Source organism: Gossypium raimondii, chromosome 10 (genome assembly GCF_025698545.1).
Source record: "Gossypium raimondii isolate GPD5lz chromosome 10, ASM2569854v1, whole genome shotgun sequence".
Classification (NCBI taxonomy): Eukaryota; Viridiplantae; Streptophyta; class Magnoliopsida; order Malvales; family Malvaceae; genus Gossypium; species Gossypium raimondii.
In genome coordinates this window covers 56,301,405-56,366,111 of record NC_068574.1, presented here as the reverse complement: position 1 = coordinate 56,366,111, position 64,707 = coordinate 56,301,405, and the positions used below count along the sequence as shown (strand labels likewise).

Sequence of the window (64,707 nt, the reverse complement as noted above, 5' to 3'; positions counted from 1 at the left end):
ATCTTTAAAATAAGTCATGCAAATGATTAAATATTACCGATTAAGTTAGATTATTGCTAATCCATATACTAAGACATGTGAAAAAATTAGTACTCCTACCTAACAAAGTACCAATGTTCATTTTACAATTCATGTTTGGGGTTTGCGATAGAGGCCTAATTTAGAAATATTTCTTAAAAGCACTTTTGGAACAAAAGCATTCATAAACAAACTATTTTTTTAAGAGAAAAAAGTATTTCTCCCAAACCAAAAATGGGCTTAAAAGCACTTTTTTTCAGAAGCTGAAAATTATAGCTTCTCCCCAAAAGTATTTTTAAGAAACATCCCTAAATTAGGCCAGAATCTTTAAAGTTCTTTTTTACGAGATATAATATAGTTTACCATTACATCCAACCTTTGGGATCTAATGCTTCGAACTCTGAAACATGACATATTCTAACCTAAAAACATGTTCTCATTCAATGTTAGCATTATGTCACAAACTAGATAGTTGTATTTGAACTCAATGAGCCTGTAAATTAGGTCTTGTGTCATGCATGGCTATGATTTTCCATCCCCTCCAAGAAAAAAACAAAGAACAGTCACCATTGTGTATCACATGGATTGGTAGAAAGAAAGAATAGAAAAGACAAAGAAATTTCCAGTTATAAAATAGTGGTGCAACCAATCACTTTTGAAGAAGAAAGATTCTCCCACCCTTTTCTTAAAAAAGAAACTCACACTCATCATTCATATCTAACTCCTTAATTTCATCATTCATTTTTTTTTTCTTTGACCATTTTTATTTATAATCAACCTTCTTGTTCTCCTACAACTCAATTAAGATATATGTATATATATGTATATATATAGTTAATCACACAAGAAACTAAACATACAAAAACTCCAAACTCATATCCTTCTGTTTTTACAAAAGAATCCATAATGTAAGAATAACTCATTTGCATTTTTTGTGAAGTGTTGGGGTTAGAGATGACAATAAAGCAAGACGAGTCATTTCTTTGCTTGTTCTATCTTATCTTGTTTTTATGCATATACAGGGGCGAAACTAGGGACTGGCAGGGGCCGTGGTTCCCAATAACATGGAAAATTTTTTATTTAGGTTTAGTAAAGGTAAAATTATAGTTTGGCCCTCCTAAAAATTATAAAAATTTGATTTAATCCTTTAAACATCATAAAGATATAGACTGTTGTGCATTTTTACTTTTGTAAAAATTACAATTTAATTTCGACCCCCCTAATTTCTGACTTCACCCCTGTGCATATATTTACATATCTAAACTTGGCTTACTTTTAATTTCATCGTCTCGACCTTCAAATATTTTACTCGATTCAAATTTGACTTGTCTCCAAATTTTACATAATATTCTATATTATATTAATTTTACAAACCTAAACTAAATATATATTATTAAATATATGATGTAAATAACAATGACATGACATAGTACTACATATAATCTTTTATGACATATAATGTTCTTGCTCTCTTTTCTTTTAACATTATTAACAATAATGGTTAATTTTCAATTCTGGTCCTCTACGTTTAATTATATAAAGATTTTCAAATTTTCTTTGGTCTTTATACTATACTCAAATTTGAGATTTGATCTTTATACTTTAATTTTGACATAATTTAATACCTTGACGTTTACAATGTCATTAGTTGGTATAAATATTTTATTCTAATTAAAATGCTTATATGAATTTAAAGAATCGTTACCATTGTTAATTTTTGTTAAATTCAAGTCCATCACAACGTCATTCTTTGTGATGTAATTATCAAATGAGTACTTTTTAAAAAAATTTAGAGTACCACACTAACAAATTTAATAAAAGAATTTTAACGGTGACGGCAACTAGACATGAATTTTTAAATTTGAAAAATAAAAACTAAATTCTTAAAAATAAAAATATAATAACTAAATTCTAAATATACAAATAGTTCAGAAATTTGAAGCATATTATAACATTTTAAATTTCAACTTTTTAGTCTAAAAGTAACTAACCCAACATAAAATCTCCTTAAAATGGTAAAATTTTCATTTAGTCCTCTAAATTTTATGGAACTACATGTTAGTGTAATAGTAAAATTGCACTTCGATCATCTCTAGTTTTTTTAAAGTAATTTTCTGACTTCATCCCTGACGAATATAAGTGTTATCCGTAATATCTATTTTATATGGTGTATTTAATTAATTTCTCCTACCGGTATTAGTCTGATATAATTGTATTTTATGCGTAAAAGACAGCTAAGCTAAAGAGTTAAGTAGGGATTAAGCATTTTATTGGGTCATTTGGAAAGTGGGACTCACACCAATACTAGGAAAGATGTGGGTACCTCACGTGATCATCTGCACTGATGTTGAAGCTGCAACTCAGACGTTTTTGACTCTGACCGTTTCCTTTGAAAATAATAATAATAATTCCCACTGTAATACGGCCTCGGCCCATAGAAAGTAAAACCATTTTGTGTGTTTAAGGTTTAAGGATTCGGGGTTTAGGACTCGAGATTCTAGATTTAATGTTCTAGAATTTAAATTTTAAGTTTGAGGTTCAGGATTTAAGATAAAAAAATTATTAAAATTATGTATTAATGACATGAAAAAATATCGCTGAAATGTCATTAAATAGTTAAAAATGAACGGTGGATGATATAGTAGGAAGTGTTCATAAAATAATTTTAGACATAAAAATATTTTATATGATAAATATATTTATAAAATTGATAACAATGGGTATCTTATTATGATGCCTTAAATAAGGATGTAGCCACAGTCAAGTAGAGGTGTTAGCTCCTTACTAAATAGATAAATTACTCTTTAATCTCTCTTCAAAATTTTAAAAAAATTATCTTTAACTTCTCATTAAATGAAAATTTTATATTAATAATTTATTTTAATATTTTTAATATAAAATTTAAAATTTAAAAATTTAAAATTCTATCTCACCTCTCCTAAAAATAATTTTTTATTTTTTCTTTAATCTTAAGTTCAAACCCCATCATTAATGTTTTTTCTAGATTTTACATAAAATATAAAAGGGCAAAAGTTAAAATATGTTGTAAGTCGCTATACTCTTCCTAAATCTGAGTCTAGCCCATTTATTTTTATTTCTTGGAGTTTAGTCATTATACTTTTCAATTTTCAAAATTCAAGTCCAATCGTTAATACCATTATTTTTTTGTTAAATCCACCGTGACATTTTGAATTAAAAAATACTCACTTCGATAAGTATGTAATAAACGAAATAACATTGTAATAAATTTAAATTTAATAGAAGAATTTTAATATTGTTAACTATTAGAGTTGCATTTTAAATTTTAAAGGTAGAGGAACTCAATTCCTTAAAATAAAAGCAGGAGTCTAAATTCAAAATGTACAAAGATTAATGGACGATAAAATGCAATTACAGAGGTATACTTACTAAAATTGTTTATTTTTTCATTCAGCGAAATGATTAATTACTATTCCAACTTTTTTTCTCAATACAATATTAGGGATAGATGATAAGTATCACACGATTTAAATCAGTATTAAACAACTGATTGAGAATAACTTTAATCATTGTTCTATACAAGTCGTAGAACTATTATTGCAATTTCTTTGAATATATAATTTGGAAATTATATAATCATATATAATATATCAAAATATTTATAATTTGGTGAAAATAAAATAAAATAAAATCCCTATAATCACGCCTTTAATATCGATACAATGTTTCATTTCCCCATGTCTTATAAAATACATTTTTAAATATTGTATATATACATAACATTTTAAATTTATTTTAAAATGAAAAATAAAATAAACAGTAATTACCTATTTATAAATATGAATAAAATTAGATAAAAAATTATATATAAATAATTAATTTTTTAAAATTATAAAAAAGGACATTTTAATTTATTTTTAGTAAAAAATGTTTATTTGGACCGGTTTATTTTTGTTTAGACCGACGTGCATGCAGATTCGATAAACCTGTGTGGAGAGAGGATCTAAATCCATCGTTCAAAACGACATTTCCTTAGGACTTCACGTTGCGTACCTCAAAATTCAGTTAAATTTGTGGGTCCCTTTCCGTTTTGTTCGACGGCTTTTAGCTGTCTCTTTAGTTTTTCTATATGTTTTCTGCCTCTTTCCTTCTACGCTCCGGCCTTACCACCTCTTCACGCGCTTCTGTTTTTTTTTTCCCTTTTAATTGAAATATTGTTATTTTGAGGAAAAATAAAATACTTCAACTATTATAAAACAAAAAATAAATTTTAGATAGCATACTAAAAAATATTAAAAAAATATTTAAATTAAATTTATAATAATATAATAAATTTTAGAAACTATTATTCGGGTTTCTAAATATATCGTTATAAGGAATATGATTATAAAAACTATTTAAATCTCGAACTAATTTCGCCAACGAGACTTTGTCATCGTTGGCAAAGGCTGGACCTTTGGATTCTTTGTACTCTGATTCAAGTTCATTATGTGCAACTGTCAAGCGTAACGTATTGAATAGTGAATTGAACAAATCATGATGTGTAATATGATGATTACTAATCTCGTCCTTTAATCATATGGTTAGAAGTTCGATTCTTAATCATGAGAATAGAGTACATTTTATGATCAGTAAACAACTCGAGATAAGTTCGATAAATACCCTAATATGGGATTTGGTTAAGTGGATTAGAAAAGATTTGCGTATAAATGTGTGATCACGTCGATAATGTAGTTATAAGCACAAGTCTATCTGTCTTGCTTATCTGTCTCCTTTTTTAATTTTCTTTCATTTCTTTATTTCCTTCCCTCCCACTCTTCCTCCTCCTTATATTCTTCCTTTCCCTCCCTATTTCCTTCTTGGGTTCCTCTCGGTTTTTTCCCTTTTCTTCTCTCTATCCAAACCCAAACACCTCTTTTTTCGCAAAATTTTCTTAAGTTTTAGCCATTTAGAAAAAAGGCTTTTTGTTGTTGAAGGCCATGACTATGAGTAACAATATTGGGCAATTTGGTGACACAACTTTAACCAAAGTTTTCGTTGGAGGGTTAGCTTGGGAAACTCCCAGAGAAGCCATGAGAGAGCACTTTGAGAAGTATGGTGAGATCCTTGAAGCTGTGATTATTTCTGATAAAGTCACTGGCAGATCCAAGGGTTATGGATTCGTAAGTTCCTTTTCACTTAAATGGACCTGGTTTCACCTGATTCGTTTCTAGAACTTAATTTGTTTTCTTTTTTTTTCTTTTTTTGGGATTTTTTAAGGTTACGTTTAAGGAAGCTGAAGCTGCTAAGAAAGCTTGTGAGGATGCTAACCCTATCATAAACGGCCGCCGAGCTAACTGCAACCTCGCCTCACTCGGCGCTCGCCGCCCGAGGTCCGCCTCCACTGCTCCTCCACAACAAGGTATTTGCGTGTAATAATAATAGATTATCAAATATTATTAATAACATAAACTCTGGACGGTGGGTGATGGCATTTTTGTGAATATAAGCATCATGGGGGTCTAATTTTGATCAATGAAATTGAAGGATCAAACGTTGGACCGAGGGCCACATCGGCTGCACCTGCCAATCATGTGCAGTGGTATTACCCAGCAGTGGGGACACCTGCGTCACCCTTTCATCATCAGCATCATCAGGCCGTTCCCTTTTATGGGTATATATTCCCCTTTAATTTCATTAGTTTTAATTGAAGTTGCATGGTAGTAAATGGTAGACTTTGCCTTATCTTATAATTGTCTCTTTACACTTGGTTCAGCTACTCTCCCACCTACATTCCCACAGATATGAGCTACAATCATGTAAGTGGTTTTTCTTTCCTGTGTAGATTGTAGTCAATGCTACAACTCCATGTGATTTTCAATGTTTTTTCAAATTGGACTGGTGGTTGATTGGTCATATCATCAGTTATTTGATTTAATTGATTCGATTAAAAATTAAAAATTTTATCTGTATCGATTTTTGGATCAATTGGTTCAAAATTCTTTGCTAGGCAGATATTTTGACAATTCTCAATTCATCTGATCAATCCGATTCAGACAACATTATTGATTTTTCAATTAGATCTGTCGCTGATGGTAGAATTTTGTAGTTCGAGCCAAACTTTTAGTCTTAAAATTTAATAATTAGATCTATTTTAGGTTTTGAACTTAACAAATGTAAAAGTTTAATGGGATGATATAATCTCGGAGTATTAAGTCATTAAATCTTATTAAAATCTACATGTAGAAATCAAAATAAATTTAGTTATCAAATTAAAGTATTAAAGTGAATAAAAAAACATGTACTAAAATAAATTTAGTTATCAACTTAGGAACTAAATGTTATATATTTTTTTTTTTTAAATTAAAGTGTCTAAAATTCTAGTGTATATGATGGTGCAACAGAAGCTGAGCTACAGTGGAGGATCCTACATGAATGGACATTTCTCTCAAGTGTATCCAGCAGGGCAGGCTGTCGTAGGTGCAAATACATTGATGCCAATGTACCCGTTCTATCATTACCATCAATCACAAACGATGGGATTACCAGCAGCAGCCACCCACATCTACCCATCAACAACAGCTGGGCCCATCACCACAATCCCTGCTGCCGCCGCCGCTGCTGCTATCATCTCTAAACCTGCTGCAGCAATGGCTCCAAATTCAGGTAAACAACAAATCCTTTGAGACTTCATGGTGTTGATTCACATGGTAACATGCTTACCTTCACCTTCACAAAAAAATCTATAATAAGTTTTATGTCTAAATGGTCTAATGAAATGAATCATGTTGTCACGTGATCCCCTGTTTGAGATTTTGGGGGGTGGGGGGATTTGGGTCCACTGCCAACTGGCTATTCCAGGAAACCATGTGCTGGGGGTTGGGATTCAGCAAGTTTAATATTGAACTCTGTTGAAGGGAGGTTGGTCTTTAATCCTCAATAGAAAGTATTGTCTCATTTGGAGGTTTTGTCTCTCATTTAAGGGAGTGTCTTGGTCAATGGTTGGTGTAAATACGACTTGCAAGGTCACGGAAAGTGTCAGTATCGTTAGAAATATTAATTGATTAATGATTTGATCTCCGCAAGAGCAACTTGCATAGCTAATATTTCTAATAATATTGACACTTTTCTCGTTAACTTGCCGATTATATCTACAACAACCATTCCAGATCAACTTCCCCTAAACAAATCTCTTAAAATGTTTTAGTTTTATTTTTTTATATGATTAGAGAAATAAGTTTGTGATTAGGACATAAGTTTCTGGTTTGTCATTTTGCTTTTATATTTTCTTTATTACTATTAAATAATAGAAAAACTGATAATAAAAAGACAGTTTGCTTGGCTGTGGAATAGGTACAGTTGGCAGAGGTGAAAGCTTGAAGAAGGTTGGCTAAAGGGGGGGACTTAATTAGTTGGCAAAAAATAACAAATTGGGAAGTTGGAAAAGCTGCTCAGACCAACATCATATTATCTGATCTGTAATTTCCAATGTATATTTTTTTTTATGAAACCAGAAAATTATTGTTTAATTAATATTTATTCTTAACTAGATGTTTCATAGCATTCTTTCATTATCTTTTATCTACATCTAAGCTGGTCTTATGGACTTTTAGGAAGAGAAAGACAAAAAAAAGAAGAAGCTCTTTGTAACAAAGTGTAGGTGAATTTTAATTATTTGTTATCTAGTGGATTAAGAGTCAACCATCAAACCATGTTTTAATATGATGAGATTGTTTTAATTTTTCAAGGAAAGAAGAGGATTTGTCTAGGATGGAACATATCTTGAATTTAAAATTTGATATTAAATTCGTTTTTAATGTTTAATTTGGTATTTGTGTTTTTCTCTCTGAACTTAATATTTGTGTATGGTTTTAATGTTCAATTCAGCATGACAATGAATATTTTGACACAAATGTTCTAGTAAAAGATCATAGACTTAATTGAGACAAAAAAATTTAGATACTAAATTAACCATTAAAGCCAAATTCATGTAGTTAATTGGGGGAGGGGGAAATTCAAGTATCAAATTGAAAAAATTAGGCGTCAACTTGAACATTGAAGTCAATTAGCTACCAAATTTGAAAAAAAAAAAACTCAAGCACCAAATTGAATATTGAAGCCAAAATTAATCTAATTAATAATCATTCTCATGCATAAAATTAGCGTTACTATTTAGCTTTTTTTTTCATTACGATAGATTAAAAAGTGGATTAGGTAATTACTATAATGACAAAAGACTTACGTTGATATCAAATATTCTGAGCACAAGAGACATAGTTCAAAAGAATGCACAACAGAAAAATAAGGCTCCTCGGTCTCTTGGGGATCTTCCCCCTTCTTCAATAAAGCAGCGAAAACTTTCGTCTTATGATAAGAAGCCATTCTAAATACACAAGCAAATGAGAAAAATAACAATGAAGCTCCAAAGAGAATTAAGAGGCACAAAGAAAAGAAGAGATACATATCTTGTAATCACCAGCTAAAGTTGTCATCATGGATTCGATCAACAAATGTTGAATTTCAATACCCAAATATTGGGTTAAAGTATGGTAGACTTCTACCTCCACCTTCGACTTTGACATTAATAGGGTCCCTAGATATATGTGCTCCCTCTATGGGTACTATTATAGATTCTTAGGATTGATTTTACTATAGACTTGTATATAAACACACTAACTCAAGAGATGAAATACAATGAATTTTTTCTCCATTATTTCTCTTTTTATTCTCCATTTCTGATAACATAGTATCAGAGCCTCTTGGTTCAATTTAGTGAGTTCATGTTTGTTATTTTTTAACGCGAACTATTAGAGTATTTTTGGGTGAGTTTTTCAAAGTGCTCGTTTGGGTACACTACTGACACAAGCGCCACCAGATATACGATCGAATTGCAGTTCCCGACATCCAACAAGGTCACGCGTGAGCATAACGCACCTCCAGAGTATTCAGATTCTTGAAAACCATTACTTTTTTTGGTACCTCATTAGCGTTGTTACTTTTAACATTTCAACCTATCAACTCTTAACACGTGTCTAAAAATTTTCAATCAATTGTAATTCTTTGTAATTAATTAATTTCCTTTTTTATTTTGTATTAATTAAAAATAAATGAAAAACCCTTTACTTGATTAACTCATCTTCTCTAGTTTCAACCAAAAATCAATAACAAGAAACTCTACCTGGGTATTAAAAAGATAATATCCTCTCTCTTTTTTTCTTCTTCAACATTGTCTTCAAACACAAAATTCCTTTTGAAAAAATTACAAAAAATGAAAAGTGGGTACTAAGAAAAAGAAAAATGAGATTGTTAGGGTTGATCAAGAAGAAGAAGATAACAAAAATGAAAGAGAAACAGAATCCCTCAATATTGGCATGCCTTTCTTTCTTTTTCATTCAACTTGAAAAGGAAACTAACTAATAACCTTCATGGCCATTACAGTAACTGGCAAAAGAACTAAAGCAATGTTCGCACCGTTTAATTAAATGGCTAAAACAAAAAACCCACTGTTTTGTAACCCTAAAATCCCCCCTTCAAACACAACGTATTAAACAGTGGAACAACGACTATAACAAATTTTCAAATAATAACAAAATTACAAAAGTTTCCATATCAATTACCTCATTCCCCAAAATATCATTGTCCTCAAGGATCAAAGGTGGGAAACCTCTGCTGAAATTTCGGGCACGGTTCCCATATAGAAACCTCAAGTAAGGTATTGGTCCATTCAATGAAGACTACAATACTGGTTTGATTTCCTTTTCAAACCATCCTTTTGTTAGTGATTTGAATTGGTTCTTTGGCTAAGGCTCTATCAATGCCTACCAAGGCGAGAAACTTTCCTAATTTGTTTTTTCAACTGTGACACATGAAGTGTGGGATGGATGCAACATCTACCCAACTTTAACTTCAATCACAAAGGGTCTAAAGAATTTGGAAACCAGCTTCTGATTCAAAATCCTTCTAACTGTAGTATTCCTGTAAGGTTGAAGCTTCAAGTAGACATAGTCTCCCATTTGCCCTCAAATGAAATTGAAGAAGCTCTCTTACAACCTCTCTTTGCTTCAAGCTTCTATCAACCTTATCCACAGTAGACAATTCAGCTAAATAAGGCAAGTGGTGCGGTGGACTTTGGCCATATAAGGTATCATACGAGGTAGTCTGGATTGCTGAATGGAAAGTAGTGTTGTACCACCACTAAGCCAAGAGCAACCACATGGCCCAATCCTTTGGCCCCTCACCACACATGGCTTAAGTATCTTCTAAGAAACCATTAGATTCTAGATGATAGGTTGTTGAAAGATGTAGCTTAATCCCTAGCTTCTTGAACAATTCTTTCTAGAATTGGCTAACAAACACTTTATCTTGATCAGAAACAATGATTTCTAAGGCCACATCTAGTTTGTAGATGCCATTCAAGTATTTTTGGGCTACTGACATAGATATAAAGGGATGTGATAGAGCAAGGAAATGTCCACATTTGGTTAGTTTGTCAACAACTAGAATGGTGTCCTTACCTTTCGAGCTAAGTAGTCCTTTGATGAAATCCATACTCATTATTTCCCATGCTTGTTGGGGAATAGGCAATGGTTGGAATAACCCAGGAGATAGAATAAGTCATTCCTCAAATCACCAAGAGCCCTAATCACCAACTTCCCCTTTCTTTTAAGGACTCTACCATCCCATGAGTACTTGGGATGCAAGAGGGCTTGCTGTTGTATATTAGAACATATCTTTTGGAGCTTGGGATCCATCAACCAAGAATCTTGGGCCCTGCTCCAGAGGTCAGAAGTGACTGTGCTCCCTGTCAATTGTAACAGTTGAGTTGTCTGGTTTTGAGGCCTACTTGAAAGAGCATCAACCACCACATTTAGTGTTCATTTCCTGTATGTGACCACAAAGTCATACCCCAGCATCTTAGCAACCCACATTCGTTGGTAAGAGGTAATGTCTTGTTGTTCATTCAAAAAATTGAGGCTTTGGTGTTCAGTCTAGATCTAAACCTCCTCCAAAGCACGTATGGGTGCCACTTCTTCACTGGCAAGAGTACTGCCAACATTTCTTTGTCATAAATAGAAAGGGCCTGATGTTTAAGCCCTAGAGCCTTGCTGAAAAAGGCCAAAAGCCTCCCTTTCTAGTGTAATACAACTCCTACACCATGAGTTGTAACACCCATCCCTTGACTCGATTGTCAAGTCTGAGTTATGGGATGCTACAACTGTTGCCGAAGCAACTATCGACGAAAAAATTAAAAATCAACCATTCAAACTTATAAACATTTCAAAATTTCAGTCATTATATGATCAGTAGACTTTCCCAAGACTCAAACGAACATATGAAAACTTAATTGTTAATCATTACATGGAATAGGACCCAATTGCAAAATTTTAAAACAAGTACCAATACCCCTTAAAAGGTATCGATACCAAATTTAGTTTTGATATTTGGAAAATTCATCCTTAAATCAACAAGTATCGATACTTGAATCATGGTATTGATACTCATTTACAAGTATAGATACCAAATTTTAGTATCGATATTATTTTGTGATTCTGTTTCTTTTGTAAAAACTAATCAAGTCATAGTGTATCGATACCCTTGTAAAGTATTGGTACCTTGATGTAGAGTATTGGTACTTTAGTCCCATATCAATATCGTTTTGCATTCTATTTGTTTGAAAACTAAATAAAAAATGCTCACTGTCGATACTGTTAACAGGGTATCAATACGTTAAAGCCAATGTGTCAAAAAAATCTCATTTTGGTGCCCATTTCATGCTCAAAACAATTCAAACAGAATTGGTACTTAAAATCACATAACAACCCTGCACTAAACCAATTCAACGCCCACACCAAACATCCATGTTACCATTTCCAAATACAACCAAACCATAATTCACTTCTATAAGCTTAAAAATTAACAATTTCATATTCAAGTATCAACCATGGTCCAAATCATTATTATCCAAAACATATCAACAACTTACTTAAACATCCATGCTTTCAGGTCATTCAAACTAACATTCATTCATGCCAGTTCCAAGCTCAAATAATACTTTTTCACATTCAAAGGAGCCATCCAACAAGACACATATATAAGTCTATTATATTGCCAAATCACAATTATGCAAATATGGACATTAGCTTTCCAAAATTCAAACATTAAACAAGGTTTCAACCAAACCATCCATACACAAGATATGACATATATATAAGTACCTAAGTACATGCCACAATATCGACTTTAAAATGAGTAAAAGTCTACCGAGTTGATAGAGGGATAGTGTGATTTTCGAGTTGATCCGGCTGACGAGTTTCGCAAATAGACAATCTACAGAAATGGAAAACAACTAGGTAAGCATTTCAAATGCTTAGTAAGTTCATAGGTGTTAAAACGATAGCTTACCTAAATTTACAATTAATCGCAATAAACTAAATAACATGACACAATATACCTGACATAGCATATTGATCTGCTGTAATTTAATATGGCAAATTAGGCTTTCCCGGTATACCTAAAGTGTTTATTCTCAAGCAAAGTAGCCTCATGAGAAAAAAATTATAATGAGAAATTACAACAATCATTTTGAAAGAAAGAAAATTGTTGATGAAGAAAGGAATTAATGAGCCAATGATGTAAGGATTTTCCGTGCAAAAAAGAAATTATATCAATCATTTGAATATCGAGCTAGCAATTAAAAATTTGTAGCTGAAGGAACGGGAATCCAACAAGTTTCATCCATGGAGTCTTTTCGACTATTCCTATCGTCTTTCAATGGCGATGCAACATAAACAGAGGTAATGTCTATCAGTCATTTGACAGTACTTGATTTTATACAAGAGTCTGAAATACTTTTTATAACAAAATTGCAGCTTCAGTTATGTTCTTAAGCTGTTCATAAATCATCAACAAAAGATTAAAAAAAAAAAGAACCTTAATGTTAGGACTTTTATGGCATTGGCTAGCAAGATAATTTGGCATGGGAGTCGCAACATGGAAAACTAACATGCCTTGCTAAGGCAAGCATTGGTAGAAAGTTTGATATGTTATGTGCTGCAACACATTTGGTCTGATTTCTTGGTGAATTTTGAAGTGAAGGGGTCTTGTTTATGGTTCTTGGGGGTTTGATTGGCTTATTAAAAGGAGCTAATGATGCCTCCATACTAACCCGAATCTCCACATATGAAGCTTCAATGCTAGAGTCATTTGATGAGTTGATGTTCAAACTTTTATATGCATGATTGCTGTAATTTATATTTCTGTTGTTGCTGGCTGTTATTTCCACTGTCTTTACAGCTGCTGAGCTTGTATGTTCTAAGCTTGTTCCTTTTGTCGCTTGTTGCTGCTGCTTGTGGTTCAGGTTTCTGTTGCTAGTAGGTTCGGCTAGTGTGCTTCGGATATGTATTTGGTCTATACTTGGCCATATTTTAATCAATCTGTTTACATCTAAAAGAACCCAAAATCAAAAGCTTAAACTATGTAATATAAGCTCTAAAAAAACTATGTCATATTGAAAACAAATATATACTAAAAACTATTTGGGGAAGGACAACAATTAACCAAGTTAAGATGGCATGAAAAAAATATCATGCGAACAATAATGATTCACCACGCCCCTTTCTTCATATTTTTGGGATCCTAAACAAAACAATAAAATGAGGTTTTAAGTTCTTAAGGGTGCGTTTGGTTCGCTGTATTGGATTAGAGGTGTAATAGCAAATCAACTGTTTGGTTGAATGTAATGGAATAGAGGCGTAATAGTAATCTTGTGTTTGGTTGAATGGAATAGAGGCGTAATAGCATAATGGAAAAAACTAAATTGACTAGAATACCCTCAGCATAAATTTGTTTTGGTAAATGATTATTGTTATTGTTATTGTTATTTAAATTTTAATAAGATTATTATTATCAATAATAAATATTTTAATCATATTAAACATAATTATTATTAAATATATTTTAATTAAAATATATAATTTAATAAAATTCTTAATAATTAGCGAAATTTGTTTTGGTAAATTATTATTGTTATTGTTATTTAAATTTTAATAAGATTATTAATATCAATAATAAATAATTTAATCATATTTAAACATAATTATTATTAAATATATTATAATTAAAATATATAATTTAATAAAATTCTTAATAATTAATATTCTTATATGAATTTACTCAAATCATAATATATGATACTTGTAAAATATAAATTAACATAATTATTATTAAATATATTATAATCAAAATATATAATTTAATAAAATTCTTAATAATTAATATTCTTATATGAATTTACTCAAATCATAATATATGATACTATAAATGAAAATTTGAAATACTTAATATATCATATATTTTAATTAAAATATATGATTTAATAAAATTTAAAATAATTATAACTAATAAATTATATTTTATGAATTTGTATAATTTAAAATAATAATTATTACATATAATTTAATAATTAATATTAAATTTCATAAAATTCTTGATAATAAATTTTCTTATATGAATTTATACAATTTAAAATAATTAATATTAAATATAATTTAATAGTGATATATAATTTCATAAAATTCTTAATAATAAAATGTTCTTATATGAATTTACTAAAATCAATATATAACTTGAGAATTATATTCGCATAAACATAATTAACTTATATTAAGAAAAGGTTAGATGAAAATGAAATTGTACATCATAATCCATATGTTTTATAGTTTTACAACATCAAAAGTTTGAACATTGATATTTAATGGTGAGAAAGAAATCTTCTGACCCATTCCAATCGAGCAATAGAAGGTAAACTAAAGAAAACGATCATTTGAGTTGGATGATCGGGAATTTTACTCAAAGCATCATACTGCCGATCGTCGGTTAAACCTTCAATTGACCATAAGGTGAATATAAATTTGAAGCTTTCTCTTCCATCTTTTGATGTTCTTCTTACTCATTGAACTACCACCTCGGAGGCAATACTCCCATTGATTTGATCGCCAACGGCCTGGATTTTTTCCCCCAACAAAGTGGCAGCCTCATCAAATGAAGAATACACATTATCACGAGCATCAGATTTCTTCTTTCTCTTGTTTGAAGATGAGGAACCCCCTTGGTCTTTATCTCCTCGCGGATCTGTACCAGAAACATCCATGTCGTCTAAAGAGACATCAGCTTTGATCATAGAATGTGTTTCTCTCTTCATTCATATCTCGTAGTACGTTCATCCTCAAGATGTATTTCTTCAAGAACATCAAGAATTGCTTGAGCGTCTTTCCCAGTCGCCCGATCTCTTGCGTATATGGCAGAAAGATGGTTGTAGTAAGGGAAAGAACGATGTCTGAACTAAGAGGCTTCTTTGTGACTCTAAAAAAAATGAGGAAATCATATTAGTTATAAGTTTTGTAAAAAAACAAATAAATACTTGAAATACATTTTACCTTTACATAGGATTCCCAAATTGCATCTTCAGCAACAACGAGCTGCCTATGCTCGTCCCAACCAAAACCGCTGTTGTTTTGGCCATTAAGCATGTCGTAGACGACTGACCATTCCCTTTTTAGGCACCTAATCCGAGATTTAATATTTGGCTTCGCCTTCAACATTGCTCTTGGTAAAGCCTTTTCTAGCATTTTTTCTAGCTCGTTCAAATAACCGGCCTTGAACTCGGTATCAGCATTAAATGTTCCTACATTGTGCAAATCCACCATGCAAGAAACCAAGGCTGCATCTTCTTCTGGAATCCATTTTCTTTTGCTTCCTCGAGAAGCTTGAGAAGAAGCATGTGATTGTGGAACACCTGACATAATTATCTTAAGAAAAAAAAATACAAATTAACATTATTTACTGTTTTTAATATCATGAATCAAAAGGCGAACAGTTTATAATATTATATCGTTAGTTCAATATCATGATTCAAAAGCTCAATACTAAATTTAATGAAATAACACATGCTGAATGAAAAGATAATTAAATTATAATTCAACAAAGTTTAGTACAATACAGAATTTTAATCAAACACCACCAAAGTTTCATAAACTAAATACATAAAATAACATCAACAAATTAATTGTAACTCAATTTGTCCCTAAACCTAACTAATTTCTAGATGCTTGCCATTCATCGAACATTTGGTTGGCTAGTTCCATCCTCCAAGTAGCCCAAGCATCCGATGGATGAATATTTGTGATATTCGGTTCATCGTCATCCATCACATTAGTAGGTAATCCTTCTCCCACCTCCGCTTCAATGGGATCAATACTCATATGGGTTCGAATAAAATTATGGAGCAAACAACATGCAATAATAATTCTATTGTGCACCCTTACAGGATAAAACGATGGACTCCTAAGTATTCCCCATCTAACTTTTAATAACCCAAAGCATCTTTCAATAACATTACGTGCTGAGGCATGTTTCATATTAAAAAACTCTTGCGGAGAACTTGGCTGATAACCCTGACGCCACTCGTTCAAATGATATCGTTGTCTTCTAAAAGGTGCAAGAAATCCCTCACAATTTGTGTATCCAGCATCAACTAGATAATAACAACCTATAAAATTTATTTATTTTTAAATAAGAACCAATTCAACATAAAAAATTTTGATCTGAATTCAAAGTCCTCTAACTATCTACTTTACCATGAGGAACTTTTAGTCCATGTCTCCTACTAATGGCATCTCGAAGAACCCGTCCATCAACAACTGAACCTTCCCAACCAGGAAGAACGTAAACAAATTGCATATCAGGTGTACAAACACCTAGCATATTTGTTGCTATGTCACCTTTTCGCGTTCGATATCTAGGTTTATCAACTGTTGGAAACCTAATCTTGATGTGGGTTCCATCAAGAGCACCTAAGCAATTCTATATCAAATGATACAAAACCTTGAGTTAGAATACTAATTTAAATCTAAATCAACTAAATGTTGTACAAACTATATATAAAACTCAGTTCAATACCTTAAACCATTTCCACATTGTGTCAGAAGAATCAGCTGTAATTGGCTCCGCCTTTTTAAATAACACATCTTGTAAGTGTATGACAACATTTAAAACACTATGAAATGCTCTACTAACAGTTTCCCCGGACCTTCTAAAGTGATGCTTGATAACTCGATTTTTCAGGTGATGGGAGATGATATGTAAAAACATTGCCACTTGCTCATCAACAAGCATGTTTCTGGATGACTTCAATCCCCCTAACGATTCTAACATCTCACATAGTTTAAAAAAGGCAGTTCTATTCATCCTAACTTGTTCAATACAGGTCTCGTCACTAGCATATACAAGCCTTTTCACATAATCCCGTTTTGCATAAAAATCTAAGGTAGACATAATCCTTGGTCTATAAGTATGTAGGCTAAGGCTGGCACCCATTCTAAATAAGAACCAAATCGCAATTCTACTGATTTCCAACCATATTGTCAATGCAAAGACCAATTCTTTTCGCCTCACGCTTTGTGCAATTAAGGCGATTTGCCATTCTCGCACCATATTAAAATTAGAACTCAGTATCAATCCCAAGTTGCAATTACACATTATCAAAAAGTAGAATCTTTATCAATATATTTATAAATTATAAAAATTTTCGTCTATAGCAATTTGCATAAATTTTTCGTCTTGAATTAAAATTTGTAGGTATATGTATAATTGAACTAAAATTAATTGTTGGTATTTGTTAGATTATAACTAAACTCATGATGATTTAATAAATTATAAAGCATGTTCAAATTTGTAGCTTTTGCTTTTGAATTTTAACTTTACCTTTTTCAAAAATAATTCGATTTAGAAAGTTGTTTGTTTGGTATTACATACGGCTCTAACACTTTTGAGAAGCAATTTAAGAAGTAATACTATACTAGGCTTAATAATTATTATCAAATTTTTTATCAAATTTATTACTAATCATTAAATTTAAGGTAAATTGCACCTAAGTAATTAAATTGTTAATATATTTACCTAATGTGTCTCAACAGTTCTAAAAACTTAAAAGAGAAAGCTGTAAAATAGACCTTCAACTTAGTTAACTAACTATTAAATAAACATTATAAATGTTTATTTAAAATTTATTTTTAGACTTTAGAGATGCAAATTTATTAAAATAAATATCGTATAAGATATCTTTTTCAATTAATAAAATAGCTAATTCATTCAATTTTTGTTGAGATATTGTTAATCTTCAGAAGATTTTATCAATTTTAATTTTAGAACATTTTCTCCGTTGATGCAACAAAAACATGAGTAATTAACATTATACGCATTTGAAAAGGAATAAACTCTTTATGAATAATTATGTCAATTGAGTGTCATTTTATAATTTGATAATTTATTTGAAAATAATATTATAATAAATTTGAATTAAATAAGAAATTTGAATATTATTAATTTAATAACAATTATATAAGCATCGAAATTGGAACTTGATTGATTGTTTATATAAGTACCGAATTATATTTTAATTAAAATATGCGATTTAATCTTAAATTTGGACATTATATAAGCATCGAATAACGTTGTATTAAAATGTTTGAAGCAAGGTTAATATGAGTTTGGTCAATCGCTATAGGATGCATTTGTAAGCAAGTTTCCTCAATTAGTTGATGCATAATTTATTGAATCCACTCATGAACAAGCATGATAAAAGAATGCGAAAAATTCACCAAAATCATGCAATTAACATCATTACGCAACTACCTTTAGATTCAAGTAGATTGTACATTCCATGATGACTTGGATAATAAAATAAATCTGAGAATTACCTAAAAAGCTCAAAGTAGTTGTATCTTTTAACAGACAGCACAATGAAAGCAATTGAAACAGACAAATTGAATACCAGACATACAGAGACTTCTTTTCTTAACCATAAAGACATAACCAAAATTGTGGATCATAGTTAACCATCACTTCAACTGGCTTTAGAAATATACTCTTAAGAGATTTATGAGTGTAATGGAGACTGAAATCAATTTTATCCAAATAGTTCCTCTAATCAACTTTGGGCAACAAGAATGGAAGCTTACCTTGAGGAGGCCGTGAAAGAGGATTATAAAGTTCTTTCGCTGCCAAATAATCCAACCACAGTCCAAATCAAAAGCTACAAGAAAAAAAACATATCAAAGAAGAATACATGGGAGACAAAGCATAGAGGTGTTCATTTTATTAAGAGAATTCAATTGTGAGGGATGAAAGAGTTTGAGACCACCTAAGAATTGTTAATTGGCATTGGCAACAAGGTAAGGTTGCCTGGAACTCAATTTTTATATTCTAGAATTGTTGAGAAAATTCTTGAATGTTGCCACAGAAGAATACTGTTACAAGTACTTGACCAATTATTACAAGAACATGAGAAAACTCATTCTTATGGCCTAATCAAAATAACAACAAGCTTTGCACAAATATTTTATCGCATCTACCAAGCTCAAAAGATATATAGGGAACAATTTTAACATCATCTATCAATTTGTTACGAGTATCTTATTTAATCCTTTTAGATCAACTATAACAACGCCCTTAATCAACATCCATCACTCTCCTACTACAACTATAAATAATATATGGAATCGATTCTTAACACTGTAAATAAAGCTTCTTAACAACAAGGTAAAGAAAAAGACACAAGCAAGTCACATTGTATATACTCTACTGAACTTAACACTTTCAAAACCACCATTCTAAGGCCTCTTTACATTATTATTTTTACAATCTCACGATGTAAACCATTTCCCCTCACCATAACTTTTGTGTTACAATGGAAATACAATACAAGGACATATCCAGATTAGGAACATTTTAAACTCCGATCATTATAAATAAAATAACTCTATATTAAGTAACTCAAAAAAAATCTAAAGACAGCCGCTAATAATAAAATCCATTTTTATACGATGAAAATAGTTGCAAAGGTGGCACTCAAAGCTTTTTGAATGTTGGATGCATCAAACAAAGAACCTAAATTACTCAGAAAAAAGCAACTCACTAATCTCTTGTATTTTTAAGATTAAACATGAATTTATGTGGATAAATAATGCAACTTATAAGACATAAGAAAGAAAAATCATTACGATGAATGGGAAACCCTCTGTAGCTCTCAAACCCAACCAAATGTGTTAAAGTAACTAGAACATCCAATTCATACAAACACATTGATTATTTTCAATGAACCCCCTAATGCACCAATTTGAGAATATAAAAAATGGTTGATGACAGCTTTCTACAAGTGAATGAGAACAATTAAACGCTTATGCATATGCTAAGGCACCCTATAACCACTTATGCACCTGAAATAGAGCTAATTGTACCAACAAACTTGCATGCGCATCAAACAAAACCTTTACCCTTACAATGGTATCATGAGAAAGAAAACCCTAAAATCCGAATTGAGTAGAAAAATAGAGATAAAGGAGAGACAAATAAGGGGACAAAGGGCTGGTTTTGTTCGAATAACCGAAGTTGCCAGATTTTCCAGTAAAAATCAAAGCTAAAATTCCTAACAGTAAAAAAGAGGATGGAAAGATACAGTGAAGAAGCACTTACCGAAACAATGGGGCCGGAGACCTGAGACGGTGGAGTCGGGTGGAGGTGACTTCGCTCGCAGCTTCTGTTTGATGTTGGGAGGGAGAGGCTGGAGGTGGATTTCGAGTTGGGAGGGCAAATCAAGGCGTGAGATGTAAAACGGATGCAAACTGAGGAGATGGCAAGGATTACAAAACAGAGAATTTCGGGGATTAGGGGCGTAACGTAATAGGCCTGTATTAGGCAATACATCGAACCAAACACCGGCTTAAGTGGGGCCCACAGATTAGGGGTGTATTGGCTAATCCAATACACCCAACCAAACATGGCATAAAAGTTTGAGAAAAAATTTTTGGGCCCATTAAAAATTGATAAATTTTTTTTATTTGACTCCTAAAAGTTAAAGAAAAAAATTTGGGCCCTTTAAAAGCTGAAAAATAATATTTTGAACCCCTTTCAGCCTTGAGCCTTGGACGACCGTACCTCCAGACGACCCCCAAAACCGGGCCTGTAATTCATCAGGTGAAAGATAATAATTTACTTGCATTTCAAAGTGTTAGATATAAATGTGAAAAAAAAGGAAAATTAAAAATTGACAGAATAATGCAATAGAATTGATATTTAAAATAAGTTTGAATCTAAACCCTATACAAATTTTAGGAGTTAAAAATTTCAGCAAAATATGATTTAATGATATTATAAAAAAAAAAGAGATGAAGAGTACTTGGCATCCTAATTTTATATAATTCATAGTAATATTATTTAGTGCTTACAAACAAATCATGATTCACTTGTGAAGATTCAACAATCCCTATATATTTGAGCGATGGGTTTTTCTGGAAAAAGATTTGGATTTGAACTTTTCTTTTTTTTATGTTAATTGGTGAAGAAGACAAAATATGAAAGTATTATTGATTTCTAGTTATAGAAGTGTTTATTGATAGTGTTATCATTTTAATTTTCTAAAATTGACAAATTCAACTTTATGATCATGGTGTTGTACCCAACAAAAGTTATTTACCGTGAAAATGTTTATTGGATTATTATGTAATAGTGACAATATCTTTAGATTTGAACTCATCATAGTTCTAATGTAGGAAGGTGTATATACTTTGACATAACTAAATGTATTCTGTAACTGGTTGCATTAAAAAAACTGTTGTTCGGTACACCACAAATTGTGTAGCGGAACTTCGGTAATCAATACAACATTTGTCCCTCCTACGTAATGGGACCAATATCTTAAGCTTCTTATTCGAGTAAGATTAGAAATGCATGGTCATGCTCAAATGAGTCGATATAAGAAATCAGACTCATTTTATTATCTTTGCCTATTCAAGATTCAAGAAATAAAAGATTAAACTATACAAATAAGATTGTTCCATGACTTGTGTTCAATTTAAATATCATGAACAAAAAGGTATATTGCACTGTAATATCATCATAGAAAGGTTATGTCGAACCATGAATTTCTGCAACTCATCTCTTTTATCCCCATCTCATAATCTCAAACTCAAGCTATTTCTTATATTGCTTTTTTTTCCCAGCATAAAAGGCATCTAACTTTTAAAATGGATCCTTTTATTTACTGTGGAGTAAATGGTGTAATGAAGATTAATGAAGATGAGACATTAACCCATAAGGGAAGTTGATTTGGGTTTTCTTGATTTTTTTTTCTTTCAAGATTTGGGTTTGAACCAAATATTGAAATTGGTTTTACATGTAGATTTCAAATCAATATCCTTAACGTCATCATCTATCTAATAATCATGGAAAAAGTCGTACAAAGATGAAAGTTCTTCTATCAACCCATGAAGAAAAAAAGATATCAAAAGCAAAATTCAAAATAACAATAAAAACAAATTTTATATGTTCGTAAATATATGAATATGTATAATATGTGCCACGATGATATTAGTTTCATGTTACCAAAATTTTTAAAAATTCAAAGGTTAATATGAAAAATTTATCAAGTTCAAGAGCTAATTAATATATATAGAACCTCAGTCGACGAATTATTTCGAGATCACAAATTATTGGGTATAGTAGAAATATTGGAATATGTTCTAGAGTTAATGTAGAACTCTGGGCTATCTTGGATGGTTTGGATATAGCATGGAGGAGAGGTATAAAGCAACTGATGATGGAGAGTGACAACTTAGTTGCAATGAATACATTTAGTGGTCAATCTGAGGTTGGATTGAATTTGGTGCGAATCATAGAGAACACTAGCAAGGAATTGACATATAAAGGTATCATATACTCCATGCTCAGCGAATACAATTGCAGATTCTATGGCAGCTTTAAGTAAGAACGATCCTTTTGGTTTGAAAATTTATGAGTATCTTCTAAAAACGAATTGCTATGAAAGTGTTACAAGAAAACATTGGTGGCTATTACAAGATTAATCGTGACTAATTGTATTTAAATTCTTTATTTATGAAAAATAATAATGAAAAATTCAAACCTAAAAATATTAACAACTAACTTTCAAAATCAAACTAAAATAACAAGGGGCAAATTTTTTTTATTATTTACTCAACTACCCATTTATCCTCATCATTAATGTTTCCTGCAAATCCATGGTGAATAACCATCTATGATGATGAAACACCAAGCGCTTTGAAATCGGTAAGAACAGCCATTTATGAAGATGAATTTTTCTTTTTAAGGATTGTTTTTCTATCACTAAAAGAAGCGAAACAAAAGCTCTGAGGCTAAAGAAGGATGCGTTCTGATAGAAGCTTGAAGTCCACTCATTTTCTTATCAGTAGTGAGACATCAGTTGCAAGTTAACTCTCAAGTAAAAACTTCAACACACAACCATGTTGTCTGAAAATCTCATCGTCTAAAAAGCAAAAACCAAATACTCAAGGAATTAATTACGGATCTCACAAAACAAAAACTGACTAAACCAAAGTTCACTTGCCACCCTTCTTGGCGGCAGACTTGGTCACCTTGGCTCCAGATGGGTCCTTCTTCTCCACACTCTTGATCACACCAACAGCAACAGTCTGTCTCATGTCCCTAACGGCAAAACGTCCAAGTGGAGGGTACGCGGAGAAGGTTTCTACAACCATGGGCTTGGTCGGAACCATCTTAATCATACCAGCATCACCATTCTTCAAGAACTTAGGCTCCTTCTCAAGCTCCTTACCAGATCGCCTGTCAATCTTGGTCAAGAGCTCTGCAAACTTGACAGCAATATGGGAGGTGTGGCAATCTAGGACCGGTGCATAGCCATTTCCAATCTGCCCTGGGTGGTTCATGATGATAACTTGGGAGGTGAAGTTGGCTGCCTCCTTGGCAGGATCATCCTTGGAGTTGGAGGCAACAAATCCACGCTTGAGATCCTTGACAGCAACATTCTTCACGTTGAACCCAACATTGTCACCAGGAAGAGCCTCTTGAAGAGCTTCATGATGCATCTCAACAGACTTAACTTCAGTGGTCAATCCAGAAGGTCCGAATGTAACAACCATTCCAGGCTTAAGGGTACCGGTTTCAACACGACCCACCGGGACAGTTCCAATACCACCGATCTTGTAGACATCCTGAAGTGGGAGACGGAGGGGCTTGTCAGAGGGTCTCTTGGGCTCATTGATCTGGTCAAGAGCCTCAAGGAGGGTTGGACCCTTGTACCAATCGAGGTTGGTGGACCTCTCAATCATGTTGTCACCCTCAAAACCAGAGATGGGGACGAATGGAATCTTCTCAGGGTTGTAACCAACCTTCTTCAGGTAGGAAGAAACTTCCTTAACAATTTCATCATACCTTGCCTTTGAGTACTTGGGGGTTGTGGCATCCATCTATACAGAATTAACAGAATAATTTGCAACAAAACCAATCAAATTATAACTAAGCTGAAAATCAAATTATAAAACATCATATTTGGGAAAATGAAGCAAAATTCAACCTTGTTGCAGCAGCAAATCATTTGCTTGACACCAAGAGTGAAGGCAAGGAGAGCATGCTCACGGGTCTGCCCATCCTTGGAAATACCAGCTTCAAAACCTCCAGTTGTGGAGTCAATGATAAGGACAGCACAGTCAGCTTGAGAAGTACCCGTAATCATATTCTTAATGAAGTCGCGATGTCCAGGAGCATCAATGACAGTGCAGTAGTACTTGGTTGTCTCAAACTTCCACAAGGCAATATCAATGGTGATACCGCGCTCACGCTCAGCCTTCAACTTGTCGAGCACCCAGGCATACTTGAATGACCTTTTGTTCATCTCAGCAGCTTCCTTCTCGAACCTCTCGATCACACGCTTGTCAATACCTCCAAGCTTGTAGATCAAGTGACCCGTTGTGGTTGACTTCCCAGAGTCGACATGGCCAATGACAACAATGTTGATGTGAACCTTCTCCTTACCCATAGCAACTTTTTAGCAGAATAAACTGCATCGGGAGAGAGTAAAAGTATTAAATAAAAGCAAACGAAAATAGTTCATAAACGTATCATGCTTCATTGGCATATCACAAAAATTCAACAGGAATTAATAGTGATACATTATCTTTTCAAAAATGAAATCACCAAAACCATAATTAGGCCTATTTTCGTTTATATACATTTTCAAAATCTATTTTCGAACAGTATTAAAATTACATTTGTACTGAGACAAGTTTATCATATATTCTGAATAGCAAATAAATGCCCAGAAAATTTCCGTTTTTCTTAATCAGAACCATTATTTAGCGGAAAATGACTTACAGAAAAACAAATAATTTTAGGAAAAACTTCTATAAAAACAATGGTCTTTCTCAAAGTACTAAAATAAACATTGATATACTTATCCAAAACATGTTAGATTTGAAGACTCAAATCATTGCAATGCTCTTGCTATCATATGGTGACATCTGAATATCTAATATCAATAAAATGGAAATGTATAGGGTGACATTGAAATAACAAGAGATGCATGAAACATAAACTGAAAAATAGCTATGCCTAAACAATAAATCATTCTCATAGTAACAATAATCATATTGAAAAGAATAATGGAATGTATTAGCATGACTACAGAAGAAGCTTAGATAAAATCGAACCTTAAATTTTGAAGAACGGAGAAATCGGCAGAGAAGAGAGAGTGAGATGTCTAAAGATGAGAAAAAATAAAGACAAACATTTCTTTCATAATATAAACCTAGACGACCCTTAGGGTTTTCCGCTCTGCCGTTGGATTAGATTCTTCCTTTCCTTTTGCAAAACCTAACGAATTTAGACCGTCGGATTTCGCTTCAAGGATGGATGGGAAAGAGAAGTTGAATTCTGATGGGCGGCTGACTGCTTTTAAGTTTAGGGTAAACTACAAAAATAGTCACTTTTATTTGACTCAGATTACATTTTAGTCACTTATGTTTGAAATGTTACGTTTTAGTCACTTATGTTATTGTTTTGTTACGAAGTGGTCACTCTACCGTTAAACTCTGTTACCTCTCTAATGGTAGTCTTACGTGGCAGTCCAAATGTGTTTTAAATGCCAACTTGGATGTCCGGCTGTTGGGATGAAAATAGATTCTTAATTAAATAAAGTTAATTTGGACTGCCACATAGGGCATCCAAATTGGCATTTAAAACCCATTTGGACTGCCACATAGGACCACTATTAGGGAGGTAATGGATTTTAACAGTAGAGTGACCACTTCGTAACAAAACGATAACGTAAGTGACTAAAGTATAACATTTCAAACATAAGTGACTAAAATATAATCTGGGTCAAACAAAAGTGACTATTTTTTAATTTACCCTTAAGTTTAAGGGTCAACATCTTCAACGACCCTACTTATTTCTTAAAAAGGGTAAATATACTTTTTGGCAACTAAAATCGACTTTAATGTTCAAATTAGTACCTTTTTTGTCAAATTGGTAACTAAGTTAGGCTTGCATAACATATTTTAATCCCTTTTTGTAACCCATTAAAAGTTTAAATTTTGAGGATAGTCTCTACACTTATTGATTTTTGTGAATTTAGTTTCTCTATTTTTATTTGCTCAAAATTGATCCCTCTATTTTTTGATTTGCTCATTTTTAATTCCTCCATTAACCTTTTCAATTAATACTGTTAAAAATTAGGAACAATCATAAATTTAACCCTCAATCTTTACATATTTTATCAATTTAACCCCTACTCTTTTTATTTTTGCTTTAATTATTAAAAATAAAAAAATGTATGGAGTGTTTGGTAAATAGAGTTTTGGGTCTTTTTTAGCTAATTTGAGCACAAATTGAGGATTGAGTAGCCAAACCCTCTAATTATAGTATTTGGTGAATGGAGGTTTGCAAGAGTTTATTGAGCTAAAACCTTCAAAACAAAAAACGTTGGTATCAGCAACTTTTTTCACAGCTGATTAGAAATGAGATATATGAAATGACGTATCTATTTCTTGAAAACTTATGTACTCTTAATTTATTTTCAATTTACTTGTGTAAAATTATTTCTTATGTAACTTTATATTAATTGAAATATGCTACTTGACAAATTTATTCAGAGTGTGACATAATTATCACAAATTACATACTAAGAACATGATATAATTATCAATGAGAATATAGTTTACAATTATATTGATACACCATTAATATTTATCAATTTCCACAAGGTTAATATTTGTAAATAAAGAACTTAAGAAATTTATTTATCTAAATTTTAATTCATTAGTAACAATGTTTTGTTTCAATAATTTCACCCAATAAAGACTAAAGTATTACAAACAAATAAATACATAACAATAAAATGTGTTATATCATTATTTGTCATTTTACACATATCAGCTTTTAGCTATAGCTAAGTTTTACCAAGCAATTTTAGATAAATAGTTAATAGAATCAGTTGGTTAAATCAACCACTACAATCAACAATCAACCAATTATCAAACAGAGCCTATAAATTTCCCGATATTTATAGAAAAGAAATTAAAAATGGAAAAGAAAAATTTACTATTAATTATTACCATTAGAGATTTTAACTCGTAATTCTCATTTAGTGACAATAAGTATGGTGCATATTGTAATGGCCCAAATTTGAGGTTATCGGAACAGTGGTTTCGGGACCACAAATCCGATGAGAAAAATTTTATTTTTCTTATATTTTTATGGTCTACAATTTCACAAAATGATTTCGTGAAAATTTCGTTCGAAAATTTCGACGTTTGGGCACTCAATTTAGTCAAAAGGACTAAATTGTAAAAAGTGCAAAAGTTGAGTTCTACATGTTAGAGGTGTCCAATTGTTATGAAACTTTAAATTGGAGGTCCTTATATGGTAATTATACCATTGGTAACTTGGTAGACAAAATGGACATGAGATAAGTGAAATAGAAAATTTTTAAGTTAGGGGCAATTTGGTAATCTAGTAATTAAAATGAATTAAAAGGAAAAAGATGGCAAAATCATCATCTTCTTCATTAGGACGAAATCAGCAAGGGGAAGCCATAGTTAGGGTTTTCAAGCTTCCAAGCTCCATAGTAAGTGATCCCAAGTCCCGCTTTTAATGTTTTTACGTTTTGGAGTCCCTAGCTTAATTTAGCTTATTCTAGCAATAATTTAACCTAAGGTTTATATTTGGAAAAATACCCATAGGTGAAAAGTGTTTATTTTGATGTTTTATGATAGAATATGAAGCTAGAAATTATGTTAAACAACTTTTGCTAAGCGATTTTAAGCGAAAACGAGTAAGTTGACATAATCGGTAAAAATACCTAATGTTCTTAAGTGCATGTTAGAGTGGGAATTTGATGTTGCCATAGAAGGGAAAAATGTTCAGAATGTTATAAAACATAAGAATAAGAGATGAAGTTTAATTTCTGAGCCTTGGGGTAAAAATGTAATTATGTAAAAGTTTAGGGGCAAAATTGTAATTTTGAAAAAGTTAGAGTCGAGGGCTGTTTTGATGAATGTGATTATTAAATAAGTTAAATTTACTATTTTAGATCAAGAAGTACGAAACTCGAGGTTAGACAAAGGGAAGAATAAAGTTGAAGACTAAGTTGGTGAATTTGGCTATAATTGGTACCGAGGTAAGTTTACGGTAAATAAATGCAATATTTCAATATTTATTATCAATGCTGTTATTTTCCAGCAACTATGAATTTATTTTATGAATTTATTTGATGATGATCTACGCATGAAATGATAGAGAATTAAAATTAAAAAGTCCCGTTGATACATAAGGATGGTACTGGATACGAATGTCATGACATTTGGGTAAAGAGGTCCCATGTAAGACCATGTCTGGGACATGGCATTGGCACCGAGATGAGAGGTCCCATGTAAGATCATGTCTGGGACATGGCATTGGCACCGAGATGAGAGGTCCCATGTAAGACCATGTCTGGGACATGGCGTTGGCACCGAGATGAGAGGCCCCCCCGTAAGACCATGTCTGGGACATGGCGTTGGCACCGAGATGAGAGGCCCCCCGTAAGATGAGAACATTCCATGTAAGACCATGTCTGGGACATAGCTTTGGCATGTTATTATCAGAAGAGACCCGAATATCCTTATTATTCCAATGTAGCTCAACGGGCTTGTAAACGAATTATGTTCATGAAAGTTCAGTTTAAAGCATAAATGGCAAGCTCAGGTAAGTTATAAGAGTTAAGAACTTATTATACTATCAATTGATGTTCAACGATGCAGCAAGAGTTGAGTAAGTTATGCACACAAGTATTCTAAGTAAACAAGTAAGAGAACTAGTATGAGATTAACTAAAGAGTAAACTAGAGATATAGTCACTTGAGTTTAATTATTTGTGTGTAATGTTGTTATTTATTTGCTAGTAAACTTACTAAGCTTTATGCTTACTTCTTTTATTTCTCTTTCTCTTATAGTATTTCAAAGCTACTTCAAGGATCCTAAAGAAGTCGGAGATCGTCCACACTATCAACCACAACTCGCTTTCGGTATTTTATGTCAAAACACGTTTGAGTTATGGCATGTATAGGGATTTAGTTATTTTGTATGTTTGTAATGATGATTTTGCTAATGAGTGATGTGTAAGTATTTGATGATGTATGGTCATTAAAATGGTTAAGGATGAAGGTGTTTGTTGTTATGAAAGATTAGGTGATAAATTATGCATGGAAATTATGAAAGGATAAAATTTTGCAAAGAAACAGAATTCAGGCAGCACTGTGACGTGACTTTGAAAAATCACCTAGGATGGTATAAAATGAATTAGAGGATGAATGATATATGGAATTAAAGCTTGTTGAGTCTATTTTCATGGAAAAATAACGGTGTAGAAAAAGGAAATTTATATTTTAAGATATGTGAATTTTAGTAAGATAGGGTCAGAACTGTTTTTGGAGTCCCCTATTCTGAGTTTAGAAAATAATTAAAAATTGTAAAAAAAATGGTTATGAGTTGAAATTTACATGCTTAGATTCCTTAATGAGTCTATTTTCTGTAGGAACAAGTGGGAATAGCATATGAAAATCCTATAATGAGAAAAGTTATTTTTAGTGACTAGAGGTCAGGGCAGTCAGGTGGTGAAACAGGGGAGACTTTAACTAATAAACTGTACTAATTGGCTAAACCAAAAATTCTAAAAATTTTATGGTAGGAAGATATACGAGTCTAGTTTCAAGAAAAATTTACGGAGTTAAATTTTGAGTTTCGTAGCTCAAGTTATAATTAATTTAGTGACTGCTGCGCAATTGGACAGCTTTGCTGTAAATAGTGAAAATAATTTGCAAAAGTAAATTTTTATGCTCCGAATTAGTAAGATAAGTTAAGTAATGCCTCGTGCTCGACTCCGGAAACGGTCTCGGGTAAGGGGTGTTACACATATTAAGTAATTGACATTATAAACTATTGAACTTAACTCAACTTTTAAATAGATCATTAATTTTTGATTTAATCGAATTACATCATTTAATTTTAATTATTTGTCACCGACAATAAAATTGTTAAATTATTTAATGATTTGTATCTGTAAATGTGTTTGGAAAATGAAAATGGAAATAGAGGAAATAATTAAATTAAAGTATAATTTATTAAAATAAAATGTAATTAAACAAAAAGTTTAAAGGTTATAAAATCATTCGAATGAAACTTCAAACAATCTTTTGTTTCCAAAACATTTTATTGAAAATAATGCTCTAATTTTTACATATTTTTATCTTCATTTTCAAAATTTCAAAATTCATCTAAAATAAACTTAATTGCGAGTGAAATTGCTAATTTCAAGCATGCAAAATGATGATAAAAACATTTTATATGCAATCATATATATATCATATATAACACAATCAAAGTTTTAGAGTAAAATGAAAATTTGCAATCTAGACCATTTCTCCAATTTAAATGTGTCACCAATAAAATTTTCCTTTACACTTATAGTTAATATACCATAATTGCTCTAAATTGATATTCATATATTTTCACATCTACAAAATACATTTTAAATAAATATTGTTGATAGAGAGTTTCAAGTGCCACTAACCATGTCCTAATCTTGGTTTAATATCAATTTGGTCATTGGTTCATTTGCTACATAAAGTTTTATACATTTCTTTAACTAAGTCTTACTTATGCAACCACTTTACAGTTACTCCTTGAACTATAATTAATAATTTTCCCGATTTAATTACTTAATAGATAAATATTATAATTTTGTTATATTCCTCCATCACTTGGACACGTGTCAGTTGGGTAGTTGATATTGACCTCCCTTTTGACTCCATTGAAGATAATGTCTTGGGTGACCTGTCGTCCTGATCAGATAAATGATATCCTTTCGTTGTTGGGACCACCCGTTAGATAAGCCCTCTCACTCTCTGATGACGAGATAAGCACTCGCTTCTTAGGCACCTACTTTTTAGGTGTGAACACACTCTCAAGGCAATGAAAGGCACACTTGACCATAACAACCTTTATTGATCAAATAAATAATAGAATGGGTCCCACCATGAATATCCTTTACGCATTCTATAGGATAAAGCATTTACCCTATCATGTCACGCTAGTGGACAAGAGAATCTCTTCTATAAATACCTTCCTAGTGATAAGAAGATATCACTTTTCAACTTTATTGTTACGATGAGCAATTATCCTCTCCTTTATTAATCAACTTGTCTTTTTTTTTTTACTTTTCGACTCTCCGCATCTTTAGGTGAATCGGTTTCCATAGGTCCACCACTTACTCTTCCCAACCTCCTTCCTACTATCCTTTCTTGTTGTACTTTGTATCAACAATTGGTGTGGTGAGCGTGGACCTTACAACCGCTTCCTCTCAAAATGATGCTACTTTCAACCCCCTTAAAGCCCGCCCAACTCCTTTACTCTAGCGACTGGCAACAACCCCGCTAACATTGAGCTCCGTTCAAACTAAACCTCTCTTCCCACCACCCAAACAATAATTCATCCCACTATAAACTCCCTTGAAGTTCTCATCCAGTTTATGACCTCTCTTAATGTTCCTCTACCCACTCTTTTGGTTAACCCGCCACTACCGATCCACTAGTCGCCTCAGGCACTCCACCCTCTTTTAGAACTCCTTCTCAAGATCCTAAGGACCAACTATTGTGACAGATTCTCTCCTATTTGGTGACTCCTCCCACTCAACCTATTGTCACTGCTGCCAATGCTAACCAAGCCTCCTAACAACAACAAGCCTTTGGCCTTAAACACTAAGTCACTGAGATACAGGAGAAGATGCGTCTCATGAAGGAATAACTTCTGGCCTAGAAGCATCAATTTCAAGAGCAACAAGAGCGCTAACACTTGTTATATCTGTAGAATGCTCATAATGAGCAACTGATTATAGAGTTATGAGCAACGAAAGATGCTGCTGAGGGCGCAGACTTACCCTTTTTTTCCATCTGGAAACTTTGGCTCAGTCTACTGTTCGTAGGAACCAGAAGGACAATAATGATGATAAGGCTATGGAGGAAGTTCAACTTATTAACTATCCAAATTAAGGGGCCCATAACAAAGTAGCTTCCATTGATGAGCAAATAGAAGCATCCAAGTTAGAGTTGTTGCAAGAAATCAAGGGTTCCAAGTCTGATGAAGCTTTGTGGAGTTATTCCAACGAGTCGTTGGCTCCATTAGTTTTGACTTCCAACATCTCTGCTTCTTTCAAATTCCCCAAGTTATCTCACAATAAGGTGGGTGATCTGAAGGACCATATTGCCTATTACAACAACCATATGAATATCCTTGGGGCTTCTGATGATGTTAAATGTAAAGCATTCTCCATGACTCTCTCTAACACCGTTCGACGATAATTTCAAAATGGTTAATTTGATGTACTCTTGGTCTAATTACCATTCTAAACATTCCCATGATTTAAATCTAACTCTTTACAATTTCAACACAAACCCCACTACTTTAGTTGCTCTTACAATATGGTATATAAACTTTAAGTTATAAATTCTTAACCTTAACAAATTAACACATCTAACTAATGAATATTAACTAACTAATGAACCACAAAACCAACACATTTCTCACTCTAAAAATCTCTCAATTTAGCTTTATTAGAATAACTCGGTTTAAGAAATTTGGCCAAAACTAAACTTCCTGAAAAGTTAGGGAATTACACATTGAACCTTGGTTAGTAATTATATAGATTGAACAATTGAAAAAAAAGATAATTGATTAACTAGATTAGATGTAATTTGAGTTCTAGGTTCATAAATTTGATCGAGAAACTAAAAAGTTTTCATTACTTTAGTTTAGTGAAATCTTTATAATTTGCTTAGTTTATTTTTAGTAGTAATTATATTTTTTTATTGATCTAAATTAGATAAAATTGAATAGTTGATACTTAGAAGCTTATAATTTGGTCTCTGCGGAAATGTTATCATCTTATCACTTTATTACTTGATCGACACGTGTACTTGCGTTACAATTTTTCTTCATCAAGTCAAAGCATTACCTTCCTTATATAAGATAATCTAGTATCACAAGTCAATGGACTAATTTGCATGGTGGTTACATGAGTATGTCTTCCAAGAAATTTAAGTGATTCTATCTAATGGAGTCCTTATGGTGGGTCATATTTGATGCACTTGTTTCTGAAACAAGCATCCATGGTTGTCCTCAAGCATCTCATTTCAACTTATGGAATTGGTTGTATACATCTAATAAATGTAAGCTCAACATATGTTAGTCTCTAGAGCATTACCAAGGCACTATCTTGGCAATGCATTGACTAAGAACAATTTTAAGAACATGGCTTTGATGTCTAAGGATCCCATAATTGCAACTTGTTTACAATTCCTTTGTAGGTCTTATTAGTTCCATGAGCTTCGTTCTATTAGTACTTTGAATAACTTATTTGTTATTTGGGTTAACATAAAAGAAAACCTTTACATTACTACTCGTTAGTATGCAATTTTGCTTTATTAATATATATATCCAAGTCCAATCAAATTGCCACTAGGGCATATATTCTTTCACAGTAAACAAAACCCACCTTGTAAAACAATAAATTTCTCTAAGTAAGATTTATTCAGATCAACTATCGGAAAGAGTGAGGTCATTAATGCATGTTTTGCTTAGTTGACCTTAAGGAAACCACAATCACATTATGTCATGTCTCATAACTCCAATATCAACTCCTTAACTTACATCAAGTCACATTTGACTACACCCTAGAAGAGCTCTTCATGACTTTAGGTTTGACCCTAGAGAATAAAATAAGGTTTGTGCGAACCTCAAGACTATATAAATAAAACCCTTCTTAGCACAAAGAGAGGGCAGTTGAAACTAATGGACAAAACCTCTACAAAAATCTTTTAACAACCTAATATCCACTAATGGCTCTCGATACCAACAAAATTTGAACCACTTCTAAGCCCTCTTAATTGGATCTCAAATAAAAAATCTCAAGTCTCACTTAGTTTGGAATTATTAAAAAAAGATAATATTTGAATAAAGGGTTGATATAATTTTTTGCCCTTAAACTTGACAATTAAGTCTATTTTAATCACTGAACTTGATTTAAAAAAATTAAGTGATAAATGTGTCACAAACTCAAAATGCCACATTATTGAATATTGATAAAATCAAAATTTAAGGACCAAAATAAACTTAATTATCAAACTCAAATAGCAAAATTAATTAATATATATATACCAAAATATAAGAAGGTTAAAAAATGAAAATATTCCCAATTATTCTCGAGACCTCTCTTTTCTTTCTCCCCAAGCTTTGGAGAGTTGTTTAGTAAAAAAGAACGCCTTGCCTATGCCCTATTACGACATATCTGAATCATTTAGGATCCGTTCTTCTTTGCGTTTTAAATGGACTTTTGCGTTAAAAAGTCCTTTTCTCTTAAAAGGAACGAAGAACGGCCTCCATTTTCTCAAAAAATTCACCATCTAAAACGTGATTTTCTCCAGATGGAGAAGCTGAAAATTTCACCATCTAAAAAGCTTGACGTGCTTTTGGCTGATAAATGACCAAATTAACTTGTCTTCTCCCCCTTGGAAAAACGTTTTTTCCTCTGCTGTGAAAGTTCTATACCCATTTTTTTCACATTTTTGCTGTGAAAGCTCCTTCCTGTTCTTTGTTCCTCTTCCGCAGGTGAGTTCGTTTTCTTCTTCTTCTCTTTAATTATTAATTATGCTTTGTTTTTATTTACTTTTTAATTCTGGCTTTTGTGCCTCTTTTTCTTTACTGCTTTGTGCCTCTACTGCTGCTTTGCTTTACCTCTTTTATTATGTGCCTCTTTTGCTCGCTTTGTAACTCTTCCAAACTATTTTAGTTTATAAGAATAGAAGAAATATAGACTAAATCAAAATTCGTATCCAAATTCCATATCGTTGCTGAACTTTCTGTATCTTTTGTATTTAAAAGTTCTGATGATGTTCTTTTTCATTGTTTCTAGGGTTTAGCTTTACTATAAGAAACATTACTAATTACTCGAATTCAAGCTCTCCAATCTATTGTTGATATTTCGATACCGAAAATTAATTATATAAATGATCATAAAATCACATTCGATGGTTGGATTTTGCAATGAATCTCCGAATATTTAACAATTATTGTTATTTTTGAATGAATGAAACGTACTTTCTTTCTTATGCACGAAAAACTGTTGTATTTTTTGGATTTTTTTTTATTTTAGTAGGAAAAAAGTATGATTAATTCAGTTAAGTGATATTGCCATTAGACAGATAGCTCTTTGTAGTTGCTTATCTAAATGTTGCCACCTCCAGAAATCATGGAACAAAAGCTTGCTACACAGCATGTGGAAATGCAGATACTTGGTACAGAAAACCAGAGAACTGCTGCTACCAATGGAACATTGAGACAGGAACTTGCTGCTGCACAGCATGAGTTGCAAATCTTGCATGCTCAGATAGGAGCTGTAACATCTGAAAGAGAACAACAAATGACGAGCCTTACGGATAAAATAGCTAAGATGGAAGCAGAACTGCAAGCAGCTGAGCCTGTTAAGGTAGAGTTGCAGCAGGCACACTCTGATGCTCAGAATTCAGTGTTCTCTTTATGTTATAAGCTGGACATTGTTATAATAGATTGTTCTTTCAATTTTAAAACTGTATGAGCAAAATGAAATGGACTAGGATACTGCAAATGAGTAATCACTTTGATAATAAGTATTATTTAATGAAATCTTCTACATATTCCTTAAAGTTTTTGTCATTGAGTTTAAGTGGATTATAGGTTCAATTGTATTTATTGTTCTAGAGGCTACACTAGGTATCAACTTTAGCACGATGACTTGTTTAATTATTGGTTATATTCTTATTTCTTTTAATGCTTGCATGCTCTTGATTACCAATGCTTGCCCCTAGAGTGTTGTATTCTTTGCTTTATCTGGTGATGGGGCTACTAATCAAGGGCATTTGTTTGAGGCTTTGAACATCTCTGCACTTTGAAATTTGCCTGCAATTTTGGTCTGCGAGAATAATCATTGTGAGCAATTTGAATTGGAATGAAATTTTATTGGTCTATTAAATTTTTGTGGACTTTATTTATTTCATGTAACAGATGGTATGGGGTCGGCTGAGTGGAGAGCCGCAAAGAGTCCTGCTTACTACAAACGTGGGGATTATGCTCCTGGTTTGAAGGTGAGACTTGGTTGGCTGAGAGATAAATAGTGGTTGTAATTTGTTGGTTCTTTAGTATTGTTATTATGATTATTAAGTAAATGAGGATTATGTATGTGATGTCGAAGTGACTATGACCAGTAGATGTAGTAAGAGTGATAGTGGATGGTAAAAAACTGTGATAATTGTGATTTTGGGCCATGTGAGATGCTTCTGCTGGTTTTATATTGCTGTTTTGTTCTCTTATCCTTTTATTTAAGAAACTAAACGTTTGAATGAAGTTTCAGAAAAGCAGAATCTCAAGGGATTTTTCCTGCTTATACTATCGGTTCTTAATATTTAAGTTTGTTTTCTTCTAAGGTGTAAGGCATTGATGCAAAAAGAATACCTTCTAGCAGAACTTTAAAGCAACAACCTCTCTGGTCAGCTTAAGAAGCGTAATTTTTTTTTAACAAAACATGTCTTAGGAGAATGCATGCTTAAAATTCCTTTTCTCCAGACGGTAGACATTGATGTATTTTTTAACTTCAATTCTATTTGTTATGTGTTTCATATCTTCTAGGTGGATGGAATGGATGCTCTTGCTGTGAAGCAAGCTTGCATGTTTGCCAAAGAACATGCTTTGAAGAATGGACCAATTGTAAGTTTATTCATCCTGCTATTACCTGTTTTTCATTTTTTTTCTTTTTAATAATCTTTTATTGTGCTCATTTTCTGGCCATTTTCCACATGCGAATACTTCCTTATTTAAAGGTGTGAATCTACCACATCAACTTGAGAAAACTTTGGCTTTCTTCATCACTCATTTTAGTGTTTGTGTAAATTGTGTTATCTTCCTTATGCCTAAAGCTGTTAGAGAATCAAATCCCCTGCTACATGATTGATCATGCTTGAAAAAACTCCATAATTACATGCTTAACCTTATAAGCTAATTCTACTAGTCACCTCTACAATTAGTAGACTCATAGAATATGTTATTGTTTCTCATCTACACTATGACTGAGAGATACATGCTTCATTTTGAACTTTTTCTGATTAATCAATATTTGATTTACAACATTTGAGCTGCAAGCGACAGAATACAACACTTTGTTGGAATATTGTGCTTGTTTCAAACTATTTTATGCTTGTGGTACTGAAGACATAGATCTTAAAGAAAACCCGACGTTCTCCCTCCAAAGTGTTGATGAAATCATGAAAATAGTTGAAGAGGCCAAAGTTGCCCCTAGAATATCACGACCTATCGGAGGCTTTGGCTAGGGTGGAGAAGAAGATAGGGATGCAAAGGAAGAAGATACAGAAGAAGACGAAGAAGATGAGTACGAGAAAACGGTAAAAGAGGTACATGCCAGTGGAGAAATTCACGTCTCTTAAGGAAAAAAAGAGAGTAATATATGGTTTCCAAATGTTGGAGCTCTGGTGTCTTTTAGTGCTTACATATGTTCTTATAAATATGATGTCAATTTTTTGCTACTGGACTTGGGTGTTGAATAAACAACCTGTAAATTAGTGTGTTTTGGACAAGTAGTTTGTGCAGTCTCTAATATGATTTTGTAGGGTGTATTGGTACTGATTAGGTAGGTGGAAACTACAGGGATTTGAACCCTGCCTAGTTGGTAAGTTGGGTAAATGTAGTGGTCTACACTTTTTAGAGTATAATGGAAGATCTGTCATCTGTGAGTCCTATAAGTTTGATTTCTTCCATCATAAAGTGGTATGTTATGTCTAGAGTTGCTACTCCATAAAATTTAAGAAATTACCAATATAATTTTTAAGTAACATTTTCATCCTAACAATCTTCTTTCCATGAAATATTTTTTTGTGTGTTCTTCATCAGACAGTCTTGACTTTCATTTTCATATGCTTATCAAATACAAGTATTGTATTAACCAAATCATTTTCATATGCTTATCAAATATAAATATTGTATTAACCAAATCATTTTCATATGCTTATCAAATATAAGTATTGTATTAACCAAATCATTTATTGAATATAACCAAATCATTTTCATATGCTTATCAAATATAGCATCTAGTTTAATGAATTCACTTTAAATTGTAAATGTTATTGACAAATTTTAGTATTTATATTTGGTATATAAATATTATCCCTTTTAAAATTTTAATCCAAATATATGTAATATTTTAATTGTTAGGTTTATATTTTTATGTTATGTTAGTATATAATATGAGTTATATATTCAAATACATTTTAAAATAAAATAATACAAATATGTTAAAAGCATTAATTAAAAATAAAAATAATTTTTATAATAATACAATCGTGTCAATATCTAATTACAAATATTTAATTTCTATATTTAAATATTTAAATATAGTTTATATATTCTAATTAAAATTTATAAATAATTAATATTAATTACTTAGAAATATTTAAAATTAATATTATATATTAAAATATTAACAATAAGTTATAATAAATTATTTTTTATATTTTTGCTAAAATATCATAATATTAACTAATTTGAACATTATTTAAATACATATTTGTTACTTTATAATCTCATGTCTAAAATGAACATTTTATTCTTCAAAAGCACTTTTTGACAGGAATGCCAAACACTCAAATTTCTGAAAATACTTCTCAAAAGTACTTCTCAAAAGCAAGAAGAACCGACCCTTAATCTAAACACAACCAGCACCCGAAATCAAAGTCAAATGCCATTCTCAACTTAAGCGCGTAAAAACACCTTACCAATAATGATGGCCTGTTTAAATCACGCGATACTTCAAGCACGTGTACATGAAGCCACCCTTAACTATGAAATCGAAGAATATATCTGTCAAAACAAATCTCATAAAGGGTATTTTAGGAAAGATAAAGTAGGAAAACTTGAGTATAAAATAGAACGGGAAGCTCGCTCCAAAACCTATACTCTCTGGTTATCTCTCTTCCTCCGAGCCGTCAGGTTGTATCGTTTTAGTTTTAAGTCTCTTATTTTTTGAAAGGTTTGGCATTCAGATCCTCAATTATTTAAATTCGTTTTCATTTCTGTCGTGATTGATTAATTTATTGTTCTGTGTTTTCTGATTTTGATTCGTTTGCTTTAATTCCTGATTAAGGTCTTATTTCCATATTAATTATAATTTCTAAGGTCTGTTGGCTGATTTGTTTTTCGATGAAATTGTTTTCTTTTTGTTTCATTTTTGTTGTTTTTCGATTCTGATATGTTGTTATTAGATGATAATAGATCTGATCTTTTTATGTGAATTGTTTCGAGGTCGTTGTTTTATTTTTATTTTGTTATAGATATATTGTTAGTATGGATTATGTATATTATATAAGTATGATTTATGTATATTATATAAATTAAAATGGCTGGGTTTGTATTTCAAATAATTTTTTTAGGATTTTATTTTATATAGAAGTAAAATAATTGCATGTATTGTAGTTTGATTTCTAAAACTGTTAATGGAAGGAACTATTAAAAAGAAAGGAAAAATCAAAAAGCACGTTCGCTTTTGCTCGATTATTGTATTTGCTACTTGTTTTTAACTTAGAAAGCATGAAGAATATGGAACTAAGATGTTAGAACTCATGTTAATGTTTATCTTCTCTTCAGTTTTAAACTCATGAGGTTAAGGGGTAGGTGATAAAACTCTAAACTGGTTCACATGTTCTTTGCTTTTTTGGTTGCTCTTCCTGCTGATTGTTTGTACAGGATTTGGTTTTAACCTTCATTTTTTTATGTTCTCACAGTTCCTAGTTAATACTACATAATGGGTAAGGAGAAGGTTCACATCAACATTGTTGTCATTGGCCATGTTGACTCTGGGAAGTCAACCACAACGGGTCACTTGATCTACAAGCTTGGAGGTATTGACAAGCGTGTGATCGAGAGGTTCGAGAAGGAAGCTGCTGAGATGAACAAAAGGTCATTCAAGTATGCCTGGGTGCTCGACAAGTTGAAGGCTGAGCGTGAGCGCGGTATCACCATTGATATTGCCTTGTGGAAGTTTGAGACAACCAAGTACTACTGCACTGTCATTGATGCTCCTGGACATCGCGACTTCATTAAGAATATGATTACGGGTACTTCTCAAGCTGACTGTGCTGTCCTTATCATTGACTCCACAACTGGAGGTTTTGAAGCTGGTATTTCCAAGGATGGGCAGACCCGTGAGCATGCTCTCCTTGCCTTCACTCTTGGTGTCAAGCAAATGATTTGCTGCTGCAACAAGGTTGAATTTTGCTTCATTTTCCCAAATATGATGTTTTATAATTTGATTTTCAGCTTAGTTATAATTTGATTGGTTTTGTTGCAAATTATTCTGTTAATTCTGTATAGATGGATGCCACAACCCCCAAGTACTCAAAGGCAAGGTATGATGAAATTGTTAAGGAAGTTTCTTCCTACCTGAAGAAGGTTGGTTACAACCCTGAGAAGATTCCATTCGTACCCATCTCTGGTTTTGAGGGTGACAACATGATTGAGAGGTCCACCAACCTCGATTGGTACAAGGGTCCAACCCTCCTTGAGGCTCTTGACCAGATCAATGAGCCCAAGAGACCCTCTGACAAGCCCCTCCGTCTCCCACTTCAGGATGTCTACAAGATCGGTGGTATTGGAACTGTCCCGGTGGGTCGTGTTGAAACCGGTACCCTTAAGCCTGGAATGGTTGTTACATTCGGACCTTCTGGATTGACCACTGAAGTTAAGTCTGTTGAGATGCATCATGAAGCTCTTCAAGAGGCTCTTCCTGGTGACAATGTTGGGTTCAACGTGAAGAATGTTGCTGTCAAGGATCTCAAGCGTGGATTTGTTGCCTCCAACTCCAAGGATGATCCTGCCAAGGAGGCAGCCAACTTCACCTCCCAAGTTATCATCATGAACCACCCAGGGCAGATTGGAAATGGCTATGCACCGGTCCTAGATTGCCACACCTCCCATATTGCTGTCAAGTTTGCAGAGCTCTTGACCAAGATTGACAGGCGATCTGGTAAGGAGCTTGAGAAGGAGCCTAAGTTCTTGAAGAATGGTGATGCTGGTATGATTAAGATGGTTCCGACCAAGCCCATGGTTGTCGAAACCTTCTCCGCGTACCCTCCACTTGGACGTTTTGCCGTTAGGGACATGAGACAGACTGTTGCTGTTGGTGTGATCAAGAGCGTGGAGAAGAAGGACCCAACTGGAGCCAAGGTGACCAAGTCTGCTGCCAAGAAGGGCAAGTGAACCTCGGGGGAATTTGTTGATTCAACAAAAGTTTATCATGGTTACTACAATAAAATTTTGGTTCATGTTAGTAGGTCCATCACTGGACTTTTGGTTACATGTTTTAATGGTTCACCGTCATCTCCTGGATATTGTTCCCAGACCTGGGTTCTTGATAGGCGGTGGTGAGGCTTATCTTTGGAGTCCATAGTGTGTCATCATTAATATTATTATGCCTTAATGAGCTATAAACTTGATGATATTTTTTGTTCCCATTTTTCCACCAAAGTGGTCCTGGAGTTTTACCTCTCTTCGTGGGCTGCTTTCCTTCACTCAATGTTCTATCTAAACCTTTTATATTATCCAAGTCTATAGCCTGCTTCTGTTTTATTTTTGCCCTGCTTTATGATCTCATCTACTTCTACTATCAATTTTTATCGCTGTTTTAGCACTTAATTGTATCACCTTCCTCCTTTAAAAAAAATTGTACCATGATGAAATTGATAAAATCTATAATTATTTGAGGTTAAATATGTTATTATATTAATTTTAAAATTATCACATCATCAATCTGTCCATTTAAAGAAAAAGGGGAAAAAATTAACCAGGTTATTTGGGTTCATTTTAAAACTTTTTATAGTTAAATAATAAAATTACTGCAAATTTTTTTTATAGACATTTGTGTACTTGTTATGTTTCTCTCGGCGTTTAGTAGATTTTTGCCGTTAGTGCAAAACACAAACAATTATTGAGTTTCATTGTATACTCGAAGTTTCATTTGGCTGAAACTCTTTTTCACACCATAATATAGATGAGGGCAAATAGAATATCGAAAAAAGTGACATTGATACATGTCTTGAAGTCTTCGTTAATTTCTCAAAAATTTCTTTTTATCCCTACGCATTAACCGTCATTGACCTATTGTTAACCGGGGTTGATCGGTTATTGACTGAATTTTCTTTTAAATTTTTAATATTTTTTAAATTTTAAGATTTTTGTAGAAATTACATATATATTGGAGTATTTTGCAAAAAAAAAAAATTTATTACGAAATTTCAAGTTATATATTTTGGTATTTGTTTGTAATTTTCTAAAGTTTAAGTACTATTTTCTTTTTCTTTTCTTCTTTGATTATTGTTTATAATTTTAAAAATATATTTGGAGTGTTTTGAAAAAAATAAAAATAAAACTATAATAATTTATCTAGAATTTATATATTTTTATTTTAAAATTTTATATACCTTTGGATTTTACATTTATATATTTTAGAAAATTTTAAATTAATTTTAAATTAATTATACTTTTTTATAATTTACGTGCCACATTTTAATAAGCACTGTGTGTCTATCCGAAGTAACTTGATAACAACCACTGATAAAATTATATAAGTATCATAATAAAAAATATTTAAATATCAAAGTAAAAAAAACCGATATTAGAAAATATGAAAAAATACTAAAGTAAAATTCAACATTTACAATATTAAGAATAAAGAATAAGAGTAACATAAGTTAAATTCGTGCCAAATAGATATAGATAAAAATTTAATTATTTTTTAAATGAGATTATTTATTTTCGATTGAAATTAAATAAATTATTAAAATTTTAAAATTCTATTTAACTGTGAGAGGTAACCGTAATAGATGTCTAGCACAGTCAATGAAGTAACCATAAAAGAATACGACGTCGCTCGTTCCTCTTGTCCAGACAAAAAACCAAAAATAGAAAGGCGAAGCAGAGCATTAGACTTCAGAGCAGGCACTGGAGCGGTGAAACGGGGTGTCCGACACGTTAAAAACTCCCTGTTCCTTTCAAATTATCTAACTTCTTGAACCCATTTTTCCTTCTCTCTCACTTCAACTTTTCTATTCTCTTCTCTGGTAACTTCTCTCTTCTACATTTCTACGTATTTTTATGCATAATGTATGAGTATTTGAATGTGTTTCCACCTGTTCTTTGTTTCATGCCTTCAATTTTTTTGGAAATGTTGTTTTTCAAGTTTTTTTTTATTGAATCCCTTCCAGAAAAAAAAAGAAGAAAATTAATAAATTTGACCAGTTTTCTGGGTTCTTTCTTTACTTGTTTAGTCCTTTGTTACTTTTTCAGTGAAATGGAAAAATTATCACTTTTTGGGGTTTTAAAGAAGAAACACAAAAACAATGAACTTAACTGATTGAGTTCAGAAGATTCATTAGACTTAGTTGAATTTTGCTTTCTATGGAAAAACAAATCTACTATATTATCTTCATTTAACTGCTATCCCAATTTGAAACTAGTTTTCTATCAAGTTTGAATATGTAGTTCTTGAAAAATATGACAGTTTTAGTCAATTCTTCCTGCTTTCTTTAGGAGTTTCTGTTTGTATATGCTTTTCCCCCCTCATAGCACCTTTACGGATACATTTATTCTTACTGAATGTTTATGATCTTAACAGTTGTATGACATTCACTGTTTTTCTTTTCCACCTTCATTTCAAGAATCAAATGGAAACGGTAACGATGTCAACTCCGGATATTGCTGAAGTGGATCAGTTCAGATGTCGTGTTGATGAAATCTTTCAAAAGATTGATAAGGTAAGTTAAACTGATAACTTACAAACTTGTAGTTAAAAAAGACTGTATAATTGTATTTATTGGTATCGCGGCTTAATGGCAAGGAAGCCCTGGTAACTTTTTTACTTTGACTCAGGGTGTAACTGTAGATTTGTTTTAACCTTTGTTAAAAAAGACTGTATATTTTAAGTGCTTTTTTTCATTTATTTGGATGATCTATCTCCTATGCGTATGTTTGAATGTGTCAGACGGGGGATATGGGTACTTATAGAATGGTATCAATTTAACCTGTTCAATAGGATTATAACCTTATAAATAGAACTCATACAATGAATAGGCAAGGGATATATTCTTATATGACTCATATTAGGTCCATATTACATCCTTTGACTATTTCCAGTCCCAGAAAGGTTGTTACAAGATGCTGATCATAGTGCTTTAGTTTCAGAAAAAGTGGATGCTTCAGTATTTATTGGATCTGTTTCAGGATTTCAGTTTCCAAATTTTTTTTGGCAAATAAGTGACAATTTTTAATGTGCTGTTCTTGTAGCTTGAGAAAAAAGTGAATGAAGTTGAACAGTTCTACTTGAATGCCAATAAAAAGAAAAAGAGCAGTTCTAAAGGTAACTCCATTCGAGAGGAACAAGATAAGGGAAGGCATGTTCCAAGCATTAAAAAGCAGCAGCAAGATGCATCCCAACGGGAATCAACTGCTGCAAAGCGAATGCAAGAGCTTATGCGCCAGTTTGGGACAATATTGCGTCAGGTAATCACTTGTTCTCAGCAACTACACGTTTGCTTATAGATACCGTATAATGTAACTGCCATCTAAATGAGATGTTCTCGGCTTTATGCTTTCTGCCTAGCATATTCTTCTTTGGACGCTGCACTTCTTTTAAGTTTTTGGTTCCTTTAACTAAGTAGAATGTTGGTATAGAATCATTTGGAAATTATAGTGGTAATTTGAAGTCAAGCATTTATGGTTAACTCAATGTTTTGGTTTAAGTCTTTAAGATTCTTGAATGAGCCGCTCTCGTCTTTCATATTTACTACATGTAAACTGAGTGAGTAAGCATCTAATAAATGGGGATATGATATAATCAAATATAATAATTTTCCCAATTCACAACATTATTAATTTGTATATACATGTTTCTTTTCTTTTGTTGTTTTGAGTTCTTTTGTGATATAGTTCAAGACTGCTGTTTTTGCTTTTATCGATTGCATAAAAATTGTCTCCACGCTTCCCTCAAAAAATTATGAAAGGAGTTAAGCCTTTGATGGAAATGTGCTTGTTAACTCTGTCATGTGATAATCTCATAATTAGAGCAGTTATAGGATAAAAACAGCAATATTATCGATCCTTCTGGTAAGTGATAAGTTGCAATCATATCTTGGTAATGCATGTTTTCATTCTTCCAGATCTCACAGCACAAGTGGGCATGGCCATTTATGCAACCGGTAGATGTCAAAGGTCTTGGTTTACATGACTATTACAAGGTAACTGGTATTGAATTAATGCATTTTTCTTTTTAGTTTCCTTTCAGTTTACAAGATATAAAGTCATAACTTTCCATTTACCTGTTATCTATCCTGTTTGAGTTGAGGAATCTGGTGGGCATAATCTAGGAATGCATACCAAATCTGATAACTTCTTGAGGTAACACTGTGATTACTTGAGCTATCACACTCAAAATTTAGCGTCTTTTTTATAGGCACAACAAGCTGTAGAATCTAACGGTAAACATTGCAGTACGTATAATTGGTGTTTATCTGAATCTTACTACACGGTTTTGGAAATGGTTTCCTACAATTTATTGATTAATTATGTTTCCTTCACTAGGTTATTGAAAAGCCAATGGACCTTGGTACGATAAAAAACCAAATGGAGGCTAAGGATGGTACCGGATATAAGAATGTTCGAGCTATATGTGCTGATGTAAGATTGGTTTTCGATAATGCAATGAAATACAATGAGGAAGGAAGTGATGTTCATCTAATGGCCAAAACTTTGCTGGAAAAATTTGAGGAGAAGTGGCAGCTTCTTCTTCCCAAAGTTACCGAAGAGGTAACACTATCTCGACATGATTCTCTCTTCTTTGGATTCATGGCTTGTATTTCATAACTTCACTGGGTTCAGTAGTATTTCTTTTGCTCAATAAGAATAGTAAATTATTTCCATCTTTTATTCCTGCGTTTTCAAGTTAAAAAAAGAGCTTATAATTTTGTGCTCGTAGGAGAAAAGACGTGAAGAGGAGGAGGCAGAAGCACAATTAAATATACAGCTTGTACGAGAGGCTTCTCATGCCAAAAGGGTTCAGGCAATATCTAATGAGGTATACTAAACTCCGCAACCGCTTTGAAATGCAAATAACTACGTAGACATATTTGTCTCAATAACTTAATATCTTCCAGATTGTCGTAATTCATTTTCCAATGGTCATTCTGTAGTTCAATCATCAGGATATTTACAGAGACCTAACTTTTTTCAGCTTTATGAGGTTGATACACATCTGGAACAGCTCAGAGAAACCGTTGTTCAAAAGTGCAGGTGTGGTTCACAAATTTATGTATGGCAAAGTGAATATTCTTACCTTAGAAGATGAATGCTGAATGCTATTTATTTAGTGTGATGTGTATTTATCTTATTTGAGTCTAACAACTACTTACATAGCACATGCAACTATCTTGGGTGCATGTGTTAGTTGTCTTTCTATTGACAGGTTAGATCAACAATCATTTTGATGAGTTATATTACTTGGAATCTGGTTTGGGTATCAGATACATGTATGTGTCCTACATGGATATGTTCAATTCTTTAAAGTTTTTTCATGTATTTGGAGGTCTTTGGAGAGTTATTATCTCTACATCCATGTCTAAACATGCCTCAGATATGGGTGTTGAACATAGGTACTTCAAGAAAACTGAAGAATAGGCTAACAGTTATATCTCAAGAAAAATGAATAACATGCCTGTTGAATGGTAGAATTTGTTGTTTATGAATGTAGTCTTCTTCTTATTTTTCCTTTAAGCCTATAATTTCCATCTTTAGGTTGAGTGTTGTGTACTATTAGCTAGCATACTCCATGAATATTTGATGTCAGAGAGAAAACTTTGAACTCTGGAAACTCCAGTTTCATTTTGTTAGAACTTAATGCAAGCTTTGGATTGTCATTACAAGTCTGGTTTTTGAAATAAAAATTAAAGGACCCTGGTTTAGGCCTTGGGTTGAGTTTGTGGTTAAGTGTCAGATACTGTAATGTGTTCAACATGAGTATGTTTTTTGATATATTTGGAGGATCATGCCTTTATGCTCGTTTCCATATAATTCTCAAATTTGAGTGTCATACATGAGTTTCCATATAATTCTCGAATTTGGGTGTCATACATGATTACTTCAGAAAGAATGAAGAGCTGGAGTAACATAGCCTTATGTAATTTGGTTTTCAATTTGAATGATATTTTATTTTCTTTCGGGAACAATGAACCTATTTTCGAAATTGCTGTTTTAGGAAAATGTCAACGAAAGATAAAAGAAATCTGGGGACTGCCGTAGCCAGATTGTCTACAGAGGATCTTAATAAGGCATTGGAGATTATTGCTCAAAGTAATCCAGGGCTTCAAGCAATGGCAGAAGAGGTGGAGATCGACATTGATGCTCAGGTTATATTTAAACTTGATAATTGCTTTCTTTTCATAATTCTCTTTTTGATTCTTATTCAATCTCTGCTCAACCAACTGCTCTAGTACTGACTTGTTTGATTGTACTTTATTCCGTATGCAGAGTGAATCCACCCTATGGAGGTTAAACTTTTTTGTAAAGGATGTTTTTGAAGGTCGTGATAAGAGTACGGCTGGCAACAACAAGAAGAAACGGAAGAAAGGGATTTGTGATGCTATTGCACAAACCGTCAAGAAAAAGAGTAAAAAGCCTTCCTCTTGATCACATCACATTGGACGAGTGCAACATAAGATTCTATCAATGGCTATATTGCGTGCATAACAATTAACCCTTGGAAAGCACGTCTGAAACTTAAAAAAAAAAAAAAAAACAGATCTCGGCTTCGGCTCGATAATGGAGTCTATCGCGTTTAGCTTTAACAATTAGACTGTTCGCCATAAATATAACTAGACATTGATGTTGTAGGTGGCTCTAATACCTTGCAAATTTCCCTGCGATGAATGTACTAGAACACTAGACGAGTCTTAGATATGGATGTGACATCTTGGATTATTTGTTACAAATATAACTAAATATTGATGTTGTATGTGGCTTTGATACATTTTAGATCTACCTACGATGTATGTCTTGGAACACTAGACGAGTATTATATATATATATATGTAAATGGAAGTCATGGTGTTTGACACAAAAGTCCACATAACACAATGTGGCATATATGGTTGTGCGCTGCTAATCTTTATATTAGGTATCATATTATATAATCAATCTTTTTAGTTTATCATCTCATTGTAATGTTTTCTGCCACGAATTAAGATTGATTTGTTATTTCCTTATTTTTCTTGTTGCAAAACAAAATAAGGTAATGTAAATTAGTTCTTTGTAAATGATAATAATATAATTCAAATACAATATGTTATAAAAAAATTCAAATTCAATACTTCCTCATGGATGTAATCTTATGCCATTTGTCATTTATAGGGAATCAAAATATTCATTTTCTAGCTTTGCGGAAAAAATTTTGCATCAACCATTTGATTTATTGATGCAATTATTTAAACCGAACTTAAATTTTGTTCTCTTGAAAAAAAAATCGAGGGCTAAAATACCAAATAAGCACTCTAAAAATAATTAAAAGAATTTAATTAAGTCATTCATCGAAAAATATACTCAATTTAGTCTTCTGAATCATGATTTATATCCAATTGAACCTATTAAATTCATTAGTGGTGTAACGCCCCACAACCCGGCCTAGAAGTTTAGGTCGAATTCTGAAAGTCACATTGATCATTGAAGTGATTGTGGGAAATTTTAGTTTAACAAACCGAAAACATTATAGTATTTAAGTTCCGTAAAAACTCTAAGATGTAAAGTCCCATTATTACAAAAATTTCAGTCTAAAGAAATCATTTTCGAAAACCTAAATTAAAATTATACCACAGTTCAGACTCTTAGACATATTTCCTTATCGTGACTGTTCGAGACCTTTGGCATGTCAAGTCCAAGCTACAAAAACGTTAGGAAACACTAAGGGGGTAAGCTACACGAGCTCAGTGTGAGTTCGACACGCGACTAAAAACGAAATTACAAATATCAATTCGATAACGAAACATACTTACAGATATCCACAAAATCAGAAAGTAAACTTGGAACTAATGTCCCAACAAAACATAACAATTCAAGCACACCATGTCATACACAGACACTCAGTCACAAGTGTTATTCAATCAGACAAAATACAGTCAAATAATCTTACACCTAGTCACTCAGACAGATGCGCATGAATGCAGTCAAGTAATAAAAACCCACCCATCTAGGCAACACACCCCTCCGTCCCCCAATCACACCCCAAAAGAGCTGTATAAACTCATCCAACCAAACACACCACATAGGGCCTCGAAAGGCCATCCACCCTACACACTATGTATGTGGGCTAAGCCACTCAGATAATGATACGCAGCAAAGCTAGCGTATCTGCAGTACAGTGCATTGCGATAAACTGCTGTACAGACATGTTGCAGTTTAAACTGCCAGATCAGACAATAGTACGTAGCAAAATCGACGTACATACGGTACAATACGGTAAACCGCTGTACCGATAAGTTGTAGTTAGACTGCCAGATCAGATCAGAATTAGTCTTCCTTCTTTTCACAACCAACCCAAAAATTACTTTATGCAAGTGCATGTACGCGTACAACCTCACAGAATCAATGAGAACATCGACAGACAGTCAGACAGAAACAGACATGCATACACACATAGCTAACCAGGTTCAAAATCAGACATCTCACACAACAGTCACAAATAACACATAGCTGAAGCCCAGATCAGAGTCTTAACTACCATCACTAAAACTCAGCCAAGGGTCGGAACACACAGACACATTTTCAGATAAAAACTTACACAGAACTAAAATTTTGTGGCTTAGGACCACACGTCGTTGTGCCCTGGCCGTGTGGAAATTCCTAGGCTGTGTGGGGGTCAATATGCCCGTGTGGGAGGAGGCACATGCCCGTGTGAGCCAGGGACATGACTGTGTGAACAAGCCATGTAACTTTCTGTCCATTTGTACTAAAATAGAGTACAGGGCAGACACGACTGTGTGAGGGTCTCACACGCCTGTGTGGGATCCTTAAATCCCCAAATTAGCCACACGACCTTGTGGTCAGGCCGTGTGACACCAAATCACTAAATCCCTAATTCCCAAACACACACGCTTGTGTGCCTAGGGGACACGGTCGTGTGAAAATTTGACTAATTTTTCCAAATCAGCCACACGGCTGTGTGGCACCTAATCCTGCCCAAAAACCCTAATTCCTAATTCCACACGGCCGTGTAAACAGGCACACCCCGGTGTGGCCACCCATGTGGTCACAAAACCACATCAAAACAGGCCAAAATTGCCGTTTTAGCCGTCAAATCAGTCATCAACCTTTGCAATGGCAAAATGTATCGAAATACACAGTATTCCCCATACTTCCTCAACAACTAAAAACCCAAAATCAACAGTTTAGCGCACTCAAGAAATGCCGAAACAACAACTCGCAAATAAATTAGATAAGGTTCGAATCCCACACCTGATTCGCGATTAATGATGCCTAGACACCGACTCGACAACAAAGGAGCGAAGCTCTCCGAAATCCGCAAGCAAAACTGTTTCCCAACAGAAGAAAAACCAAAAGAAAAATAAAATAAAAAGCCAATGAGAGGGAGAGGAGAACGTGAAAAGAAAAGCAGTAAACAAAAAAAATAATAAAACTAATAATTTTTTTAAACTTAAAACAAGTCTTTTTTTAACAAAATAAAAAATATTTCTCCAAAACGCGTGAGGATTCAAAAACGAGTCCCAAAGATACACTAACACACAACTAACCACCAGACCAGCAAGCCTATTTTGTTACTTAAACGCGCAACTAAACAAAATAGCACAACTTACTCACAGACCCTAACCACAAAACTCAGAACTTCTAAATTCAAAATTCAGGGTGTTACAAGTGGCAAGCTGACGCGATAACTAATATGGGTAGTTGTCAAGAAAAAATGATGACGTGAAGAGCTTAATTGATTTTTATTATATTTTACAAAGGTTTAATTGATTTTTATTATTTCAATAGGGATGATTTAAGTCTAATTTTTTTTAAAATTATTAAAATAATATAAAAATCATAAAAAAATATTGAAACATCATTAAATATTATAATCTATAAAAAAATATTATAAAAATTTTAGAAATTATTAAAAAGTAAAAAAAAACTATAAATAAGCTATAGAAAATTATTGAAATTACAAAAGGTATTAAAAATTAATAAAATTTTATAAAATAAAAAATTATTAAAAAAATTGTTACTTTGCTAGTTTGAAGTCTTTGGTTTCGGTAATAAAGAAATGGGGAGATTGAACTGTGATGATGATCGGACTTATGTGGGGTGCCAACCATGTCAAGTAAAGGGTTTGAGTGTTGATTGGTTCATTACTTGATGGCTTAAGATGAGTGATTAATAGAGGTGTTCATGGACTGATTCAAAAATAGTGGAACGAATAATCAATTAAACCCTAAACCCTAATAAAATTTAATTTTTTTCTATAATTTTTTAATATTTTAATAAATTCTTAATAATATTATTATAATTTATATTTTTTTAAAATTAGAATTTTTAAATTTTTGACTTTTTTTTACTTAAATAATCAACTAAACCCTCATAAAATAATAGAAAATTCAATTAAGTCCTCCATGTCATCATTTTTCAATGTCAGCTACCATGTCCCCATTTTCCAAGTCCATCGCCACATCAGCTTGCCATGTCACTTGCCACACCAACACTTAATAGATTCAATTCAGTGCAATTTTCAACAAGGGACTTAATTGATTTTTGGTTTAAGGGTGTAAAAAGCCCTCAAACTTTAAAAAAAAAAAAACAATTAAGTTCTTTTTTTTTTTACACTCAATTGAGCCCTTGAATATAGGTCGAACTCGAGCTTCAACATTTAAGGCCCATTTAAAATATGGGTCAAGCTTTTGACCCAAAACTTATTGAAAAAGGCCTTTTGACCTTTTTCTTTTCTTTTTCTATTAACGTCGTGTGACTTATGGTAGAAAATGATAAAAAATATAGAAAACATTTAAGATTTATTAAAATTAGAAAAATAAATTAAAAATACAAAATATAGAAAAAAATTATTGCAAATATGTAAAAATTATTATAAAATATAGAAAAAAATTTATAAAAATCATAAAATTTTTCCTTGTACTTTTAATTTACTACATTTCATAAAATTTAAAGTATAATCTTTGCCATGTGTCACGATGTGGTTGTGACACATGGAAAAAAGATAAAAAATATTAAAATCAATAAAACGATAAAAATATAAAAATTGAAAAATACATAAAATATTTAATTTTAATTAAAAATTTAAAAAAAATTACAAAAGTATAAAAATATTAAAAGAAAAAATATTATAAAAGAAAAAATATTTAAAAATTTTATTAAAAATCATTAAATTATAAGATGTATAAAATTTATAATTTAATAATTGCAAACATTAAAAACACAATGACATCGTGTAAATAGCATGTGATTACTCCCTCATTGTGACCATACTTTAAGTTGTTAAAATGATAAGACATGCTTGATAGGCTTCAGCCTAGGTCTCATGCTTGTTTCCAACTTGTTCTCACTAAAGTTTTCAAAGGACTTAGACTGAAGCTTGTCAAGCATGCCCTACCGTTGAATGACGGCTTAAATATATGGTTGTGGTGGGGGCGTAATCACGAGTCATGTAACACCCCTTACCCGAGACCGTCGCCGGAATCGAGTAAGAGATGTTATCCAATTTAACTTATCGATTCGGAGCATAAAAATTTGCCTTTAAAATTAAATTCACTGTTCACAACAAAACTGTCTACCTGCGTGACTTTCACTAATTTAATTATAACTCGAGTTACAGAACTCAAAATTTAAATCCGTAAATTTTCCCTGAAACTAGACTCATATTACTACTTACCATAAAATTTTCAGAATTTTTGACTTGGCCAATTAGTACAGTTTATTCATTAAAGTATCCCCTGTTTCACAGCTCGACAGATCTGACCTCTCGGCACTAAAAATCAATTATCTCTTTGTACAGAATACATATAAGGTTATCGTTTGTTTCTTTTGAAAATAAACTCACTAAGAAATCTACAAATATAAATTATGACCCATAATTCTTTCTGTACAATTTATAATGATTTTTCAAAGTCAGAACAGGGGACTTCAAAAACCATTCTGACCCTGTCTCACTAAAATTAAAATATCTCAAAATACAGAATTCCTTTGCCTACACCGTTTCTTTCATATAAAAATAGACTTGATAAGCTTTAATTACATATATAATTCACTCTCTAATTACATTTCTACTATTTATGGTGATTTTTCACATTCACGTCACTGCTGCTGTCAAAGAAACTGCTTCTTTGAATTAGTTACCATTTTAACATACATAACACCAAAACATATTCTTTAATAGCTACTTCAATAGCTAATATTAGCTATATCATTTGAACATGCTCAAAATGATCAAGACTCCATACATGCCATAGTTTAAACATTTTGAAAAACACATAATACCGAGATGATTATGATAGTGTGATACGAGCTCCGACGATCCCCACTTCGATCAAGTTCAAATCACTATATAACAAAGGAAAAGAAGAAATGTGTAAGCTATAAATAGCTTAGTAAGTTACATGTAAACAATAATTACTCATTTAATAATTAACACTTTTAACATATAACTAATCAAAACATTTCTTAGCAATTTCAATCACTTACACATGCACAATCTTACCAATTCACTTGCATATACATTTTCACACTTAACATTTCATATTCACTTTAATTCATTATTAATCCCGTTGAACAGTTGGAATATACACGGATACGTAGAGATTTAGCACATAAGTGCCACACTGATATGTAGCCGAAGTTACCACCGATATGTAGCCGGTTACCACCGAAATGTAGCCGGCTACCACGATCAATAACACTGGGAATGTCCACGGGCCTGCTCACACAAGCTGTCAGGTGTCTGCAACACATGCTAGATCACCCAGCACCCGGGACTCACTGTAACACTGTAACACTGTAACACTGTAACACTGGTCTCTAGTGACATGTCACTTGTATCCAATTCTATTCCTAAGTTCAACCGGGAATTTACACTTAACACTTTATTACTTGAATAATTCATGAACAATTTTCCTTCCACATTCAATATTAATTCACATATCAAATATAATTCAATTTATACAAATATAACTATTATTTACATATAACTTACCTCGGATGCAAAACGACTATTTTTGTAATTTAGTCGATAACTTTCTTTTCCCGATCACTTCCACTATTTCTTCTTTCTTGATCTATATTAACACAATTTAATACATTTTATCAACATTTCATTCAAATACAATTCATACACAACATTTTGGCAAATTTACATTTTTCCCTAAACTTTTCAAAATTCCACTTTTGTCCCTAAGCTCGTAAAAATAAAATTCACTAAATTTTTAAATTTCAAACTTCACTAAATCATATTTCATGCTCATAACAGCCCTCAATTTCACAAAATCACAACTTTATGCACACTTTACCATCTTTCACAATTTAGCCCTTTTCAACATTTTCATCAAAATTCATCTAGTAAAACTTGTAATTAACACTTCAAACATTCATTATCTAACATCACTAATCAATTTACAATTATATCATGAATGGGTCAATTTTAAACTTTAATTTCATTTAAATTAAATGGTAGAAACATGAAATTCAAGCTTCAATAAGCATAAAAATACGAAAATAATCAAAACGGGCAAGAAATCACTTACAATTGAGCTTAGGAAGTTCAAGAACCCTAGCTATGGTGACATGAATTTTTTGGCAGCAAACGTCTGATTTTAAGAAGATGAACACTTGTTTTCATCTTTATTTTGTCTTTATTCAATTTGGACAAAATGCCCTTGACCCATTACTTAGATATTTTTCTAGAAATACCCTTTTGTGTCCATAACACTAATTCATGGTCTAATTGCCACATAAACACTTCCAATTTCATGCAATAATTCAATTAAGTCATTTAATCACTAATTAGACACACTTTGCATTTTTCTCAATTTAGTCCTAAAAATTCAATTAAGCACTAAAGCATTAAAATTTTCTATCCATATTTTCACACAATATTTCAATCAATCAGTAACTAATAAAAATTTATAAAATTAAACTATTTCACTTCGGATTTGTGGTTACGAAACCACTATTCCGATTAGGCCCTATTTCGGGCTATCACAAGTCATTTAGGCAATACCACCATTTTTTATGTTTGAGATGATTAAATTATAATTTTTATGTCTTATAATTTTTTATGATTTTTTTAAAAATGTTCATTTTTTTATTTTTTACAATAATTTTTATATTTTTTTTAAAATTTTAAATAAATTTTCTGTAACACCATAGGCAAATCCCACATCGACAAAGCACGATAGAGACATGAGCTATATAAAGGGGTAGCAACACTTAAGTGGTAAAAGGCCTTTTGAGGGTGTATGGGCACTCCTAAGAACAAAGTCGTGAGGGCCATGTGCACCCTAAGCGGAGAATACCTTACTGAAATAGGTGTTGGCTATGACATTTATTGGTACCAGAGTCACTCGCTGTGCCTCTTGAGCAATGGTGGGACTAGTACACTTTGATGTAAGTAAAAGTTTAAGTTCGAATAGATAAGGAATCGAAAGCTGGTGTGTTGGGTGTACGACTTATGTAGTACGTAGTGTTATTCACAACAGTGGAATTCAAAGCCCGAGACATGGGTAAATGATATTCTCTTATTTGCATTACATAGTTGATGAAAAGTAAACGTGGTTACAGGATTTTCATGAATGAAGATGTAATGGTTACCATGAGATAAAATATGATCATATTGGGAGAGCGGATATTATCCCAAGGAGATCAATGATATCCTATGAGGGTAACCTCATCCAATAACTTTGTCATAAGTGTATTACTCTCATAGGATATCATTGATATCTTTAGGATAATATTCATTCTCCCAATATAATCCTATTTTATCTCATGGTAACTATTACATCTTCCTTCATGAAAAGTCAATCACTATTAAATAGTAATCAAGTCATTCATCACAAAGACGAATAGCCCATGGTCACGCTTACTTTTCATCAACCATGTAACGCCAATGAGAAGATATCATTTACCCATGTCCCGTGCTATGAATTCCACTATTGTGAATGACACTACGTATTGCAAAAGTTACACACCCAATGCGCCAACTTTTGGTTTCTTATCTATTCAAACTTAGGCTTTTACTTATATCAAAGTGTACGAGTCACGCGTACATACTCTGTCATCCACTTAGGATTTAGGTATGTCACACTATGAACGTCACAAGTGAATAAATCCATAAACAGATTCAGGATCTATTCTGTTTGGGTCCTATTCAATGTATTGTTAGTCCAATCAGTCACATCTATGTCTCTATCTTTTAAGAGTCGTCTGCTCCGATGCCCAAGACAAAACATCTCCCTAATTAGACTTGATAGACAATATATTAGTCTTTCAATTGGTTTGCTCATTTCTGATTAGACTAAGGATATGTTTAGATTCGTCTACTAATACAAGTTATCTTTTCATATTACTGTTTGACCACGTAATACCGCTTAGTATTAGTTAAACATTAGACAACTAGTGAGTGACATTTGCTTTCATTTTGCTTTATGTGTAAAAATCATGTGAGGAAAATATACAAAATATTAATGTAATTCATGAATAATTTTATTAACCAATCTGTTTGAAAAAAATTCTGGTGTACTTAGACTAAAATACTACACTTATGGCACCAGATCTAATATGTCCATACTCGATCAACTCAACATTTTGGCCTACAAAAAAATCTAAGAATTTACCAAAATTTCTAAGGTTATACCAAAAAATCTAAATATTTGCCAAAGTTTTAAAGGCTTCATTAAAATTTCTAAGGTTTTACCAATTTCTAAGATTTTATCAAAATTTCTAAGGTTATATCAAAATATCTAAGAATTTACCAAAATTCTTAAGGTTATACCAAAATATCTAAAGATTTACGAATTTGAAGGCTTTACCAAAATTTCTAAGGATTTAAAAATATTTCTAAAGATTTCCCTAGTGTCCCAGGCTTAATCAACTCAACATTTTGACATACCAAAAAAAAGTCCAAGGATCTACCAAAATTTCTTAGGTTATACCAAAACATCTAAGGTTATACCAAATTATCCTTAGAAATTCTGGTAAATCCATTAAATTTTTTGTATAACCTTGTAAATTTTGGTAAATCCTTAGAAATAGTGAGAAACCTTTAGAAATTTTGGTATGTCAAAATGTTAAGTGAATCGGGTTTAGGATACTAAGGAAATCTTTAGAAATCTTGATAAACTCTTAGAATTATTGGTAAATCATTAGAAATTTTGTATAACCTTAAAATTTTCAATAAACTTTTAGAATTTTGGTAACAACTTAGAAATATTTGTAAATCCTTAAAAAATAGGTATTTCCTCAAAAGTTTTGGTATGTACCAAAATTTGAATATATACAAAAAATTAGTTTTCAATCCTGCGTAATATTTAATTATGAATTAAAAATATTTTATTTTATTAATCATATATTAATTTCCATGTCATCTTATTTTTATTGTGTTAAGAAAATGAATTTAAATATAACAAAACCAAATTCGATTACCAATTTAAATAATAGTAAAACTTAGTTACAAATTTGAAAATTGTAACAAAACTTAAATGCTAAGAAAAATATAATTTCCTTTTATTTTTTCTTTTACCCCAATATTTAACAGGATCTCATGGAAAGTTTGATTGTAAGTAGCGCTCCCTAAAACTTCCGTCCAACTAATATCTGTTAAGCCAATAGATTTAATATATGATATAAATAAAATAAAGATAAATTACACCAATAGCCACTCAACTTTAGTGTAGTTGACAAAACAGTCGCTTTGACTTCAATTCAGTCACTCAACTTTTAAAAAATAACAAATCAGTCCTTTTAATTATTTTCTGTAAAAGCAAAAGAAGAAGCAGAGAAGAAGAAGAGAATAAGAAGAAGAAGAGAATAAGAAGAAGAAAAGAAAATTTCTAGAATTGTTCAGCAGCATGAGGTTTTGGATTACGGCGATGGCGGTGGGGCAAGCTTCACAAAGAACAATTCTGATGACGAGAATGGTCAAGAGCTTTTCTCACTATATCCAGCCAAATGCACCATCTCATCTCATCTCTGCTTGAAAACTCGTATAACGTTGGTTTATTCTTTTTGTGTTGAGGAAATGAGAAGAATTGCGAGAAGAGGAGAAAGAAGAAGAAGAAGAAGAAGAAGAAGAGAAAACAAAGGCGACAGGCAGAGTATTGGTAGCAGCGGGGACAACATCTATGGCAGTGGTAGGGGTCAACAACCCTTAAACCGTCATACCTTTTGTTTGGCATCTCCATTTCATCTTATTTTTCTTTTACTGTTAACTAGCCATGGTAGATGCTTTGGATGTAGAATCTGTCATAGTTTAAGGATAAAATGATGTGGTTTTTGCTATCACAATCGAGTTCGAACTAATGGTCGCCGGAGTTGAGAGGTTAGGTTGAAAATCTAAAAGGGTAGCTCATTGTGACATTTCCACAAACAGTTGGGTTGCAATATTTGTTTCTGGTTTTGGCATAGATTGGAAGGTAGAGAAGCTGTGGTTTCCACCGTGGTTTGGGTTTAGGTTAATTGAGTTTCCATCGTGGCCAGTTAGGTGGCTACGTCAGCTGTCCCGTTAAGCCTGTGGCGAAAAATGTTAATAGGTATCTGATTTGTCACTTTCGTTAACGTTAGTGACTAATTTGTTGTTTTTCGAAAGTTGAGTGACTGAATTGAAACCAAAATGACTGTTTTGTTGGCTGCACTAAAGTTGAGTAACTATTGGTGTAATTTATCCATAAAATAAAGTTAAATTATATTTAATGATATTAAATTATTAATAAATTTACATTTTTTGTCATTTAACTTCAAAAAGTTTTAAAATGATTATTGAACTATTCAATGTTTTAAGCCATTAAAGTATTCAAAAATTTTTATTTAAGTCACTGAGCTGCTCGACTAGTGAGCTTCAAATGATGATTCGACGAGTTGGTTATGCCTTAGATCTAAGTCGATTGATGGTCAATCTCAGAGATAAGAAAAAGAAAAAGAAAATTGTTTGGATATTAATTCGCAAATTCGTGACGTTCAAAGTTGTTTTATAAAAAAAATTAAATTATATAAAAGAAAATGAATGATAACTTTTAATTGATGTAAGCAATACGAATAGAAAATGCTAGATTTTAATAACCAATAATTTAAATAAAAATTTTTAAATAATTCGATTACCCATAAAATAAAACAAACAAAAGATCTCGAGAGTCCTGCCTGCCATCATAAACTCTACCGTTTACCCAGTTTGTTTGTTAGAAGGAAAAACAGTTTGTGTTTTCTTTCTGTTTATTTCCATATTTTGTCCTCCAAATAAAATTTCCATGGAAAACAAGGATAACTATCTTGAAACAAGCAAAGCTGAAAGGTCGGTGTGGTTAATGAAATGCCCTGGATTAGTTTCACGCTCTCTCAAAGCCCCTCAACTCTCTTCTTCTTCTTCTTCCTCTTCTGCTTCTTCTTCTCAAGCGGTTGCCAAAGTTATTCTTTCCATTGACCCCCGTGTTTCCAGTGATGATAATGACTCCTCTTCTCCTCAGGTTTCCATCCTTTTAAACAATAACATTGTGCTGATTTGTTGGGTTTGTTTCATTACATGCATTCGTCTTTCTATCTCCTTTTTTTTTTCTTTTCTGTTTCTCTCTATCTTATGTGATTTTCAGGATCTTTTTTTTTTTGCTTATCTGGGTTAATGGGGTTATAATTGGTAAAGTTTTAACGCATTTTTGGTGTCATGCATTTGTTCTCTTTATCGTTTTCTTTTCTTTTTTTCCCTCTTTTATCTCATGTGATTTTCAGGGATTTATTTTGTTTATGTGGGTTAATGGGTTTTAATGTGTTAAGTATCTTTTGGTTTTCTGGGTTTGTTTCACTGCATGCATTTTTTCCCCTTTGTCCATATTTGAACTTTTTTTTAAAGTTTTCCTCTTATGTTTTGTGTTTTTTTATGGTTTTCCAAATTCTGGTTTAATGGGACGTGTTGATGCTTTTTCTTTATTCTCTTTGGGAAATAAAATAGAAATAAAATAAGAAATCTTTGCTGAGTAATATGTGATGAAAGTTTTTAACTTTGACCATTTTCTGTTCTTTAACATTTTTCTGTTAAGCAAATTTTGTCACTTTTTTTTTCCTGTTACCTTGGATATATTGGTGTGGGTGAATTATATTTTAGTTTGGTTGAAATTGCTGCTTGCATGCATAGTTTTTCAGTTACGGAGAGATGAGCTTTTGTTCTATAATCATTATAATGTTCCCATGGAAGAATGAATCTTGTAATATTGGTGCCATTTAGATAGTTTTATTTATAACTGATGTTTTAGAGAAAGGCTTGATGCTGATAACAGTAGTCATAGAGTAATGAAGTTAGTTGAAACCATGAGATTGTCTTGACTTGAATGGGTGGTTAAATCTCTTGATATTGTATAAAAAAAGTTGAAACCATGAAATTTTAAGTAAGTTAAGACAATAACTGTTGATGAAAATTAGCTGAAAAAATAATTTGGTTCCCAAAGTGGGTGAAGGATTTTAGCTAATGATCTTATAGATGTTTAATGATTGAGAACTTGGACAAACCATTAAGCTTAGCCTCAGGTCTTAAAGATTTGTTTCAAATGAAGTTGGGTAGCTTTTCAGTCTCATTTGGATGAGAAATTTACAAAACTAAATGGTATATATATCAGCATTTGAGTTCTTACTTTTATGGGTTCTCCTTTCTAAGTGGTACCTTTCTCTGGTTTTCACATTACTTATGGTTTCAGAGTTACTTTTTTATATTTGAGAGGAACATATCTTTATTGGGTCAAATATGGGATTTACTTACCTCCACTAAGGAGTTAATTGAAGCCATAACTGATTATGGAGGGTCTTGATCATGATGATTTAATTAAATTTGGTTCTTTCTGCCCTGAGTCATTGTATTGCTTGCAATCAACTGGTGCATCAATGTCTTTAAAAAAAAGTGTGGTTCTTCTCAACTGTCATAAAACTAAAGTGTATCACAAAAATGAATTCAGCCCTCAACTGGATGATTTAGGTAGCTCTGTATTTACTTTGTCAGGGTGTTTTTAGGTCCCTGTGCTTTCCATTTTCTTTCCCACAATATGTGCTGTCACGATTAACTTGTTTATATTCCTTATTGCTTAATGATGTTCATAGCTTGTCAATCAATTTTGACAGATTTTCTTCCCTGGTTCTTTTTTCTTTATCAATTGAGAGAGGAGGGTGGAATTATGTTCTTTTACTTAGAATAATAATGCTCTCATTGTCTTCCTTCTTATGTAATTTGTTTCTTTAACCTCAGTTCACCATGGAATTGGTTGGCACAGAAACCGGGGATGTACCGAAGCGCTATTCCATGGATATGACCAAAGACTTTGTTCCAATGTCTGTGTTTTCTGAGACTTCCCAAGGTAATAAGCATGTATCATCCCAGGACATACTAGCCTTATTCTTGGCATGGATAATGTATTTCAACAAGTTAGATTATCATTTTGTATTATAAATGATATTCATCTCCAAGCTACTTCTGATCTAGTCTTTCTCCGACACTTTATCAGTTCGTCTCTTATTAACAGGTTAAATGTAGTGGTATGATGCTGGCTTGTTATGGTAAATGTGAAATCCGAAGCTGGTTTACCATTTTCTTTCCGGGAACTGTTTCTTTAAAGAGGAGAAAACTAAGGCTCAGCAGCTATCCTGAAACAATCTTAACATGCAACTCATCACTCTTTCTAACTAAGAAGGATTATTCTCATGGACTTAAACTGTTGCAATTATAACTTAGAAATATATTAAGCAAACAATCTTGCTGGACCTTTCATGTATTGGTCACGCATAGAATCTGGGAGATACGCCATTCTATTGGCTTATTGGAAGCATGGATCCTAATAGTGTCATACTGTTATTTTTTTGACATTTAAAAGTTCCAGTTAATTCATTATTCTGACAAGAATACAGATCCAAGTTGCTAATTTGAGACGCCTCTATCTTGAAATATTATTCATGCACAGATATGTAAATAATTGGCCCAATGAGATTCTTTTGAAGGTTAAACTACTAGGGGGTCGTTGTACTGTAGACTTAGGAGCTAATTAGTCCTACTGCTATAAAAATGATCAATTTGGTCCTTGTACATTTATTTTTGAAGCTAAGAGGTAAAACTATAAACAGTGGTAAGGTTGAATGTTAAATAATGCTGACTTGTGTTCTAAAACAGGTGTGAAAAAAAATGAGCAATTTAATCCTTGTCATGTTTTTTTTTTAAATGTCGAATTTTGGTTTTCTTTTCCATGTGACTTTAAAACACAAAAAGTTGGCATTTTCTTAACGTTGAATATTACCTCCTTTTAAAATTTTACCTCTGCAAGGACTAAAATGCTTACCTTCATAGTAGAGGGACTAATTTACTCTTCAACCTATAGTACAGGGACCTGTAAGACAGTTTAACTTTCTTTGGGATCATTATGTTTTGAACCATTACCAGAGCATAGGTCTAACCTGTTAATACACAGACTTGTGCATGAAAACATTGCTGCTCCAGTACATATCTGTTTAGTGCAGTGAATAAATTCAGAATTTTCTTGTCATCTCAAGATGAACTAGAAAGAAACCTGGGTTGGAGATTCAATGTTAAGAAATGTTACTGTCCTTATTTATGAAATTTGTCTTATCTTGCAGGAAAGCTTGCGGTTGAGGGAAAAATACTGAACAAGTTTGACATGAGACCTCATGATGAAAACATCGAAAACTATGGGAAACTTTGCCGTGAAAGGACAACTAAATCTATGAACAAATCCAGACAGATACAGGTATTAAGAAATACTCTTGATTGTGTCCTTACTTCCTATGTGGTATTTTTTGCGTGATAATTTCCCATATATTCTTCATTCCTGTACCTCTTTCCCTTTCCCTTAATTTTTTTTCTGTATTCTACATTTCAGGTCATCGACAATGATAATGGAACTCACATGAGGCCTATGCCAGGGATGATTATCGCTGCTGTATTCAACGTACATATGCCTACTAACTTTATATGTAAAATTATCTAAATATAATGTTCTTCACTGATTTGTTTTCCTGGGGACTGTTCATTTGCTCTCATATATGCAATCAGAATATATTTATAATCTGTCTGCCATATGTATGAGGAGAGCTGATGTGTTTGCAATAGGAAAAGAAGAAGGCGCCTGCCAAGACATCTGATACAAAAAGAACAAGGAGGGATCGTGGGGAGATGGAAGATATTATGTTTAAGCTCTTTGAAAGGCAATCGAATTGGACTTTAAGACAACTGATTCAAGAGACAGACCAACCTGAAGTATGTTTCTTAATCAATTATTTCTACTTAATTGGTAACTTTTGGAACCATAGGCTTTGCTTGGTAGAGTTGAAAAAAATTGGTACGATGGAAATTGAAGGGATAGAAAATTAGAAGGATGGAAAACATAATTTTTCTTTCCATAGGTGTTCATGGTAGGAGAAACGGAAAAAATGGAAAGAAAATTACTTTTCCTTTTCATTCATTGCTTGGTAGAGGTGGAACATGGAAATAAAGAAAAAAAAAAACATTTGAAAAATGCATAATTTTGAACTAACATGCACATCTCTCTCCCTCCCCTCCCCTCCCCTCCCCTCCCCTCTTATTTTCTTTCCCCACGTTTCTTTCCTACCAAGCACACTCAAAATTCATTTTCTTTCCACTTTTCCTTTCCTTCCTGCCATCGCTCTACTTTTCCACCCAACCAAACACACCCTTAATGCTATTGACATACCTATAATTCAATGCTAGCTAACCCTGCTTTTAAATTAAAGAGGGCCTTGAAAAATGATCCATAAGGTGTTAGAGATGAATATAGTCTAGGGTAGGTGTTAATTCCTATGTTACTTGAACTTTTCATTTTTCTTGAAGCACCTGTGTCCGGCACTTGTGTTTGACATTTTATGTATAAAGATATGGCTTTCCAAGAACCTTCCAAAGAAAACCTGAACGTACATGTTAGACACAGACCTGTATTCCACACTCATGTTTGAC

General features: G+C 32.5%; 6 protein-coding genes across 16 annotated transcripts in view; 5 read left to right on the top strand and 1 right to left on the bottom strand.

Annotated features, from left to right (window-relative positions):
- The first annotated feature begins 4,766 nt into the window (after window positions 1–4,766).
- Window positions 4,767–7,616, top strand: LOC105777889 (probable RNA-binding protein ARP1). 3 transcript variants are annotated; one of them, XM_012601393.2, is made up of 6 exons: window positions 4,767–5,159; window positions 5,257–5,398; window positions 5,524–5,650; window positions 5,753–5,795; window positions 6,381–6,642; window positions 7,336–7,616. In XM_012601393.2, exons 1-6 carry the CDS (start codon window positions 4,977–4,979, stop codon window positions 7,368–7,370), a joined length of 792 nt encoding a protein of 263 aa, XP_012456847.1. In that variant the 5' UTR covers window positions 4,767–4,976; the 3' UTR covers window positions 7,371–7,616. The 3 variants fall into 3 exon arrangements, with proteins under 3 accessions (XP_012456847.1, XP_012456846.1, XP_012456848.1); XM_012601392.2 differs by having other exon boundaries at window positions 4,768–5,159; window positions 7,330–7,616; XM_012601394.2 differs by having other exon boundaries at window positions 4,770–5,159; window positions 7,310–7,616.
- Window positions 7,617–23,196: 15,580 nt separating this feature from the next.
- On the bottom strand, window positions 23,197–25,694 carry LOC105776176 (elongation factor 1-alpha). Its single transcript, XM_052622108.1, has 3 exons — window positions 25,533–25,694; window positions 24,401–24,884; window positions 23,197–24,293 (listed from the first exon to the last, which is right to left on the bottom strand). Exons 2-3 carry the CDS (start codon window positions 24,860–24,862, stop codon window positions 23,406–23,408), a joined length of 1,350 nt encoding a protein of 449 aa, XP_052478068.1. The 5' UTR covers window positions 24,863–24,884; window positions 25,533–25,694; the 3' UTR covers window positions 23,197–23,405.
- Window positions 25,695–34,621: 8,927 nt separating this feature from the next.
- LOC105776174 (uncharacterized) lies at window positions 34,622–38,307 on the top strand. Of its 7 annotated transcripts, none has more exons than XR_008190106.1 (5): window positions 34,622–35,021; window positions 35,657–35,898; window positions 36,453–36,948; window positions 37,074–37,151; window positions 37,577–38,307. XR_008190106.1 is itself a non-coding variant. In XM_052622703.1 (5 exons), exons 3-5 carry the CDS (start codon window positions 36,458–36,460, stop codon window positions 37,769–37,771), a joined length of 348 nt encoding a protein of 115 aa, XP_052478663.1. In that variant the 5' UTR covers window positions 34,630–35,021; window positions 35,657–35,898; window positions 36,453–36,457; the 3' UTR covers window positions 37,772–38,307. The 7 variants fall into 7 exon arrangements, 1 of the variants encoding a protein (XP_052478663.1); XR_008190104.1 differs by having other exon boundaries at window positions 34,626–35,021; window positions 36,453–36,532; window positions 36,872–36,948; window positions 37,074–38,307; XR_008190103.1 differs by having other exon boundaries at window positions 34,627–35,021; window positions 36,453–36,532; window positions 36,872–36,933; window positions 37,074–38,307.
- Window positions 38,308–39,346: 1,039 nt separating this feature from the next.
- Window positions 39,347–42,077, top strand: LOC105775624 (elongation factor 1-alpha). 2 transcript variants are annotated; one of them, XM_052622727.1, is made up of 3 exons: window positions 39,347–39,483; window positions 40,235–40,716; window positions 40,824–42,077. In XM_052622727.1, the coding sequence occupies exons 2-3, from the start codon at window positions 40,255–40,257 to the stop codon at window positions 41,706–41,708; spliced, it is 1,347 nt and encodes a 448-aa protein (XP_052478687.1). In that variant the 5' UTR covers window positions 39,347–39,483; window positions 40,235–40,254; the 3' UTR covers window positions 41,709–42,077. The 2 variants fall into 2 exon arrangements, with proteins under 2 accessions (XP_052478687.1, XP_052478686.1); XM_052622726.1 differs by having other exon boundaries at window positions 39,425–39,443.
- A 1,309-nt stretch (window positions 42,078–43,386) lies between these two features.
- Window positions 43,387–48,614, top strand: LOC105776173 (transcription factor GTE6). 2 transcript variants are annotated; one of them, XM_012598695.2, is made up of 9 exons: window positions 43,387–43,567; window positions 44,122–44,260; window positions 44,790–45,005; window positions 45,662–45,739; window positions 46,083–46,307; window positions 46,477–46,575; window positions 46,732–46,790; window positions 47,752–47,902; window positions 48,024–48,614. In XM_012598695.2, exons 2-9 carry the CDS (start codon window positions 44,126–44,128, stop codon window positions 48,180–48,182), a joined length of 1,122 nt encoding a protein of 373 aa, XP_012454149.1. In that variant the 5' UTR covers window positions 43,387–43,567; window positions 44,122–44,125; the 3' UTR covers window positions 48,183–48,614. The 2 variants fall into 2 exon arrangements, with proteins under 2 accessions (XP_012454149.1, XP_052478688.1); XM_052622728.1 differs by having other exon boundaries at window positions 43,388–43,567; window positions 44,165–44,260.
- An 11,266-nt stretch (window positions 48,615–59,880) lies between these two features.
- LOC105778089 (uncharacterized) overlaps window positions 59,881–64,707 on the top strand; it is a 5,829-nt gene continuing 1,002 nt past the window's right edge. Inside the window, exons 1-5 of the mRNA XM_012601681.2 lie at window positions 59,881–60,217; window positions 61,978–62,086; window positions 63,354–63,484; window positions 63,617–63,685; window positions 63,847–63,993. Coding sequence (XP_012457135.1) covers window positions 60,002–60,217; window positions 61,978–62,086; window positions 63,354–63,484; window positions 63,617–63,685; window positions 63,847–63,993 — 672 coding nt within the window. The 5' untranslated portion in view covers window positions 59,881–60,001. The remainder of the gene's footprint in view (window positions 60,218–61,977; window positions 62,087–63,353; window positions 63,485–63,616; window positions 63,686–63,846; window positions 63,994–64,707) is intronic.

What these genes read in the sequence shown, in the direction of transcription:
- LOC105776173 (XM_012598695.2), top strand. Translation starts at nt 44,126, where the DNA reads ATGACATTCACTGTTTTTCTTTTCCACCTTCATTTCAAGAATCAAATG. An exon ending in TCTTTCAAAAGATTGATAAG is followed by an intron (nt 44,261 to 44,789) that starts GTAAGTTAAACT and finishes CTGTTCTTGTAG; the next exon opens with CTTGAGAAAAAAGTGAATGA. An exon ending in GTTTACATGACTATTACAAG is followed by an intron (nt 45,740 to 46,082) that starts GTAACTGGTATT and finishes TTCCTTCACTAG; the next exon opens with GTTATTGAAAAGCCAATGGA.
- LOC105775624 (XM_052622727.1), top strand. Translation starts at nt 40,255, where the DNA reads ATGGGTAAGGAGAAGGTTCACATCAACATTGTTGTCATTGGCCATGTT. An exon ending in TGATTTGCTGCTGCAACAAG is followed by an intron (nt 40,717 to 40,823) that starts GTTGAATTTTGC and finishes AATTCTGTATAG; the next exon opens with ATGGATGCCACAACCCCCAA.
- LOC105776174 (XM_052622703.1), top strand. Translation starts at nt 36,458, where the DNA reads ATGGGGTCGGCTGAGTGGAGAGCCGCAAAGAGTCCTGCTTACTACAAA. An exon ending in ATTATGCTCCTGGTTTGAAG is followed by an intron (nt 36,533 to 37,073) that starts GTGAGACTTGGT and finishes CATATCTTCTAG; the next exon opens with GTGGATGGAATGGATGCTCT. An exon ending in CTTTGAAGAATGGACCAATT is followed by an intron (nt 37,152 to 37,576) that starts GTAAGTTTATTC and finishes ACAACATTTGAG; the next exon opens with CTGCAAGCGACAGAATACAA.
- LOC105776176 (XM_052622108.1), bottom strand. Translation starts at nt 24,862, where the DNA reads ATGGGTAAGGAGAAGGTTCACATCAACATTGTTGTCATTGGCCATGTC. An exon ending in TGATTTGCTGCTGCAACAAG is followed by an intron (nt 24,294 to 24,400) that starts GTTGAATTTTGC and finishes AATTCTGTATAG; the next exon opens with ATGGATGCCACAACCCCCAA.
- LOC105777889 (XM_012601392.2), top strand. Translation starts at nt 4,977, where the DNA reads ATGACTATGAGTAACAATATTGGGCAATTTGGTGACACAACTTTAACC. An exon ending in GATCCAAGGGTTATGGATTC is followed by an intron (nt 5,160 to 5,256) that starts GTAAGTTCCTTT and finishes GGATTTTTTAAG; the next exon opens with GTTACGTTTAAGGAAGCTGA. An exon ending in CACTGCTCCTCCACAACAAG is followed by an intron (nt 5,399 to 5,523) that starts GTATTTGCGTGT and finishes ATGAAATTGAAG; the next exon opens with GATCAAACGTTGGACCGAGG.